Source organism: Ochotona curzoniae, unplaced genomic scaffold (genome assembly GCF_017591425.1).
Source record: "Ochotona curzoniae isolate NIBS_2020 unplaced genomic scaffold, NIBS_Ocur_1.0 patch14, whole genome shotgun sequence".
NCBI lineage: Eukaryota > Metazoa > Chordata > Mammalia > Lagomorpha > Ochotonidae > Ochotona > Ochotona curzoniae.
Genome location: NW_024466684.1, coordinates 919823 through 976444, shown reverse-complemented (window position 1 = coordinate 976444; position 56622 = coordinate 919823). Strand labels below are relative to the sequence as shown.

The 56622-nt window shown below is 43.7% G+C and overlaps 1 protein-coding gene across 2 annotated transcripts; it reads left to right on the top strand.

Moving 5' to 3' along the window:
* The first annotated feature begins 17220 nt into the window (after positions 1-17220).
* On the top strand, positions 17221-56137 carry LOC121166442 (2,4-dienoyl-CoA reductase [(3E)-enoyl-CoA-producing], mitochondrial-like). Of its 2 annotated transcripts, XR_005885410.1 has the most exons (11): positions 17221-17312; positions 29196-29398; positions 30530-30587; positions 30722-30808; positions 31931-32078; positions 46562-46661; positions 49639-49711; positions 54924-55070; positions 55472-55534; positions 55638-55760; positions 55847-56137. XR_005885410.1 is itself a non-coding variant. In XM_040995563.1 (10 exons), exons 1-10 carry the CDS (start codon positions 17244-17246, stop codon positions 55695-55697), a joined length of 1008 nt encoding a protein of 335 aa, XP_040851497.1. In that variant the 5' UTR covers positions 17221-17243; the 3' UTR covers positions 55698-55761. The 2 variants fall into 2 exon arrangements, 1 of the variants encoding a protein (XP_040851497.1); XM_040995563.1 differs by lacking the exon at positions 55847-56137 and having other exon boundaries at positions 55638-55761.
* The last annotated feature ends 485 nt before the right edge of the window (positions 56138-56622 follow it).

Sequence of the window (56622 nt, the reverse complement as noted above, 5' to 3'; positions counted from 1 at the left end):
AGAATTAATTATACTTGTTTGTGAAGACATGAACAAGTCCAATAGAAAGGCAATGATAGTATTTAGTTTATAACAGAAACATGCTGTAAAGCAGCTAGAATCCAACATTTGGCACAGCAAGTCAAGTCGCCACTTGCAGTGCTGTCACCCTATAAGTGCACTGGTTCCTGTCCTGACTGCTCCACTTCTGTGCCAGCGCCACACTAACAGTCTGGGAAAAGCCAAGTGCTTGGTCCCTTTGCACCCAAGTACCCAGAGGGAACTTTTGCCTCCTGGTTTCACCCTTGCACTGTCCTGACCATTGTGGCCACCTAGCAGAAAATCAACAGATGGAAGATTCAGGCTGTGCCTCTCACTCTTTAACTGACCTTCAAGTAAATAAATGGATCTTGGTCTATTCTCTTTGAAAGGCAATTGTGCTGACATTTTAAGAAATGGGAATAAGAAGAGTCATCACACAGAGTATCCATAGGAAACATAAAATATGTGACCCTAAAAATGTTCTGGTAAGTTACAAAGATTTGAAGTCATAAAATGTGGATTTGAGGCCTCCCCAGAATAAACTGACAAATCAAAACCACCATGAAAGTCAGGCAAATCCCTAGTGTAAGGCAATTAATTGGTGTCTTGGTAAACAGCGCACAGAAAAATCATGAGAGAGGCCAGAAGATAGGCTAGAGTAAGGGTAATTCAGCCTAGCCCACCACGGGGATTAACATACAGCACTGCCCATTGAGCTCCCTGCTGGTGCACATGGGAAAGCCTGGGAAGACAGTCCAGGACCCTGAGGGTCCCCCTGACACCCACATGGGAGACCAAGGAGAGCTCCTGGTCCCTGGCTGGAGCCTGGTCCAGCCCAGGACACTGTGGCCACTGTGCAGAGTGAGCTAGCAGGTGAAAGATCTGAGTTTCTGTTTTGTTAACTCTGCCTTTGAAATGAATCAATCCTTCTTCACAAGTGACATTATCTGGAAAACCATTGGAGCATCAGCTGACCTTTGATCTCAGGACACTGTGCCTTTTCTGTGACCCCAATGAGCCTGTTCCTCCAGCACTTTCTGCCTCCCTTGCAGAGCGACACCACACACAGTATACATGCGCAAAGCTCAGGCTCCTCTGTGCCTGCTGCTGACACCTAGAGCCCAAACAAGAGGCAGACCCCCAGCCCATGGCTGTGAGTCCTTCTGGAACTCTCAGGTGATCATTACACTATGGGGTGATCCATTTCTCAGGCTGCATGTCCCTGTGCACATGTGTGCTGGGTCAAAGGAAGCCAAAGCTGCCATGCATGGGTCAGAGAAGCAGGAAGAGGCATCCTGTGGGCTCAGGCTTGGAGGGGCTACCCAGGAAACCTGTCCCTCTGCTACCACTTGGGGCCCAGCACAACTGCCTCAAGCAACCAAGTGGTACCATGAAGCCCCTTGTGGGAGCTGACTATCTTTGGGGCCAGGCTGCTGGCTGGGAGTAGGGGGTATTCTGGGCTCCCCCTCAAATGCAGACTCAGGATGACCTTGCACAACCCTCATCCCAGACACTAGCTGGGGTCTCATGGCACAGTAAGGAGCCCTGGGCCCCAGGAAAGGACACCCAGGTCCTTATGGCCTGGCCCAACAAGGCAGGCTTCCAGGCGGAGCCCCAGAGTGGCCACCCCCAATGGACAGAGGCAAGAAGAGCAGGCCAGAGCCCTCTCCCTTCCAACCCCTGCACAAGGAGGAGGGCAGGTGCCTGACAGGGAATGGGAAAGGGCCAGGGGGCAGGGCATGCCGGACAGGGACCATGCTTACCACTCAGGACTGTGTTGATTCAGTAACTCACAACATGCCGTTCATCGTCTACTTCCTTGGCAGTGACTCTGCATCCAAGGTCGGGTGCCTCGGGCAGGATGAGTAGCTTTCGTCTCTTGCAGGGCCGCGGCAGCGGCAGAGTGGCCTTCCGCTTCTGGGGTCTGGATGGATCCCGCTGCAGTGCAGGAGGTTTCAGGAATTCAGTCTTCCCCACAGCAGTGCTTGCAGCCTTCTCCTGTGGGATGTGGCTGTGGAGCACCCTGGCTGCCTGGGCGCTGACCAACTGGCCTTCCTCACAGGACTTGGCATGTGGTGCACCACCAGCTTGACCTGAAGCCTTCTGAGAGCTGATGGTGCGTTTCATACAGGAGGGGACCCTGTCCACCCAACCTGCATCATGGGTCTTGGCCTGTGGTGTCTGGAGAGGTTTGCTCTCAGACTTCCCTTGTGGGATGTCCCTGTGGGCCACTCTGGTGGCAGGGGTGACCCCCTGAGGGCGTTCCTTGGGGGTCTTAGCCTGTGATTCATTGACTGGAGCTTGGGCCCTGATTGCTGTGAGCATCCAGGGCCCTGTGGTGGAGCTGTGGGAGCTGGTGCTGGGGTTGCGCTTGAAGGGTAACTTAGGTTCCCTTCTCTGTCTCTCAGGTTTCCTGGTCTTTCCCAGGTGCCCAGGCCTGGGCACAAAGGAAGCCAGGACCCCACTGATGCAGAGGCACTTAAAGGCAGAACAGGCCCTGCCATTGGTGATTTTGCTGTGTAGTGCTCTGGAGGCTTGGTTGATGAGCAACCGTCCTTCCTTGCAGGTCTTGGCCTGTGGCCCCTGTGTGGGTGTGCCTGAACCCTGCTGTGTGATGTTCCTACACACCATAGAGGAGAGGAAGCTGTCCTCCCAGCCTTCCTGGAGGGCGTTTGCTTTTTGCAGTCTATCTTCATGGGTCTTGACCTGTGCTGTCTGGAGAGGTTTGCCCGCAGTGTTTTCTTGTGGTATGTCCTTGTGGCACTTCCAGGAGGTTCGGGTACCCTCCTGAGGGTGTTCCTTGGGGGTCTTGCCCTGTGATGCCCTGACTGGAGCTGGGGGCCTGATTGCTGTGAGCATCCAGGGCCCCGTGGTGGAGCTGTAGGAGCTGGTGATTGGGTTGCGCTTGGTGCATGTCACCCTGAAGGGGAACTCGGGTGCCATCCTTTATCTCCCATGGTTCTGGGTCCTTCTCAAAGGCCCAGGCTTGGGAAACAAAGGAAGCCAGCCCCCTATTGACGCTCAGGCGACTGACGGCAGAAAGGGCCCTGCTACTGGTCTTGGAGCTATGTCTGTCCTGCTCATTTGAGCCTATGGGGCTGCCCCTGGGCTTGAATGCCCTCTCATTGCTGTTGTAGGGCCCCTCTCTTCTGGGGCGCGGCATGATGCTGCCCTCTGCTGAACCCAAGCCAGGGGCCGGGCCAGTGGGACCCATAGACAATGCAGAAACTTCCACAGGGCCTGCTGCAGACCCTGCTGCAGCGCTTGGGGCACTGCTGCAAGGAGTGCCAGGTGGCTATTGGCACCAGCCATCTAGAGCCGTTCCAGGCCTGAGGCCTAAGGCCGGGTGCACAGCTTGGGGCAGCACTGGCTTTCTCTGATGCCACCTTAGAGAACCCGATCAGAGAGAAAGGAGTAAATACTGAGCCCTGAGATGCCCAGAGGATAGCAGCCTCATGGGGGGGGGGGGAGGGGCTTGCTGTTGGCGGCGGGGGAAGCCCCTGAGATCTTGCCCTGGCCACCTGTGAACTCAATTCAGAGAGCAGATGGGTCTGGGGAGCAGGTGTGCGGGCTGATTGGCCCGAGGTGCTTGGGCCCCTACCGGGGTCGTCACACTGCACTGAATGCCGTGGTTCCTTGCTTGTCCTCAAGGTACACTGTGGTGTTCAGTGTGTCTGATGCATTTGAAGCCCTTGAGAGCACTGAGACATTTTCGTTGCAATGTTCAGGGTTGTGTGAGCTCAGAGCAAGGTGTGCGAGGCGCGGGATAGAGCTGGTGTGCCAAGGTGCTTGGGGTCTCCACAGCAGCCTGCGGGCATCACCACAAGTGGCCTGGCTGCTGTGCGGCTGCTGCCAGCTTGTGTTGGTGGACGTTGGGTCAGGTGGGCTCCCAGGAGGCCAGTGTTCCCCACCGAGATCCGGAGCAGAGATGCCCTGGTTCTTGGCTGCAACCTGCATCTTGCCAAGTGGCATGGGGACTTTGCGCCAGCTCTCCTGGCCTGTAGGGAGTTGGCCTTCACCCTGTCTCCCTCAGTGTGCTTCCTGGTTAGCTCCTCAGAGTGCCATGCACTGCCCAGAGAACCAACAGTGGTGTCTGCTGTTCCACTCCTGGGAGTGTGGGTGGAAGCAGAGAAACTTGGATTTCTGCCCAGGACAGGGTGGGACAACCAGGCTTAGAGGCTGAGGGGAAGGTAGCTCCCTGGCCTGTACCAAGAGGACCGCCACTTGAAGTCCTTCTCTGTCACTCTTTTCCACTTGGGAAAGAGAAGCGTGCCTGGAACATGTACCTTATAGAGCACAGATTCCCATAAAAAGATGCTATTGATTGTTCTGAAGACATTGATCTTTGGAAAATAAAAGGAGCTCATCATGGTGAAAAGGAGCCCTGTGACTTTGTGTGTGGATGAGCCCCAACTCTCCAAGTAGATGCAAGGAGGCAAAGAGCCAATTTCTCTATGACTGCTCATTAATTACCCAGAGGTTAATTGGCAACTCTCCCAATCCTGGAACCCATACATTTGTTTTGAGATTTGTTGCTTGTTTCTTTAAGAGTCAGAGCCACAGACAGTGAGGGAGAGACAGAGACATGCTCCATCTACGGCTTCACTCCCCAAAGGCAGCAGGGCCTGAGTTGGACCAGGCCTATTGATCTAAGATTACTTTATCCATCCTTGGACAGTACTGTCATATGCACTGCAGCATCCCTGGGCTCTGCCCCTGGATGCCAGCCACAGCCCATTCTCCCCCACTGTGAAAGCCAAAAATGGCTCCAGATGCAGCCACAGGTGCACTGCGGACAGAAGGGGCTCAAGATGCCTTGGATGGAGAATCCTGCCCCAAGTGATTGAAAGAGAGTTCTGAGCCCAGAATAGGCAAGCCTACGGCCCTAGTTGGCAGCAGTACTTGCTGGCATACATGTGCGTCATAAACAGGGCAGAGATGACTCCAAAGAATGGATGTACCTCCCAGACATGAAGCATTGCAACAGGATCATAGTACCCACTTGGGAAGAACCAAGGTGCCTGAGTTGTTGCATAGTCACTACTACATCACTGGACTAGATCACAAATCTCCACAAGTGTTGTCTTAATGCCTCAACTGCACCCTGGTAAACCCCGACCTCGAGGTGAATCAACTCCAGGAGCCTGACTGCATGGAAGCACTCTAGTTTGCTGACTTTACTCATTTTGAGCTTCGATACCTCTTGTTGCGGCTTTTGCTCAGGTTGGAACAGTGAAGGTCTGTTGAATGTGGGGGAGTCAGAAGCGTGCATTGTGTAAGTGGTGACACAAAGAGTATCTTCATCATTCTGCAAGTGATCTGTTAATAATGTGGAATGAATTCTATTTTTGCATGTCAACTCTAATTCTATTTTACTACAATGATTTTACTAAAATCACTTTATGTCTTACTAAAGTAATTTAATTTCAATGTAGCTCAATTTTTAAAATATGAACATACATGACATATCTATATGGATTATTTGTGTATAATTAGAAATAATTGAAGCATCAATGGATTATTTGAATCAAATTGACTGGTATGATTCTCTCAGTCCAAAGAAAAAGGAATGTTAGAACCTAAATTGAGTATAAGATTTGGCTTTATAAAAGAATAAATAAACCTTTGTAACAGGTAAACCTCTCTTCCTGTAATCATTCAAGAAGCTCATTTGTGATTATAAAGCACTTTGAAAATCTAAGTGCTAATTATCATCTAAAATGTGGAAATTATGTGAGGTATTAAGCAATAAACATACATAACCACTCTCATTCTTCTAAGAAAAAAACTGTCAGTCATTTTATCTTAGCAGTACTTCACAATGACCTCTTTATTGCCACACTAGGTGGCTTTTAACAATTCTGCCAAATATAGTGTATTTGTAAAGTCACAAATTTTAGACCCACAAATGATCTTAGAAATAATTCCTTTAGAAGATTTTATTTATTGGGCCCAGTGTGGCAGCTCAAGAAACTAATCCTTTACCTCACAATGCCAGCACACCATATGGGCACCAGTTCCAGTCCTGGCTGCTCTACTTCCAATCCAGTTCTCTGCTTATGAACTAGAAAAGCAGTGGAGGATGGCTCAAGTCCTTGGATTCCTGCATCCACATGGGAAACTCAGAAGAAGCTCCTGGCTCCTGGCTTGGGATTGGCTCAGTGCCTGCCATTGCAGCCATTTGGAAAATGAGCCAATGGATGAAAGATCTCTATTTTTCTGTCCCCACTTCTCTCTGTAAATCTTCCAAGTGAAAAATGAAAAGATTTCATTTGCTTTACTTATTTGAAAGACAAAGGGAGAGAGAGAGAGAAAGGGAGAAAAGTGGGGAGAGGAGGAGAAAGAAAGAGAGGGAGAGAGAGAGAATCTTCCACTCACTAATTCACTGCATAGGTACTTATAATGGCTGGGAGCCAAAACCAGGAGATTGGGACTCCATCTAGGTCTCACATATAGTTGGCAGGCACTGAAGTAATTGATTCTTCTGCTGCCTTCACAGTTCCAATAGGAGGGAGCTGGATAAGAAATAGGACAACTTGAACTCAAATCTCTACTCATATGGAATGCCAACATTATAGGCAGTGGCTTGCTGCATTGTGCCACAATAATGGCCTAACAGCCCTAATTTTATGAGTAAGGAGAATAAGAATGATGAAGGTATTTGTTCAGATGCAGAAACCACATCCACATCAGAAAGTGACAAGAGCAAACTGGTCAGTGCGTTTCTCGGCGCAAGTGTCTTTCGGTCCCTTCCATCCCAAATTGGATTGGATTTTTGGAGCATGGCCCTTGAACAAGCCCCGTTATGCCATTGAGGGACTAAATACTGAATCAAAGGCCAGAAGGAAGAATACACTCAACTGTAGCTCCTTCTGTTCAAACCCAGGGCTGTACCATTAAGGCTGGCATTATGCTACATTTGACATTTCCCACCAGAAGCAAGTATAACTCTCTCTTTCAAGTGTATGTTATTGATATTCTTCAGTATTGAAAGAGAAACCAGTCATGCTCAGAAACCCTCTGGTCATTTTTTGAAAACTTGGTTCTTCATTACCCAAGTAGCCCAGACTCGGATCACCATGTGGCTTAAGGCTGGGCACCCACAGATTGGCCTAAAGCTCACTGTTATTGGAGCAATATGATTAAAAACAAAATATGCCACTCTGGAAAGATTTTATACAAAGGAAATGTTTTTATTGTTGAATAATTTAAACCAGAATCCCAGGGAAACGAATAAGGAGATTATGAAAACAAAAAGAAATATCAGCCTTTTCTCTAGCCATTAATACACACACGCGAGTTTTCTCATGATAAATGACCCACGGGCTCCAGAGCTTGATAGCAGCAGTTGTCACAGCAGTTCATCCTGATTTCACTTAGAGATGAGTGTGGCCATCTGTGACAGCTAATTGGTTTGATCCAGAGGAAAAACAAGCTTGTTCTATCTTTATGACAGGAAGAAGGTTTGCAAGTCGGAACATGTGGCAGAGGAGTTAGACTACTACCACCCACGGAAATAAGAGGTAAAGAACCTATGTTCCTTGATGGCTGCCTTTCAAAGCGGTGCTTTGATATTGCTAATTGTGAACTAGCAAGTGGCTTACTTGGTCTTTTCAAATAAAATTGGCATAAATATCTGTAGAGATGAAAGAACACATGAGAAAAAAATCATACAATGCACAATTTTTTTTAAAGATTTTTATTTTTATTGGAAAGCCAGATATATACAGAGGAAGAGAGAGGAAAATCTTCCATCCGTTGATTCACTCACCAAGTGGCCACAACAGCTGGAGCTGTGCCGATCTGAAGCCAGGAGCCGACAGCTTCTTCTAGGTCTCCTACTGTGGGTCCTGAGGTTTTGGATTGTTCTCAACTGCTTTCTCAGGCCACAAACAGGGAACTGGATAGGAAGTGGGGCTGCTGGGATTAGAATTGGCAACCATGTGGGGTCCTTGTGCATGTAAGACGAGGACTTTAGCTGTGAGGCTACCATGCCGGGCCCCTTCAATGCACAATTTCTTTAAAAAATTGAAGGTCAGTATGCTTTGCTTATTGGTTTCAGGATCCTCTGTGGATGCCAAAATCTTGTGTTGCTCAGGCCTTTGTATAAAATGGGGCCGTATTTACATGTAAACAGTACACATGCTTCTCTAATCCATCAGTTAGATAATGTATAGATTATTTAAATTATGTGTTACAGGGCCCGGCGGCACAGCATTCTAGAGGCTAAAGTTCTCACCTTGAACGCGCCTGGATCCCCGCTTCCCATCCAACTCGCTGCTTGTGGCCTGGGAAAGCAGTCGAGGATGGCCCAAAGCCTTGGGACCCTGTACCTGCGTGGGAGACCTGGAAGAGGTTCTGGGCTCCTGGCTTTAGATTGGCGCAGCACCAGCCGTTGCAGTTACTTGGGGAGTGAATCATCGGATGGAAGATCTTCCTCTCTGTCTCTCCTCCTCTCTGTATATATCTGACTTTGTCCTAAAAAATAAATAAACTTTTTTAAAAAGATTTATTTTTATTGCAGAGTCAGATATATACAGAGAGAGGAGGGGAGAGAAGAGAGATATCTTCCGTCTGATGATTCACTCCCCAAGTGAGCGCAATGGCCGGTGCTGTGCCGATCTGGAGCCAGGAGCCAGGAACTTCCTCCAGGTCTCCCACGTGAGTGCAGGGTCCCAAAGCCTGGGAAGTGGAGCTGCTGGGATTAGAACCGGCGCCCATATGGGATCCCAGCGTGTTCAAGGTGAGGACTTTAGCCACTAGGCCACACCGCCGGGCCCTAAATAAATCTTTTTAAAAATAAATTATGCATTACAAAGTAAATGCCATGAAAATATCAAAATGCAAAACTGAGTTGTTTAAAGGGTTATAACAAGAGGGAAAAAAGTCTTCACGTGCTCAGTAGAGATATGAACTTTTCCCCAGTATTTTTCTGTCTGTGGTATATGGACTCCCAGAGGTTGAACTTCCAGACTTGGAGGGCATTTGATAGATGCTCTAAGAACTGAATAAGAATCTTTACAGAAAGGCACATGCAATACCTTTACATTGCACATGCAGTACCTTTACCTTTAGTTGGCTGGGACTGGTCACCCTATGAAACCATTTTTCCTGGGCCTGACATGATGAATCTTAACTTTATTCAGTCTAAGATTGTAAAACCAATTTGGGCTCCCTATTTCACATTTTTATAACATTCTCTTAAAAAATATTATGGTGGCCCAAGCTGTAGACAACAGTCTAGGTTGCCTTGTACCTAGGCAAGTGTTACATTGTTGGGAGAAAAGTAGCCAATAGCTGATGGACATTCTCAGCCCGGTTAATGCCATTTTATGTTAGTGTGAGATCGGGAGTAAGGAGGGCACCTGTTGGGGGAACTAGGGGATCTCCCTGACTAGGCCACAGCTCCTGCTGGTGAGCGAGAGAGCAGGGGTTCGGGTTTGGCCAGATTAGGCAGGGCTGTACTACTCATCACCATGTGTGTGGGTTGGCTCCAGATAGAGCAGAGCAAAGAAAAGTCATGCTGGGCTGGGTCACACTTGAGCACCTTTTGGTACACATCGGAGCCAGGACAAGGTGTGGGCTGTGCCAGGCTAGACTACTTCACTTTACCAGCTCACATGAGAGCCAAAGATGGGGGCAGGCTGGCCAGGGCTAATTGGGTCTTGTGGAGGGCTCAGCCGTATTGAACTGCAGCACCACACACTGGCAAGTACCAAGACTTGGGGTGGCACATGCCAGAGTAGGTTAGAGTACCACCTGCATGTACAAGATCCAGGCTGGGAACAGGCCTGCTAGGGGAACTAAGAAGACTTTCTTGCTAGGCAGTGGCTCTCATTGGTGAGTGTGGGAGTTGAGGTTGAGGGCAAACTGGGCTCAACATGGCTGTAGCACCCCTCAATATGCAAGCAGGCTGGCTCCAGGAATGAGTTAGACTGGGCTGAGCGCTCAAAAGAGCCAAAGTAGGTGCAGAATGGCCTGGGCTATGTTGCAATACCCACCAGTCCACATGACAGCTTGGATGCGGCACTGTTAGTGAGAGCTAGATGGGATGCAAGTTGGTCAGACAAGGCAGTAGTACCTACTAGTGAATACCAGGATTGGAAGTAGGCCATGTCAGGCTGGGTAGAGTACCTGTTGGCACACACAAGATGCAGGACTAGAAGCTGGTCTAGTAGGGAAGCTTGGGAAACTCCCCACTTGGGTCACAGTCCCTATTGGTGGGTTCCCGTGTCATGAATTGAACCTAGAGATAGTCTAGGCCAGGCCAGGCTATGGTACTCTTCAGCATATAAGTGGGTTAGGTCTTGGAGCAGGTTGGTCTGGCCAATTCATAGCATTTACTGGCAGGTGCAAAATCCAGGATAAATAGGGTTTAGGCTAGGTCTGATTGGGCTACAGCATCTGCCATTTCACATGAGAGTTGGGGCTGGGGACTGACTGGGCTGAGCTAGGCTGTAGCACCTGTCAATGAGGCAAGGCAGGCCATATCAGATCAGCAACGCCAACTGGCATGCTCAAGTCCTGGGGCAGGGGAAGAGCCCAGTAGGGGAACTTGAGGAACTCCTCTCCTAGGCCGCTGCTTCCATTGGTGAGTGTGAGAGCTGGGACTAGCAGCACGTAAGGCTGGGTAGGGCTGAAACTCTCCTTGGCCCACATGTGAACTGGTTTTGGGGGAGGGCCAGACTAGGCTAGGCTGCTGCATCTACTGTCACATGCAAGAGCCAGAATAAGTGCGGGCAAGTTGGACCTTGCTGTACCATCCACTGGTAAGTGCTGAGACTCGGTGCTAGTCATTTTAGGCTGGATTTCAGTATTTCTGGCAAGTATAAGATCTTGGGTTGGGAGTAGGCGTTAGTATGGGAACTGTGGGCACTCCTCTGCTGGTGAGCATGAGAGCCAGAGTTGGGGGCAGCTGGGATGGACAAAGTGATAGCATACATGTGAGCTGGGTGTGGGGGTGGGCAGGCTAAGCTAAGCTGGAGCACCGAGGGGTGTGTGTGAGAACTAGATGGAATGTGGGATGGGCCAGACTAGACTGCTGTACATGCTGGCATGTGCAGGAACCAGCACTTGGAGCAGGCCTGATGGGGTTACCAGAGCTGGCCAACAAGGCTGTAGTTCCCACTGATGTGCTTAAAGGTTGGGTTTGTGGCAGGCCAGCTTGGGCTAGGCCACAGCACAACTGACCAGGAAACTGCATTCACTAGTATATGTGTATGCTGATACAGTTGATGAACTAAATCAGATGCTGCACCAGTTAGCACACACAAGAATAATTTTGGTGTCATCCCAGGTGAGGTTTCTTGATACTGCTGGACTGAAACTCTGGCCACAGAAAAATCACAAGATATGTACCCTAGTCTTGGAGTTCATGTGTAAGGACTGGGGCCTACACAGTTGCTAATGCCTGCGCAGTGGACAGCATGCCCAGTTGCACATGGGGGACATTGCAGCCAGCTCATCTAGGTTGGCAGTCCATCAAGTGCCTTGTCAGCGGACGGAAAACAGAGCAGACTGGACATCTCTCTGGGCAAAGCTTTGAAGTGTCTGTGTGTGTGGGTGCACTAAGATGGACTTTGTCAACCGATAGACCTTGGAATAGACCTTTCCAATAGACTTTTAGACCAATAGGTTTTTCCAATGAAAATATAAAAAATGAATTTTATCTTTTTAGAAAGAATAATGATTACTAGACTGGCAAAAGATGGGGCTGATGGATAGATGGAGGTTGAATAATACATTCCAAAATACAGCAATATGGAAGGAGTAACTTCTACAGCACAGCGAGGAGACCAGAATTCATAACAACCAATTATGTATTTTGTAAATAACTGGAAAGAGGAGCTCAGTCTCTGAACAAGAAGTAGTAAAAAGGAGATGAAATGCAAATTACCCTGAAATGATCATGTATTGAAATATCACATTATACCCCAGCAATCATTAGGAATTTTTGCCTTTTACCCAAGATGGTAGAAGCCAACAAGCCACACAGATTTTTATTGTGTGCAGCTCCTTCTAATTGCATCAGCTAGGCAATTGTTGTTCTACTCCAAATGTTTTCCCATGTCAAAGAGCCAGTCCTGAATTTATCTTTTAATTCCATTTGTTACACATGTTTTGAAGTTTCCTTATATATGCAGCACCCCAGAAATACCTGAAATACAGATTTGTCCTGTGGTGCCCAATTCTGTAAGCACACGGGATTGGAAGAGGAGCAAAGTCTGAATTGCTCAAAGTGCATGGAGCCAGATGTTATGTAAAATTGTAAGCAGAGGATATGATTTAAATGGGTACCCAATAAAAATGGAAGTTTTTCCTGCCAGGAATGACCAAAAACATAGTGTATACTATAATGAATGCATCATAATATTATTACTTGACCAAAGTTAATGCAGCCAAAATAGCATAGCTGAAAATGATTAATAATACATATTTGGTATTTGAGTAATCATGTTACCTTCTTTCTCTGGATTGTATACAATTTGAACTTAAAAATTTTTATTTATTTATTCAAAAGGCAAAGTACTCAGACAATAGGTGTCAGAGAATGACCAATCTAAGGAGAGAAAGAGAGATCTTTCATCTGCTGGTTCACTCCCTCAGTGGCTGCAATGCTCAAAGCTGAGCTGATCTGAAGCCAGGAGCAGGAGCTTTTTCTGGGTCTCCTATGTGGGTACAGGAGCCCAAGCTCTTGGGCCATGCTCCAACTGTTTTCCCACGCACATTAGCAGGGAGCTAGAATAAAAGTAGAGCAGCCAAAATCAGAGCTGGTACCTATATGGGATACCAACATTGTAGGCAGCTGCTTAACTCACTATGCCTCAATGACAGTCTGAATTTTTGAAATGTGTAATTTTTTATGTTTTATTTTTATATCCTGAAATATTTTTATTTGGCATCATTCTTTTTCTTTTAAAAAGAGACGTTCTCAAAGTGGTTAGGCTTTTGATAAAAATTTGGATGTAACCTTAGAGGGACACCTAAGCTACTGCCAGAAGCCAAGGTAAATTTTCCTGAGAAACAGCATCAACATTGATCCCAGGTGATGGGAATGAGTGGCAGACACAGCAGAGTGGGAAAGGATGGGAGGAGAAAGAGTGTGTAAGTGTCAGGAGCGACTACTATTGGAGCGTTGGTGTCTACCAGAAACTAAGAGTAAACCATGAGAGGAAACAGCAGAAGTCATGGTATGCATTTAAGCTCTTTGATTTCAATAAAAATTAAAAAAAGTACAATCGGTATGAATTTTAACCATATATTCAAGAGTAAAAGTAATCTTCTTTTGTTTACATACCACTTCCCATCCCTATGCACAGCTTGATGAATGGAGATTGAGGGAAATTCAGCATTAATAATTTTTAATGCCCTCTCTCCTCCCATGTCAGGACCATGAATTCTCATGGCCAAGGTGAGCCACAGACCTTTGGGAATATCTCTCTGATTTTCAGCTCAGAATGTTTAGTATTTTCTTGCTGGGCTTGTTCCATTTAAGTGTTCCCTCTCAAATCTGCACCATGTTTGAAATCAACAGTCAAGCTTGATGAGCAGTGTTGCGAGTTGACCAAATCTATCCCCCAAAATAAGTCACGGGCAAACTCTTAGAAGCTCACGAGTCTTTATTCATCAGCAGGTGCAGACTGGTAGACTGCCCCATTCCACCACATGTGGGCGAGAAGAGCAGTCCTCGTCAGCCCTGTTCAGGGTTTTTAAGTAACAATCATCCAATCAACTAGGCAAACATTGGTATATGGTAGGAACCGTCCAATCAAATACAGTGGTGCAGAACATGGCTATCCAATTACTTTAAACTTTGTGCACCCTAAACTATCCATTCAGTAAGAGCTGCAGCCCACTTAGTAGAAACAGCAGGACCAAGCAAATAGGTCCTTCCAATTTGGATCAATCAGCACAGTGCCTGAGCTGTAAAAGAAAAGGTCTGATCCTGGAATGAGATAAGCACTTTCACTTCTCTTTTGGAACTTTCCAAGAATCTGAGGTTATGGCAAAGATCAGGTTATGCACATGTCCCAGAAGTGTTTCAGGAGACCTGGCCTTACTGTAGCCATTTTCTATTGTTTAGGTTGACACAGGCAGGAACCAATATGACTAAATGTATGAGGCTACTTCAAAAATTTGTGGGAAAATGCTGCTAAACTACATTCAATTTTGTGCAAAAAAAAAAAAAAGGAAATTTATGCATGGTTACACATTTCTGTAAAATGTTTGAAGACTCCTCAAACTGTTCGGCCAGCCACTTTGACAGCTACATAGAACTCACCCCTAAAAGTGTTAGGAGGAGTTGCTACTCCCAAACTGGACTTTCTTGCTGACACACAGATGTCAGTGTGGTGAAAGAAAGTTGTTTGTTGCAGGGTACAGAGCCAGGAGCTAGGCTATCACCTAATTCCCACACTCACCAAGGAATTATATATGATGCCCCTTAGGGCTTGGTATGAGGTGTTTGCTGTTCAGTTTGTGTCTGGTTTCTGGTTGGTTGGTGGTATTCATGGCCTCTGTTTAACTGGTCAGTGATAACAGGCTTTAGTATATTTTGTATGTGCTAGTCATATGGCCTTCTCTCAGTCTGGAGGCTATGGGCAGGGAGTAGTTATTTTTGGTTCCAGTAACTGGAATTCTTCAAAAGAAAGGCTGGAGACAATATTGATCATCAAGATGGCTCAGACACCACCGTGCATGGATAGCATCAAGATGCTACCTACTGGACAAGAAAATGCCCTCATGGTTCTGGTGGATAAAGCCTGCTAGGACCAGCTCCACCACTCAATTTATTGTGTTGATTTGCTACCAAAAGCCATGGCAAAGACACTTGATGTGAATATGAGGACACGGACAGTTAGGTTCTCTGGTCCCTGGTGACATTACCTTTGTGAAATATTAAACCTTGCTTCTTCCCGTCGCTTACCCTTTCAAAGGCGTGTTCTCCTGAGCTTCAACCCCCGACACCTTGAGGGAGAAAAAGAGACAGGATCAACAGACCAGTTCCTATCTCTTAGAGTGATGGCCATGACAAAGGCAAGGAAATACCATGAAACAACCTCCATCTCTGAGTTACTGCCAGGGAGATGGTGCCCGAGCTTCCAGCTAATCGTTAAGGACAGGAGGAAGAAACCACCAGACATACTTTTATGATGTTCATTCAGTCGTGAGCAAAGTGCTAGACATTGTGGAATGAGGGTTTCTTTTTTTCCTGCCATTCGAGCAACTCATTCCTTCCCCCTCTTAGAAATAGTGCTTAAAACCTTAACCCACACACAAATGTTTGGGTCTTTCCTCCCTTGGATCCCCCTCTTGTCACTATAGCAGAAGTCTTCTTTCTCACTCCTTCTTAAATAAATCTTGCCTTGCACACTAAAGTTGTCCACATGAAGATTCTTCTTTTGTATGAGACAAGAAATGAGGCTGCTGCTGCTGTCTCGTGTGTTACGTTCCCTGCAGCACTAAGGGGGGAGGCTGGGAGCCTATGAACGGATGGCCTGTAGTTTACCTTCAAGGCACTGTTTGTGGGCTCTGTAAAACCTTCACTTCTTCCTTTTCTTCTCTTGTCCAATATTGTGGCTATGGCAGGCAGAATCAAGACAATCCCCACTCACACTTCGCCTGGTACTCTCTGTCCTTGAGCCTGGATGGAAATGGACTTGCTTTCTAGTCAACAAAAGTGGCAAAAGGGAAGAAATTTTTTTCAGACAACCTTAAGGTCCCAAGCCAGTTAATTTTTAGTGAATCAAGAGGAGATCAGGATTGTAGGCAATTCTGTGAAACAGAATCTTCAGAGGTAGTATCTATAGTGAGGGGAGAGTCCCGTGTAGTTGAGGTAGCCATTGGTCAAGAATTAGGAATGGAGCCAGCATTGTGGTTCAGCAGGTAAAGCTGTTACCTGTGATGCTGGCACCCACTGTGGTCAATGGTTTGAGTCCCAGCTGCTCCACTTCCATCCAGCTTCCTGCTAATGTGCCTGAGAAAGCAGTGCAGGATGTGGGACGCCTGGAAAAAGCTCCTGGCTTCCAGCTGGAAGTGAACCAGTGGCTGGAAGAGCCTCTCTGTCTCTCCCCCTCTTCCTCTGTAACTCTGCCTTTCAAACAATATATATATATATATATTTTCTTTTTTTTTTTTCAGTTTAAAGGTTTTTTTTTTTAATTTTACTTTTCGTTATAAAGTTCTATAGCTCAGGAATTTCCCCTTTCATTCTCTCCATTCTTCTGAAGCCCACTACTTTCCCCCATATTATTGCAGTAGTTTAGTTCTTTAGCAGCATTCTGCTAAGATTTACTTAAATAAATCTTAGGGGAAAAAAAAAGACATGGTAGTAACTCATTTTGGTTGAGAGACAGGCATGTTTGGTATTTTAAGGGTGACACTGAACTTTGCAAACTGGTAAATAGTTCAGGTCTGATAGGAGAGTAGGAAGGCTCCTTGGTGAGCTCTGGGCTGGGATCTGAATGTCGGCGACTACTTTTATTTCTCTCCTACCACTTGCGAAATGACAGTCACCCAGTAAGCTCTGTGTTATGCTAAAATCAACCCAGCTTGGAACTTCACAAACATTTCCTTCCTTCTTCACAACAATCCTGAGTTAAGGCTGAACATTCTTGGATGAGGTGAGCTTGGGCCCCAGGCTGTTCCACCACCCAGAGATGGACGCTGCTGTCCCAGAGTGTCTGCATTTGCGTTTGGCGCCTGTGCGGCTCGCCCCCTGGCGAGGCTGGCCCCGACCCGAGCCCCGCGGCGCTGGGCGCCAGAGTGCCCGGCAACCAGTCGGCGCTCCGGAAGGCTGCCGCCGGGTCTGGGAAAAGTGAGCTTCAATCCCGTGACATTATTATGGCGACAACCGGTAACCGAGCGTCACACACACCTTGAACTGAAACATGCACTTAAACAAAAACACATTAGAAAAAAAAAAAAGCATCAGCACTCGTGGACAGCGTGGAGCCGCGCGTTTCTGTCATCTGCGCGCCCTTAGATGTCGCAGAGGTCCGTGTGTCCACCCCCATTTGGTATTCACGCAACCAGTCTGGGTCCTGGAGAACCAGAACAAAGCAACGGGAAAGCTGAGCGAGGGTACGTGCAGGGGCGCGTGCCAGGTTAGTCCCAAGCGGGCCAGAGCCGTGGATCCCAGCTCCCCGCCCAGCCCCGGAACTTTGCTCTTCCTGGCCCGCCCCCTGTGGCTGCTGCTTTCCGGCCAAAGTTCCGACGGCGACATGGCCTCCTGGCGCCTGATTTTCTCTACCGGGGCGTCCCGGCTGCCCTGCAGCCTCGCTCCTCGGCGGGTAAGGCAGCTCCGGAGGGGCAGGAGGTGGAGCTCGCTCCTCGCCAACGCCTGGCCCGAGCTGGCTGGGAGCTCGCGAGGAGGGAGGACCAGGGTCCCAAGCTCCAGGAGACCAGGGACCAGGGACCCCGGGGGCGCCCGGGGAGAGGGGACAGGAGTACAGAGGCGCGGGCTGAGGGGATGGTGAGAAGACGGGGCGCCTCGCAGCCCCGCGGAACGTCCCTGGGACCGGAGGGCAGGCGGGCACAAAGCTGCCTGGGGTCTAACTCCACAGTCAGAAGAAGCCTGTGTGTGAAGGAGGGAGGAGAGCATGGGACCAGGGGGCGGAAGGGGGGATGGGGAGTGGGGGGACAGGGCTTGGAGGTTTTCACACCCTTGCAAGTTTCGAACCGAATACAAGTTCACATAAAAGTGAAAGTTTCACTTAAAAAGGAAATAAAACCAGAAAAAAAAAAAAGTGAGCTGTCTACGAAGTCCCCTTTGTAGCCTACAAAATCTCGCTGGCCCTCACTGATTTCCCTGTGCTTCTTTCTCTTAAGTTTATCAAGGTGCCTTTATAGGTTCTGTTATTCTAAACCGGACAGCTGGGAAAGGGCTCAGAGAAAACGTTAAGAAAGGCCCAGAATCCTGACCTTTGCACTGTGAGCTGAGGCCAGTGTGCCGGTAGGTTCAGGGATTTCCCTTCCCACCCTCCCCAGGTGTTTGATGGGGGAAGAAGAGGGGAGAACGATGTCAGCCCTGTAGCACTGAGGGGGATCTGTGACCCCGAAACTGACTAGAGTTAGTTCAGTTAGAAAGGTGGACGTGTGAGTGCTCATTCTCTCTGGAAGTATCAGGGAAGGTGGGAGAGCATTTCTGCTTCTAAGATTTATTTACCTTTCTTTGAAAGGCAGATTATACAAAACGAGATTTTACAAATTTTGGACCGGTTCACCTCCCAGATGGCTGCAGTGGCTTGGAGCTGAGCTTATCTGAAGTCAAGAGCCAGGAGCTTCTTCCAGGTCTCCCACATGGGTGCAGGAGCCCAAGGACTTGAGCCATTCTCTGCTGTCTTCCAGGTCATAAGCATAGAGCTGGATGGGAAGTGGAGCAGCTGGGACTGGAACCGGCACCCATATGGGATGCTGGGGCCACAGGTCGAAGGCTCAGCATGCCATGCCACCACACCTACTCTGGTGGCAGTGTTTTTAAGGGTGGGGTAAAGAGATGGTATTGAACAATTTGTGGAAAGGTAAGGTGAGAGGAGGTAGTTTGTGTTCAGGAAGGGAGATGAGGCAGGAGAGAGGGACAAAAGAGTGTGCTGTGTGGAGTTAAAAGAATTGGGAATTTTGGGACATGGCACGGTAACCTAGCGGCTAAAGTCCTTGCCTTGCATGCGCTGGGATCCCATATGGGCGCCGGTTCTAATCTCAGCAGCCCCACCTCCCATCCAGCTCCCTGCTTGTGGCCTGGGAAGGCAGTTGACGACAGCCCAAAACTTTGGGACCCTGCACCTGCATGGGAGACCCGAAGAGGCTCAGGGCTCCTGTTTTCAAATTGTCTCAGCTCCACTCATTGCTGAATCAGTGGACTGGAGTGAATCAATGGATGGAAGATCTTCCTCTCTCTGTCTCTCCTCTTATCTGTATATGACTTTCCAGTAAAGATAAATCTTAAAAAAACAAGAATCGGGACTTTGGGCAGCTCACAGGTGCCTTTGGGGGAATCCTACTTCAAAACTGCGTTTCTTAGAGCATGTTAGCTATCATCACGTGAGTATTCCCCAGTCCTGCTACAAGCTGCCATTCCAGTGCAGATCCTGCCGGCCCATCTCCTTTGGATCTTTTCATCTCAACTCAGTCATGTAGGTAAAGTATTTCACCCATGCAGTCACTTAAACTGGAAGACAGCCATCTTCAACTCCTCACTGACTTGTTCCTAGTTGGCACAGGTCAACTCCTATATTACACAAGTTGTCCCCTTTTAGTTTTGTCATCTTTGGGGTCTCTAAGACCAGTGTCTGCTTATCAGACAGCTCTACATTTCCTTTTTGTGTCTTACGACGAACTTGAACTCTTTCTGGAGCACAAAGACATTGCGGCAGTCACTGTGGTCGTGGGGTGAAGGTGAGAGGTGTGAAGAAACTCAATCGGACGAACAAGATCTCAGTAAATAGGAGATCTGTTTTATTTGCTTTTAGTGAAATAGGTCAAAGTGTGATGAGGCGAGAAGATGGAATCAGATCAAGCAATAGTAGACAGAGTGATGACTCACGGCGTTCTGACTTTTGGGGACCCTCATGCTTGGCAGATAATTGGATTTGCTAACTTTCTACCACTTCTGATAACAGACATCCTCTTGACTTAAGCCATCATCATCTTTTGGGTAGTTTGCCGCACAAGTGTCTGAACCGGAATCTCTTGTTTTTAGCCTTGGCCTTTGTAGCATAGCAGCTGGAGCAATCCTTGAAGTGCTTCTGGCAAATGATGTCAATCTTCTGCTCAAAACTTGGTCCATTTCCCATTCAGAATGAAAGCATGTCTCTGCAGAGTGGCCCACCCAGCCTGCAATTTCCAGTCCCCTCTGCCTCCCTGACCTCTCCTCCCACATGTCTTCCTGCCTCCTGTGCCAGCCACATTGGCCTCCTGCTTGATTACCCTATGAACTGGCTTGCTCCCTTCACTCTCTGCCTGCAACCTTTGCTCTGCTTTCCCCTTGGCCTGAAACCATGTAACTTGTCCTTCACCTCCTCCAGGACTTTGCTTAAATGGCACTTTCTCAGGGAGGCCACTGCTGACCATTTTACTCAAAGTAGCAATTTTTGCCTCTCTCCTATGCCTTGATTTTCTCCACAGTCCAGCTCATTATCTACTGTCTATGTCATTCAATTTGTTTGCACCTTGTCCGCCTTAAATCATTCTGGAAGGTAGAATTCGATATCCGTTCTGTTCACTGCTGTCTTGCCATTGTCTAGAACAGTGCCTGCTTGGGGCAGAGTAATAAGCAGTCATAATGCCATTTTATTTTGACTCTCTAGTACTTTTTCATGCTAGCAACACCTTGAATCAAAGCAAACCGTTGGCAAGAGCACAGGGATCTGATTTTCCTAATCAAAACAATTAGTCATGTTAGTTTTGCCTGATGAGATAGAGAATCAAAAAAAACATGACACCTCTGAGAGATGGACAGGATCGAAGACCACAGTTAAAAACTTCAAGTTGCTCCTAATTTGTCTTTGATTTTGTCTCCCTTTGTTGTATAATGTTTGGGAAATACCTGGCTCTTAACTGTGGACACATAAGAACTGTATTAAGAATGAGAAATAATATCCTGTGGTACAAGGCAGCTACTTTATCGAGCACTCATGTCCACTGGTATAACATGTATTGTTACTCAAAAGTATAATTTCTGTTTTGCTGCTGGCAGTTGCCTACTTCAGCTTAGCTATTGGAGCTTAGAATACAGTAAGCACTTTCTTTTGTATCTGCTCAGCTTTACCTTTGAGTTGCTGTGGCAACAAGATCTGTGCTCTGCCGAAGCTCAGAATAGCTGTGGCCTCTGTCCAATGTCTTGCTTTAAGTTCAGGAGCAGCTAGAGATGCTGACGTGATATGTAAATGCATAGAATATGAACCGAACACACATGTAAAAGCAAAGAGTATGAACCTTACAAGGCCTGTGGCAAGCCATGTATGGGGTAGAATTGAAACACTTTAAAACTTTCTTCTTCTTCTTTTTTTTTTTTGTAGAGGTGGGCAGCTTGCTAGTCTAGTGACTAAAGTCCTCATCTTGCCTGTGCCAGGATCACATATGGGCACTAGTTCATGTCCTGGCTGTTCCATTTCCCTTCCAGCTCCCTGCCTGTGGCCTGGGAAAGCAGTCAAAGGTGGCCCAAAGCTTTGGGACCCTGCACCTGCGTGGGAAACCTGGAAGAAGCTCCTGGCCGCTGGCTTTGTGTTGGCTTGGCTTTGGCTGTTGCTGCTATTTGGGGAGTGAAATAGTGGATGGATGATCTTTCTGTCTCTCCTCCTCTCTCTATATCTGACTTTCTAGTAAAATAAATAAATCTTAAAAAAAAAACACTTTTTTTTTAAAAATATGCAGGGTCACTGTTGTCATTTGGGATGAGACAGTTCCTCGTTCTACTGGACTCTTCTTACCTGCCCTGGAACAGTAGAAGAACATGCACCTGGTTGCCTCTCCTGCTTCCAGGTGCCTCTAGCCAAGAACCACACACACCATACTGCTGTAGTCATGACACAGGGGCGTGGAAAACAGTGCATGCATGGCACAGTCCTGTATCTTGCAGTAACAGGACCACATGTTAGGAAATGGTTATGGAAGGGTCACAAGGGGCAGGGTGAATGTGATGTACTTTTAGATTATCAAGATGTACATTGTTCATACTCATTCTTTAGAAAGTATGGTGTTCTGTTTTTGCCAAGCTGACATGTTTACACTCCAGTTAAGGCTCAGAGTGCAACTCTCTTAGATGAATTTGGGTTTGATCAAAAATATTAATTTGACACTAAGTCAAATGGGTACTTCCAAACTCTGAAATATAGGGAAATTATATCCATCACTTGTAAGCGTAACGCATTCACCTTTTTTTTTTTAAGATTTATTTTTATTATTTTTTTATTGGAAAGGCGGATATACAGACAGGAGAGACAGAGAGGAAGATCTTCCATCCAATGATTCACTCCCCAAGTGAGTGCAACGGGCCGATATTATGCCGATTTGAAGCCAGGAGCCTCTTCCGGGTCTCCCATGTGGGTGCAGGTTCCCAAAGCTTTGGGCTGTCCTCGACTGCTTTCCCAGGCCACAGGCAGGGAGCTGAAAGGGAAGCGGGGCTGCCGGGATTAGAACCGGCGCCCATATGGGATCCCAGGCGTGCAAGGCGAGGACCTTTAACCACTTGCGCCACCGCGCCGGGCCCAACGCATTCACCTTTCTCATGAAATCAGATCGGATCTGATTTGCTGTTGCTGTAGGTTTGGTTTGCTCTAAATCTCTTGTGTTGCATGCATTGATACATGATTTTATTTTGTATTACTGTTTTTGATGAAGTTCTAATTTATGACCACGTTGCGTGTGCAAGCTGCATGTCCGCATGGGCAGTGATAGTGTTAATACGTGCCTCTTCAAGAGGCAACTCCTTGGAATAGTTTTCTGAGCATCCTGTCAAGGCCTGTATCAATTTATGCATGAAGATAGCCAGGTGTAAAAGAAGCACATGAGTGGGAGCACATTATCTATATTTTTTTGAATTTTTCACTTAATATGTAATGTTTCATATTGTTGATATTCAGCAACGTTGAATAAATACTGCATGTCAGCCATGCTTACATTTGGCTTGAGCAGCATGATTGTGAGTGTTAGTTTCTTCTGTTAGTAAATAATTTATTTATATAACAGTATTTTGTTACATGTATGTGCTCCGATCCATTAGCTATGTCCCTTATGGATATGCCAGTTCATTGTTTTCTGGTCTTTTCAATTACCAAAGCCTTAATGAATGTACTTGATGACTTGGAGTCCCTTGTAATTCATATCAAGTTTAGGAGAAGCCTGTTAAGCTTTGTACAAAGCCACATGGATTTTAAGAGGGATATTGTTGAACCTGTAGATCAATTTGGATAGTACTGCCTTCCTAACAAAATTAAATTTTACAATCTGTGAACACAGGTTTTCTTTAATTTCTCAGTGGTGCTTTGTGGTTTTCAATTTACAAGTCTTGCAGTTCTTTCATTAAATTTATCAGTATTTTGTTCTTTCACAGTGTAATTGTAAACAGTTATTTTCCTCATTCCATTTTGTGTATTGAAATGCAGAGTTACAGAGAAGGAGAGATCTTCCATGTGCTGGTTCAGTCCCCCGTTCGGCTACAAAGGCCAGGGCTGTCCAGCATGAAGCCAGGAACTGGGAACCCCATCTGCAAACGTCTCCTCCTTGTTTGGCAGGAGCGCGAGCACTGGGCGCTCTCTGCTGCTTTCCTAGGCTCGTTAGCAGGGAGCTGGATTGAGAGTAGAGCTGCTGAACTCAAATATGTGCTCATATTGGGATACTAGAGTTGTAAAGCAGTTGCTTAATTCTGTGTACCACAGTGCTGGCTCATTTTTGTGTTAATGTGTGTTTCTATATGCACCGTCTCCTCCCTCATTCCAAATAATGGGAGAATATCTACTGGATAGATTGTAGTCTGTGAAGTTACTAAGTCATTGTATTTACACTTAACATTTTGATGAGTGTTGCCAAATTGACCTCCAAAGTGAAGTTGCCATGATTTCTATCAGTACATTGTAAGAGTGACCCTAATAAATGTATGTTACAAGCTTTTGTACCATTCCAGTCTGATAAGACAAAAGTTAGATCTCCCATTGTTTACATATATAATTCAGTTTGTAAATATGGTTGTATGTGTGTTTTGTGTGTGTGTGTGAGAGAGAGCCACTCTGAATCCATGTTTTTTATGTGCAGGTGTCTTGTTAATACTCATATATGAATAGGTTTTGTTTATCTTTTCTTTAATATAAGCTTTTAATATTCCATAATTTAGGGTCATTGGAAGACCCTAAATTTTAACTGTTTCTTTGTGTGGTTTTAAATTATTGAAATATTTATATATTTGAAAGGCAGAGTGACAGCGAGAGAGAAAGATCTTCTGTCTGCTAGTTCCCTTCCCAAATCGCTACAGTGCACAAGGCTGAGCCAGATTAAAAGAGGCCAGGAAGTCCGTCTGTGTCTCCTATTCAGGTAGCATGGGCCGCTGCTTGGGCTGAAGTCCACTGCTTTTGCAGGTGCGTTGGTAGGAAACTGCGTTGAAAGCAGAGTAGCTCATCTGAGTTGCCTTGTGTTACAAGAGAAAGGTAACCCATTGCATTACAACCTAATTCTCTATTTTAACTTTTTCAACAAAGGGCAGAGAGCTGGGTTTGTATTATATGTTCATGTAAGATTCTAAGTCTCCATCACTGTGCTTTTGAATATAATTGGAGCTTGGCAAAGCTGTATTAAATTCAATAAACCAAACACTTACAGTATGCCTTATTGCTGTCAGATTCCCTAACTTGATGATGAACGAGAAACTGTTCTGCTCACAGTCAAACCCAGAAGCCTTGGTGAAGGGATGGATTCGTTGGTCCTATTTAACTGAGGCACCTGTTAACGGTTTTTACAGAGGTGTTGGCCTCTGCATGCTTTTGAAATGTGATTCTTGAAGCTTGAGAAAGGAAGTGAGTCAGGCTGAGGAGGCAGCAGAAGGGAAGGCCAGAATAGGGGGAAGCATGGCAAATTTTGTGAATGCCCAGAAATTTTTCAGTGCAAAGCTCATCTCTGATGGATCTGGTGCAATGCAGAGCTATGAAGGTGGCTAGATGCTGTATTTGTACCGTGATGTGAACATGTGAGTGCCCGGGTGAAGACTCTGACTTTGGTCTTTTTGACTCTGGAAGGCGTTCATGTTTTTGAGAGAGTTTTTTTTTTTTTAATTTTCATTTTATTTGAGACCAATAGAGATCTTTCTTGTGCTGATGCACTCCCCAAAGCCTGCAGCAGCTGGGACTGGGCTAGGCTGAAGCTGGGAGTATGGAATTCACGTACCCCAGTGTGTCTTCCAAGGTGAACGTCAACAGGAAGCTGCGTCTGAAGTGGAGCTGGGACTAGCAGTGGGCACTCCTGTGGGATTTTCCTGATTTCTAAATACTGAGTGCAGAGTTTAAAAACATTGGGCAATCCTACCACCACACAGTTGGCTTAGGATCTGTAGCATGCCTCTATTTTAGACATTTATCCTAACCATTTCAGAATAGTCGAAATACTGAATTACTTAATCCCAGTGTAAATCTCACTGGAACAATGTTCCTTTCTGTTAGAGAATACAAAGTTCAGACTCTTTCTGAACGGCCATTTGAGAGTTGGTAAATCCCTTCTTTTTTAATTAAAAAATTAAAAAAAATTTTTTAATGATCTTTACATAGTTGGTTAGGGTTCAAAGGGTCAAGGGCTACAGGAAAGTGGGTAAGACCATTGTTTCCACATTTTTTTTTCCTTCCTGTATCTGGGGTAAGGGGAGACACAAAGGGAGAAGCAACACCCACCCTCCCAGCCATCCCAGGGTGGCTGATGTGTGGCATGCTCCGAGGACACTGCTCAAGTGGTTTTCATAGTTCAACTGTTTGAATTGCTGTCGATCTTGCCATTCCAAGCACAATGAAATCTTTTCAGAATCCACTGGCTGACAAAGTCTGCCTTTCCATCTTTTTTAAAGATTTATTTATTTTTGTTGGAAAGTCAGATACATAGAGAGGAGAGACAGAGAGAAAAATCTTTCATCCAATGACTAATTCCCAAGCAACCGCAACAGCCAGAGCTGTGCAGATCTGAAGCAAGGAGCCCAGAGCCTCCTCAGGGTCTCCCATGTGGGAACAGGGTCCCAAGGCTTTGGGCCGTCCTCAGCAACTTTCCCAGGCCACAAGCAGGGAGCTGAATGGGAAGTGGGGTTGCAGGGATTAGAACTGGTGGCCATATGGGATCCCAGTGTATGCAAGGTGAGGACTTTAGCCACTAGGCTACTGTGCTGGGCTCTAAGTCCCTTCTCTTTAGAGTTACTTTAACTAGCAGGGCTGGAAGGTAGAAACCATCATTTCTGTGATGAGATACTGTCTGTGAGCAGAGGTGGGTGATTGCTTTTACTCTGCTAAACTTATAACTTTCAATCCTAAAATATATATATATATATATAGCCAAAATTGGAAGATTTCAGAGAGTTTTAAGAATTTTAGGGCCCTGAAGATCTCTGGAGAAATGAGTTCTTTTATTTGAAATGTGTAATTTCCGTTTTCAGAAACAACTTCATTCTAAACTTATTTCTACAAAAACAAACAAAGCAAAAAAAAAAATTACAGCTTTTTTTAAAATCAATTTTTAGGAAAGTAACAAGAAAAAGTAATGGCCAAAGTGTTGTTTCAGGTTGCTCAGCGTGCTTTCTTTCTCATCCTCTTCCTTTTTGTAGAAACAGGGCATTGAATACAGAGTGACCCAGTTCTGATGGGCTCTGTGAGTCCTGCTGTTGCACAGTTGACTTTTAGGCAAAGCGATGACTTGAATGAACATGTGTATAGAGTGTGAATTGTCAGAACATCGAGCTGACTAGCAGGTGGTTTCTTCACTTGTGGTTTGGTGAGAGGAGTCCTGGGATGGGCTTCGATTAGCTCAAATCGGCAAGAGCATGTTATGGTGGTAACCTGATAGGTTGTAAACACTTATCAGCAGTTTTTGGTGTCAAATGTGCTGCTTTCACCTTTATATTTTTTCCTGTATCAAGAAACTGAAGAGAATATTTTACAAGGAAGGTCTGTGTGTTAATGTCTTTAATTGAGTTCCGTAAGTTTCCACATCAGATTATGTATACAAATTAACAAGAAGAAAAACTTAATGTCAACGACTTTGGCAAATTAAGATCCCTTTTTTTCACTGTTATTAGGTAGTGATGAATTTAGCAGCCTACTCCTGCATGCTTCCTGATTTATCATCTTCTTGGAATAGTTCTGAAGGCGGGAGGCAGCCTCAAGTAAAGCTGCCATTTATGTAGAAAAAGGTTATTGTAGGTTGCTTTGGCAAAAGGATAAAAAAGAAAATGCCTTGTCCACAGGAAAAGAAATATGACTGGAGGTTACAAATTTATCTTTAGTTATTTTACATATGGCCTCAGTTTTTTCGTTCAATAATATCTTGTCCTGAATAGAAAACTAAACTATACTTAATGGATGGATTTGGAAAAATATTAAAAAGCGAAAAAACCAGAGCAAGGGACACCTCCATAGTCTGTCCTATTTGGAGACAATAATTGTGTAGAATAGTGGAAATGCTAGATTTGAGCCAACCCCATCCCAGCCGCATCCTACTCATTGGGAGTTGTCTCTAAGAGGAAAGACATGGCCTTAAGAGAACAGAGAGGAGACATGCAAGGTGGTTTGCAGAGGACTCCAGAACCTGTGAGCCCACCTTTCAAGCTCGATTCTGTAACTTCGGCAATATTTTTGAAAAACAATTAAGAGAGAGGGAATAAGATTGAGGCAGATGACACTTTGACCTGTTGGTTGCTCTAATCCTGGGGCTGGGGGAAAGTGTAGGTTGAAAGTGAGAAGCTGGCAACGCAATCTGGGTCCTACACAGGGTGATAAAGGACCCCTCTTCCTACACCATCGCTGCTTCCCAGAGTGCACTTTGGCAAATGGCTGGTTTTAAGAGTGCAGCACTCCAACTTGGGATGTGGTGCCCCAAGTGGCACCTTCGTTACTGTGCCAAACACCCTCCTTGATTTTATAATGTTTTAAGTTCTGTAAGCCCTTCTTGTACATCAGGGTGAATCTGGTATTTGTGTCACTGTGAAGAGTGAAAGACTAAGTAGTTTTTTTGTGAAGACTTCTCTAGGCTGTGCAGACCAAGAATCTAATTCCAGTACATGATTATCACCTAATGAAAGTCAGTTCTGTTTAACACTACGTTTGTTTTTATAGTTAAATGTGATCATGATAGTGATTTTTTTTAAAGTAGCGTGAGCATAGCTTATGAAATATAAAATAGGGCAGTGTTATTTTTTATTTCCCTTCTTCACTCACAGGAAGAAAAAAAGATCCTGATTTTCTTTCTACTGAATTTTTTAAAAAGCTTATTTATGTATTTGAGTACAGGCTAACGGAGAGATATTTTCAGACTCCCCAAATGCCCGCAGTAGTCAGAGCAGAGTCAGGCTGAAGCCAGGAGCTAGAGCTCCGTCAAGGTCTTGTAGAGGGGTGATGGATACACTTGTACAGTACTGAGCCAGCACGTGCTGCCTGGAACGCACTTTAGAAGGAAGCCGTATCAAAAGGGAAGGTAGGCACTCCTGTCTGGCTGTGGCTGTTCCAGGAGGCAGCTTAATGTGCGTTACTGTGACCACCCTCCTGCTGTTGGAAATATTCTGTCTATTCTAAGTTTCTTAGCCAGCAGAAAGTAGGAGGTCTTTGATTTAATAAAGAAGAATTTTAAAATAATTTTCTTTTGTGAGTCAAAGATGAGATGTGAATTTTATTTAAGTTATTCCTGTTAAAAGGCAAAAATGCTTAGTGAATTTAAAAAAAAATTATTGTTTGTTTTTATTAGAAAGTCAGATATACAGAGAGGAGGAGAGACAGAGAGGAAGATCTTCTGTCTGCTTGTTCACTCCCCAAGCAGCCGCAGTGGCTAGAGCTGAGCTGATCTGAAGCCAGGAGCCTGGAGCCTGGAGCCTCTTCCAAGTCTCCCATGTGGGTACAGGGCCATCCTTGACTGCTTTCCCAGGCCACAAGCAGGGAGCTGGATGGGAAGTGGGGCTGCCGGGACACAAACTGGTGCTGATATGGGATCCCGGGCATGCATGGAAGGCGAGGACTTTAACTGCCAGGCTACCTCACTGGGCCCGCTTTGTGAATTTTTAAGGTTCGATTTGGAGGTGGGCATTTGGTACAGTGGTTAAGATGCTGCATTGGATGTCTGCCCTCTACATCAGAGTTCTGGCTCTGCTTCCAATCCAGCTTCCTGCCAGTGTGCACATGTGGAAGCGGCAGGTGACGGCTGAAGTGCTTAGGTTCCTGTCACTCAGTTGGGAGACCAAGTTGTTTCTGGCTCCTGGCCTTGACCTGGTCCCATCCTGGCTGTGGCAGGCCTTTAGGTTCTCTATCCAACAGGTGGAAAATCTCTGATTGTGTATGTGTCTGTTACTGACTTTATTGACGTTCGGCAAGGTAGATGATTACATAGTATGCTTGCGGTGAGTTTATATTCATTCAAAACTTTGGTTAGTTTTAAAGAGTAAGTTTTAAAAATTCATTTCTCTTGTGGAATACATGCCCGCAAATGTCAATTCTATCTTTTTCTCTTTTTAGTTTTTCAGTTGTGGGACAAAAATATTATGTCAAAGCAGTGAAGCTGCCCAGGCTAAATTCTTTCCTCCCATTCAAAAAGTGATGCTACCGCCCAATAGTTTTCAAGGAAAAGTGGCGTTCATTACTGGGGGAGGCACCGGCCTTGGGAAAGCAATGACAACCTTCCTGTCCAGCCTGGGTGCTCAGTGCGTGATAGCCAGCAGGTAAGCCGGTCTCAGCAGGTCACTGGGCAAGAAAGGAGCTGCGCTGCGCTGTTGCAGTGCGCCTGTGTAGTGGAGGTGCACCTTACTGTTACAGAAAGTACTTGAATTCTTTGCATGATTTCAACAAAGCACCCTGGGAAAAGTCAGGTATAATTTGAGGTGATAGAAATAGTAACATTATGGAACTGGTGATGTTTACATTTCCTGAATTCAGTCCACTACTGTTTCTGCTCATGAAGATGAAGTTAAAATGAACTGTACTGAGGCTGTTTTGTTCTCAGTAGAAGCGATTATGGTTCTATCAGTTGATAATCAACTTTGCATGGTAATATTTGATGTAGATTTTTGAAAGCATCTGTTGTGCTGAATGTTGGAAGTGCATCGACATGAGGAAGGGATCTCTTATTTAGCCATATCCTGGACCCTGTGAAAGTTTGGAGCTTTCAAGATTACTCAGAAAAATCCATCCTTTCTTTATTTTTTGAATAAGATAAACTTTTAGGTGGATGAAGTATTCATAAATGTAATTGACCACAACTTTTGTGTTTCTGTACTGTAATGTTTTTGAGTTTTATAATATTTTCATTTAAGTACTATGTAAGGTAAATTCATACTACAAAACTTTTTTGTGTATATAAGTTTATATATGTAACTATATGTATAAATATGTGTATATACTATATAAATTATTTTTGTTTTGCTCTCAAGCATCTAAAATTCTGAATGCATATATTTTATATGAAGCCTTAAATTTGGCCTAAGAGCTGCTGACATTATACCATGAATGTATTTTTTTAGTAAAGCTGATTGGGGTAAAAGAATAGATATAATTATTATAATCAAGAAAATATTTTAAATCTACAAGTAGATATGTAATAACTGACTTAAAAGTGGCTAATTAAATAGCTACTATCAAGTGTATAAAATTATTTTGAGTTTAGTTTTTAGTATTAAGTATATTAAAACTGATTTATGTTTTAAGGCAACTTTTGTGCTTTCTCAGAAATTCTTTTCCTTAAGCCCTGGATTCTTTGTGTTCTTTACCTTATGGAATTAAAAAAGGAATTAAAAAGAAACTTTAACATGAAGTCTTTTCAGAACTCAAGCAAAATACTTTCTGTTTACTTCCAGGAATATTGATGTTCTGAAAGCTTCTGCAGAACAGATTTCATCTCAGACTGGAAATAAGGTACGTTAAAAAAAAAATGTCACTTAATCACTAAATGTAGATTTAGGGATTACAACATTTAAGTATTTTCCTCATAGCTTTGCATTCGAAAGCCTGGAGAATGAAGAGTTCATTTTTGGCTTCATTATTTTCAGGTTCATCCAGTTCAGTGTGATGTGAGAGATCCTAACATGGTACAGAAGGCAGTGTCAGAACTGATCAAAGCAGCAGGTCTTCCTGATGTAAGTACAATGGATGCCACAGTAAGAGGCGCTTGATGTTGATAACGCCCTCAGAATGCACAAAGCACATCAAATATTGATGTGAGCAAGTGCTGTGGTGGGAAGTGCCTATTTTCCACGTCTGGGAAAATGCTGGTTCCATTTAAAGGACGCAACAAATTAGGTGGACTGCACTACTTCCTTTTAGGGATCCTTAAAGTGTGCATTAGTAATTATAGAACAAGGTTGATTTCACTTTATTTAGTAAGATTATGAAATAAGAAGAGCAGTTATCTAAGAGCACAATATCTAATTTAGATGATGTATGCTCTGATTTTACTAATAATTTTGATTATCTCTCTTACAACATAGACAAGGGGAATTATAAAAAATTCTGAATTTTTTTGTAAGACCTAAGTGCCTGGGTATTTGCTATTGTTTGGCTCATTTGTTGGAAAGAAGTTATTTCTTCTAATATCCTAAAAGAAAATGCATTTTAATGTTAGAGGTATTTTTAGACTAACCAATATGATTGAATCTACTGTGGAATTATTAGACTAGTTTTTGATAGTGAAGAAGCAGGTCAGTAACCAGGTTTCATTGGATCAGTTCAACTACAATAGCACTGGATATTAAAATGCATTATTTGAGATTCCTTGAAATATTGTCACATGGTAAATATGCTTAATCTGTATTTGTTTTCTAATATCGTTTACCTTAATGTAAATACAAGAATTAGGATTTTGACATTTGGTAAATAATAAAAATCACTGACATATAACAAAGCTGAACCCAATCTCATAGTATTGTAACTATGAACTACAGTTTCATTGTATTATTTGTATTAATAAGTCTCAGAAATGGGACATTTGGTGCTGGAAAGGCTGTGAGGATGGCCCAAGTCCTTGTACCCTTGTACCCACGTGAGAGACCTGGAGAAGCTCCTGGTTCCCAGCTTCAGATCAGCCCCACTGCAGCAATTGCAGCCACTGAGGGAGTGAACCAACAGATAGAAGATCTCTCTTTTTGTAAATCTGCCTTTGAAGTAAAAATAAGTAAATCTTTTTAAAATAGAAGTTCTAGAGGGAAGATACACAACTTCATCCCCAGTAGTCTCTCTAACTTTTGCTGTTCATCTGTTAGGTCGTGATAAACAACGCAGCAGGAAATTTTATTTCTCCCTCTGAAAGACTGTCACCTAATGCTTGGAAGACGATCAATGACATAGTTCTGAATGGCACAGCCTATGTGACGCTAGAGATTGGAAAACAACTAATTAAAGCACAGAAAGGTATGTTTGTTAGCTTATTTGTTGAGCTGCTGTGGATAGCTTCTAAGTCAAGCCCTGGGATGCTTAAAAATGTAAATGAGACCTGTACTTGTGTAAGCCACAGTGTAATGGAAAACGAAGATCATTAAGTAATCACCTCTGTTATGACACAAGCCATAATAAACATGTTTCAAAATGTATTGGCAGAGACAGGCATGATTGGCTCCCTGGGTTGGTGCTCAGATTGAGGTGTGTGGTGTAGTTTGAATTGCCAGAGGTCAAGATGGGGAGGAAGCAGAGAATGTGTGACATGTTGAAAGGGAAGACAGAAGTGTTCAGAGAGTGGTGAGAAATTTGCTGTTGTTTGAGGTGCAAGGAAGAGGGACAGGGAGTGATTTTGGGGAATGGGTTGAGTGTACTTGGGGCATTTCCCGCTACCAAAAGAGGGCGTCTGTGATGACTTCTGAAAGACATGGGATGAAATGATTGAAGGAGACGCATTCAGGAGGGCTTGATGGTTCTTTTGGCCTGTGGATAGATGGCATGGGAGATAGAGGGGAGACAATTAGAAGGTAAAGTCAGGCCGTGCATGCGAGGTGAAAGAGCCTTTGGCTGGAATGTATCGTTTGGATCGTGAGAGCGATGAGGGAGGTTAATGGAGAACAGGTTTGTCAGCACTTTGAATACCTTCCTCATAAAAGTTCATACAAATAGTGAATGCGTGTATAACGTATGCCTATGTGAGTACCTGTATGCCTATTTGTTTAACAGACCATGGTGGCTTTTGAGAACCAGGTCCTGTGGTCATGCCTGAAGCTCAGAGGCAGAGAGCATTGTCTGAACAGTTGGGGGTTGGGATTGGCAGGATGGGGGCATTTTCTCAGAGAGTGGGGGTTTCTGAACAGAAGAACCCTCCTGCTTCTGGGAGAATGTCCTTTGGGGCTTGCAGGGGGGAACTCGGCCTGGAGTCAGCCAACCACCTCCCTCTCCTGATTGCCTGAGGAGGTTTAAATTCTGGGCAGTGTGGCTTGCAACAGCTTGAAAGGGGATTTGGAAACAGAGGGATGACTGAGAAGCACCAGGCTTCTTTCTTTTGGTGTTAAATGTACTCCTCGAAGAGGGGCAGGATGCCGACCCCTCCTCAGCCTTTCTTTCGGAAGAACTCCTCAGCCTTTCTTTCTTGGTGGCTGCCTCCATCGTGCTTTTGCTTCTCCCCACCCATTGCTCATGGCTCTGTTTCTTTATGTTTCTGCCTCTATCAGCTCTTCATTTCTGGCTGTTTCTTCTCTGTCTCAGCACATCTTTCTCTGCTTCATTGTCACTTTCGGTACTTGCCTAGCCCGTCTCAGTGCCCCCTTCATTCTGGTCCGACTCTCCTCTGTTCTCATCATTGTCTTTCATTTGAACATTGACTTTGATCTATTTTTACTCATCATGTTGGATTAAAATTCTATGCCCTGCATTAAAAATATATTAGAGAAGAATTTTTGAAATATCAAAGCTAGCTTTTAGGCTTTGAAGATTTCTGTCAGTTATTGATACTGCATCTTGACAGTGTTGGGCCACTGAGTTAAGAGTTTAGCGCAAATAGCCTGTTCTGTTTTTAGGTCAATAGTTAGGAAGCTCAGGTGTTAGTGGTTCCTCAAGTGCTGGCAGTGATCTGTGCAATCTGTGGTCGGAAGTGTGCTAGGTTATCTGGCAGTTAGGATTAATTGTCTTTAACTTTGTATGTATTTATTGTAGGCTTATATATTATATATTGATTAGTTTGACATTAGCTTGAAGTAGTGTATGTCCTCCAACTTCATACTTTTTAAAAATTCTGACTCATCTATGTCTTTTTCATTTTTAAAACTTTTAGTATTGATAATTTTTTTTGCGTGGAAACCTACTGAGACTCTGAAATCATGAATAGGTTGAACTTGCCAAGTCCTATAGTTATATTTAGGCTGGTTTTTTTTTCTGACTTGTTAGTTAAAATTTTCATTTCTTTGTACAAGGTTAAACTTTGAACACACTTCCTTTCTTTTCTTGGCCAGATGTTGGTAACTCTAGCCATGTTCTATCCAGAAATGTACTTCTTCTTTGGAAGGACTCAGCATCTCTTTTGTGAGTCGACTGTCTGTTGCAAGCACCAACTATATTTATCTAGTTTTGAATAGTAAAGAATTTCTCTAGTCACGCTAGCTAACTCCCATTACACAGAAAGAGAAAGTCTGGCAATATTTTCAATTAACCCAGCTATTACATTGAATTTAGTGGCAAAGTTTCTTAATTAATTCTCCCATTACTAGCAGTCATGCTGTGCAGCTGCAACTCATTTACATGTAGCTGTAGAGCATTATTTAAGTTTAAAGGAACTAAAATCAGATCACACAGTGGTTACATGGGCTGGAATCAATGCAGGCTATTAATATTATGTATTGAACAATCAGCATTGCATCCTGTGCTGAATCCTGCTTGGCTATGGCTTGTTGTACGGGTGGATTTATGTTGCTGACATTTGTTAAGGCTCACTGCTTTAGCTTCTATCTGCTACTTTTTTCCTTGAGCTGCTTCTTCACATCCTTCCTGTGGTTGTTTAATTCAAGGGTCACCCAAGCATCAGAGGGCAGTTTCTTTCTTTTTTAGATATATTTATTTATTTCTATTGGAAACTTACAGAGAGGAAGAGAGAGAGGAAGCTCTTCCATCCGCTGATTCACTCCCAAGCTGCAGCTGAGTTGATCCAAAGCCAGGTGTCCTTGTCTGCCTTCCCAGGCCATAAGCAGAGAGCTGCATGGGAAGCGGGGCCACGGGGACATGAACCGGCGCCCATATGGGATTCTGCCATGTGCAAGGCGAGGACTTTAGCCACTAGGCTACTACGCGGGGCCCCTGAAGACAGTTTCTATGCAGATGCTACTTGTTTCTTTCCAGCTGCTTCCACAGTCCTCTGCCTGGTTGTGTGGAGATAGGTGCTGTGTTGGCCACAGTCCTGTCTTTTCCAGTGGGTGTGTTCCCTTTAGCCTGAATTCAGCTGGGGTCTTTTATGCCACCACCATTTGTATAAACATTTAACAGTATGACATCTTCATATCTGGTTGTTATTCAGGATCTTAGTTTATTTAGCATTCAAGTAAAAATGGTGACAGACCATGATTATCTTTTCAAAATGCATTTGGAGTCCATCTAAAGACTTTTTCCATTTTTCATGTTTATTTTATTTCCTAACATTTTTCTGAAGGTAACAAAATTCATAAGTATAATTTAAAAAGAATAATACTTTCCAACCTCCCTCTTTCCCTACCACTCTTCTTCCTTTTTTATTTTTAATTTTTAAAAAGGCTTGGGCCCGGCGCGGTGGCGCAAGTGGTTAAAGGTCCTCGCCTTGCACGCCCGGGATCCCATATGGGCGCCGGTTCTAATCCTGGCAGCCCCGCTTCCCTTCCAGCTCCCTGCCTGTGGCCTGGGAAAGCAGTCGAGGACGGCCCAAAGCTTTGGGAACCTGCACCCGCGTGGGAGACCCGGAAGAGGCTCCTGGCTTCAGATCGGCATAGTATCGGCCCGTTGCGCTCACTTGGGGAGTGAATCATCGGACGGAAGATCTTCCTCTCTGTCTCTCCTCTCTGTATATCCGCCTTTCCAATAAAAAAATAATAAAAATAAATCTTTAAAAAGGCTTATTTATTTTTATTGAGAAGTCAGATTTTTGCAGAGACAAGAAGAGACGTAGAGAAAGATCTTCTATCTGCTGGCTATATACAATAATCAAATCTCAAAATGTCAGTTTTACTCCTGTACATTATATTTTCTTTGTACTTTATACATTAGTCCTCACAAAACAGGGTCTTTTTGGGGACTGACCTATTTCACTAAGCATAATGGTCTCCAGGTACATCCATTTCATTGTGAAAGGCAGATTGTCATTTTTATATTGCAGTGGTACTGCAGTGGGTATATCTACCACTGTTTCTTTGTGCAGTGATCAGCTGAGGCACATCTGGATTGATTCTGCATCTGAACTGTTATGAGTTGAGCTGCTGTAAAGATGGAGGTGCACATGTCCTTAGCATGCTGATTTTGTTTCCTTTGGGTAAATTCCTGGCAGCAGAATCGCTAGGTTCTGTGGTTTGTGCGTTTTCCTGTTTCTGCTGACTCTCCATGCTGGTTCCATAGCGGCTGTGCTGGTTTATGTCCCCATCAGCTGTAGATTAGGGAACCTCTGTCCACATGCTTGCCAGCATTTGCTGGGCTTTTGAAGCTGGTTGGCAACTATTCTAATTGTGTGAGGTGGAACTTATTGTAGTTTTTATTTGTGTTTACCTGATGGCTAGTGATCTGTCTTTCCATGTGTCTGTTGGCCATTTGTATTTCATCCTTTGAAAAGTGCATGTTCGTATATCCTTCATCCATTTCTTAACTGGACTGCTTTTCTCTTGTTGACTTTCTTGAGCTCTTTATTTATCCTGGATATTAATCCTTTGTCATATATACAGTTTGCAAATATTTCCTCCCTTTCTTTGGCTGCCTCCTTGCTGAGTACTTGTTTTGTTGTGCAGTATAGCTTCTTAGCTTGATGTTTCTATTTTTGTCTTTTTTTAAAAGATTTATTTTTATTGGAAAGTCAGGTATATAGAAGGGAGGAGAAACAGAGAGGAGGATCTTTCGTCCATTTATTCACTCCCCAAGCTGTCGCAACAGCTGGAGCTGCACTAATCCAAAGCCAGGAGCCCAGAGCCTCTTCTGGTTTCCTGCGTGGGTGCAGGGTCCCAAGGCTTTGGGCCATCCTCCACTGCTTTCCCAGGCCACATGCAGGGAGCTTTTATATATCATTGGGCATTGAAGCCTAATTCAGTGCAACTGACTTCACCCTCCAGCCCACGTTCATGCCAATGGGTGCCACAGCCTGTCCAGCCAGACCCACCCCTAGTCCTGGTTCTCATGTTCACCAGTGGAATTTGCAGCCCACCAGAGAGGAGCCCACAACCTTCCCACTCCTTACCCTAGGTATTACACTATCCAGATGATAGTTTGGACTTGCACCTAGTTTCAGCACTTGCCAACTGATGCTGTGGCAATGGCCAACCCACCTCCCCTTATTCTGGTTCATGCCTGCCCCTGTGGATATGATGGGTTAGCTCAACCTGGTTCTCCCCCTGATCTAGTTCAAATGTAGGCCAATAGGTATTGTAACTCTGCCCAGCCTGGTCTGCCCCCAGTTCCAGCTCTCACATTCGCTGGCATGAGTGGTGGCCCAGCAGTGGAGTCCCCACTACTCTCCTACTAGAATTACCTTCCTCACCCGTGTCAGTCTTGCATGTGCTGGTGGGTGCTGAAGTCCAATCTGGCATGGCCCATCTCACCTTGGTATTTGCTGGCGGGTGCTATAGCCTAGCCAGGCCTGGTCTGTGTTCATTTCAGCTTGCGCTGCCTGGAGCTGCCGTCTAACCTAGTACCGTAAGCCCCCAGTCCTGACCCTAATGTGAACTGGCTGTTGATGCGGCCTTATCCAGCCTGTCCTGTACCCCATCCTGGTTCTGAGATCTCTCAGTGGTTGTTACAAACTGGCCGAGCCCCCATATCTGAGCTGCATATATGCTGGCAGGTACTATAACCTGGACTGCTCTTTGCTTTTGTTCTTGAACTCACCTGCAGGGACTGTGTCCCGACAGAGAAGTTCCCAAGCTCCTCTATTACATCTTTTCTCGGTGGCAGATCTTGTGTACACTGGTGGGTCCTTGGCCCAGCCTGACTTAGGCACTTTTTGTCCTGGCAGGAACAGTAACCTTGCCCAACTGGCCCATACCTAATCTGGTTCTTACTGTTGCGTGTTATAACCCAGCCACACCTAGTCCATGCCCTGACACAGCTCTCATGTGGCCTAGTGGGCGTGGAATCCTAGCCTAGCCTGTCCTACCCCAGTCTGGCTCTCACGAGCACCAGTGGATGCTGGAGTATAGCCCAGTTTGGGTGTCCACACCCATGCAGAGGCACAGCCCAGCCACGTCCAGCCCAGACCAACACCCCCATTCTGGCTCTTACATGCACCAGTGGAAACCACAACTTAGCCGGGGTGTCCCCTTAGCTTCCTTACCAGGCCTGTTCCCAGCTCCAGATCTTGTGCATGCCATTGGTTGCTGTAACCCAAATCTGCACAGCCCTGTCTTGACCTTTGCCATCGGATGCTGCAGCCTGGCCTAACCTGGCTCACTCCCAGTCTCAACTCTCACTGGGGAGTGCAACAGCCTGGCCCTGCCCAGTCTGCTCATATCCCTGACTGCAAACCAACAGGTGTGATAGCACGCTTTGCATTCCAACCTGGCTCCTGCATTTTCCATTGAGCTAAGACTGGTCTGTCCCTGCCCAATTTACCTCCTTCCAAAACTACCTCACACACATGCGGACGGGTGGAACTACCCTGTTGAGCCTGACCAACACCCAGGTCTGAATCACATGCTCACCAGAGGGAGCAACGGCCAGTCAGGAGAGTTTCCCTAGTTCCCCCATCAGACCTATTCTCTGACCCCGATCTCACCCACCCATGCCAATGGGTGCTAGGCCCTTACTGATCTTAGGCTATGCCCTCAGTCCTGCATGTGTATGAGTGGTGGATGTTGTGGTCTGGCCTGCCCCACACTGTATTCTTGGGTGTGTCTGCGGGTGCTGCAGCCTAGACCAACTCAACTTGTACCCAACCCCAGTATGCATGAGTGCTGGGAGGGGGTTCCATGATCATGCCTAGCTCAGCCTGTTACCACGCCCGGCTCCAAGTGAACCAGTTAAAATTGCGGCTCACAGGTTTGGGCCCACACATCCCCCACAAGATCTGCCCCCAGACCCAGTTCTCTTGTGTGCTGCTTAGTGCCATGGCCCAGGCAAACATTATCCATTTCCTGTTTTGACTTTTGTTGGTGAATACTATGATCTAGCCCTGCCAGATAGGCCCCAGCCCTAGCTTTAGTGTACACTGGTGAGTGGTATTCTGCATTGGTCAATACTAACTCCAAGGGCTGGTGCTTTGGTCTGAACCTTAAAAATCCTTGCATTCCCCCGTCGAGATCCCACTGCTGCATGACCTGAGCCTCCCCCACTCCTGGGCCTGCTAGCCAGTACCCCGGGCTCTGAACACCTGGCAGGCCAATGGGCTCAAGCCATCAGTCCTAAACCCTGCCTCCAAGAGAAGCTGACCCACCTGGCTTTGAGCACATGGCAGGCCAGAGTGTTTGAGCCTCCAGACCCAAGCTGTGTCCAGGGACAAACTGACTCACCTGGCCTGAGCCCTGCCGCCTGGGAGCCTCAAGAGTCAATTTTCAATGAAAGTGTCAGAGAAGCTGGATAACAATTAAGGTTACAGATGACTAAAAACCAGGATGTCATTAGTTTTGTAATGGAACTTTTTGGAACCTGCATTGTGGTATAACATGTACAGCTACCACCTGTCACACCACCATCCTTTTTTGGCACCAGTTTGTTTCACAGATACTCTACTTCTGATCCAGCACTCTGCTGTTAGCTTGGAAAGCAACTGAAAATGGCTTAAGTGCTTGGGCCTCTGTCAACCACATGGGAAATTTGAAGAAAGCTCCTGGCTCCTGGTTTCATGGTACATGACTGCTGCAGCCATTTGAGGAATGAACCAGTGGATGAAAGATTCTCTCTCTTCCTATCACCGCTTTTCCTGTCTCCCTATTTCTCTTTTTCTCTTTCCACAATTCTGTCATTCAAATAAATAAATCTTAAAAAATGAAACTTTTGGGAAGTAATACTCTGGTATTGCAGGCTTACAATCCCTCTGTTTACAGAGCCAGCATCCTGTATGGGCGCTGGTTCAAGACCCACTGACTCCACTTTCCATTTAGCTGATGGCCTGGGAAAGCAACAAAGGATGGCCCAAATCTTTGGGTCTTTGCACCCATGTAGGAGACAAAGGAGCGATACCTGGTCCCTGGCTTCATATCAGTCCAGTTCTGGTTATTGCTGTCATTTGGGGAGTGAACCAGCAGATAGAAGATCTCTCTCTCTTTCTCTGTCTTCCCCTTTCTCTGTAATCCTGTCTTTCAAATAAAAATAAAGTAAATCTTAAAAAAAAAAAAAAAAAAGAAAATGTTTGCACAAGGTTAGGACACTACTGAATAGAATTAACAGCCACAGTTATGTATTCCCTAAACTTGGATGAAATTTTCTAGATTCCTGCTTTTATAGGTAATCTTGGGCTCAGAGCAGGTCACCCAGATCCACAGCTGGTAAGTAGAAGTAGCGTCTGAATCAGTGTATGAAGAGATGTCATTGATGGAAAATGTCTATTATGGGAAAGATATGTATGATTTCAAAATTGTTTTGCACCAAAATGTACATTTTTTTAAAAATTCCATTTGTCCATGAATTTTTTGAAAACTCTTCACCTCTGTTGCTCCCTGGACCGAAGTTGTTCCTTGGTTGTTTTAATTTTCATAATATACATTGAAATTGAATTTTAGAACTTTAGAGTTCTCTTCTGAAGTTGAGATACAATGTTGCAAAATTTTTATCATTTTTGATAGTTAATACCATTTTTAAATTTTTTAATGGTTTATTCATTAATCATTTTTGCTTGAAAGACAGTTACAGAAAGATGGAGGGATAGGGAAAGACAGATCTTGCTTCTGCTGGTTTGCTCTCCAAATGGCTGGAATGGCTGAAGCTGAGTTGATGTGAAGCACGGTGCAGGGTCCCAAGGTTTTGGGCTGTCCTCCACTGCTTTCCCAGGCCATAAACAGGGAGCTGGATGGGAAGTGGAGCAACCAGGACTAGAACCAATGTCCGTCTACATGGGATGCTGGTGCCACAGGATGAAGCTTAGCTGGCTGCTCCATGGTGCTGGCTTGGTAATATGATTTTTTAATAAAAGATTTATTATTTGAAAGTCAGAGAGATGGGGAGAAACAGGAATTTTTCATTCAAGTGGTTGCAACAGCTGGAGCTGGTATTGGTCAGTTGAAGATAGGAGTCAGGAGCTTTACCCAGGTTTCTCATGTGGGTGGTAGGGGCCCAAGACCTTGGGCCATTTTATGCTGCTTTTCCAGGTACATTAATAAGAAGTTGGGTTGGCAGTGGAGTAGCCAGGGTGTGAATTGCTGCCCTTTGGGATGCGGAGCTGTAGACAGTGGATTTACCTGTTACTCCATTGTGCCAGTCGCCACTAATGTGATTTTTAGTATTTCTTTGGTACTGTATTTTCAGTTTTGAAATAATGAAGGATGGATGACATACTTTTTAAGTTTTATTGAGATTATTACTAATGGCTATGGTCTATTACAGTGGAAGCATCCAGAAACAATAGCAATGAAGGGTAAAACCACATTGCACCAAGCTTGGGGAATTCAGCATGCAGCGAATTCCAGTGGAGCGATACAGGCATGTTTATTACTTCAGCCTCTTAGGCTGAAGAGTTTTCTACTTAAGATACTTTGTTTGAGCCCAAGAGTCTAGGGTTAGTTTCTGTCTGTCTGTTGTTGTCACACATTTATTCAATTTATTTGTTTGAAAGGCAGACTTTACAAAGGAGAGGGGAAGAGGGAGTTGGAGAGGGAGGAAAGGAGAGTGGGAGAGAAAGAGATCTTCCACCAGTGATTTACTTCTCAGATGGTTGCAATATCCAGCACTAGCCAAAGCCCATAACTCCATCCGGGTTTTCCATGTGCGTGTCAATTCCCAAGTACATTGTCAGGGATCTGGACCCAGAGCAGAGCATTCTGGAACTGTTGCTTCAGCATGGGGCACTGATGCTGCAGGTGTTGGCTTAATGTCCTGTAGTAGACACACAGTGATTTACGTATTTTAGGGTATAATGTGATAATTTGACATAATTTTATTAAATCTGCATCATTACCACTTCTTTGTTGGGTAACTTTAAACTCCACTTTTCTAGTTATTTTGAAATAATGCAATTGTTCTAAACCATAGTCACCCTACATGCTAGAGAACACTAGAACTTATTCTTAATGTCTTATAAGATTCGATACCTATTATTTAGCCTCCCACGGTCTCTTCTGCCTTCCTAACTTCTTGTGAACATTATTCTCTACTAATACAGCATCTACTAATCCAGCTGTTTTAGCTTTCACAAGTAAGTGAGAATACACACTTGTCTTTGTGGATAGCATCATGTCCTTCAGTCTCATCCATGTTTCCATAGATGATAGGATTTTATTGTTTTTTTATGGCTGATGAATCTCAGTTCCCGTGCCTGTCCATAGAGAGTAGTGCTGCAGTCAAGATGGGAGTAAAGATAATTCTTTGGCAAAGTAATTTCATTTCTTTAAATACATTTGTTACCTAGTAGGATTGCTGCATCATCTGATAGTTGTCTTTTTAGTTTTTTGAGACAGTGTCTACACTGTTTCTCATAATGGTTATGTTGATTTACATTCCACCAACAGCATGCAAGAATTCCCCTTTCTCGGTATCTTTGTCAACATGTTTTTTCTTTTCTTTTCTTTTTTTTTTTTTGAAGGGCAGATTTAGAGAGAGAAAGAAAAAGAGATCTTACATCTGCTAGTTCACTCCCCAGATGGCCACAATGGCTGGAGCTGATAGGGTCCCGAGCCAGGAGTCACGAGCCTTGAGCCATTTCCGGGTTTCCAACAGGGTTGCAGGGGCTCGAGGACTACAGCCATCCTTTGCTGCTTTCACAAGTGGAGCAGCTGGGACAAGAATCAGTGCCCATATTAGATGCTGGTGCTTGCAGGTTGAAAATTAGACTGTTGGGCCCGGCACGGTGGCGCAAGTGGTTAAAGGTCCTCACCTTGCATGCCCGGGATCCCATATGGGCGCCGGTTCTAATCCCGGCAGCCCCGCTTCCCTTCCAGCTCCCTGCCTGTGGCCTGGGAAGGCAGTCGAGGACAGCGCAAAGCTTTGGGACCCTGCACCCACGTGGGAGACCCGGAAGAGCCTCCTGGCTTCAGATCGGCATAGTATCGGCCCGTTGCGCTCACTTGGGGAGTGAATCATCGGCCGGAAGATCTTCCTCTCTGTCTCTCCTCTCTGTATATCCGCCTTTCCAATTAAAAAATAATAAAAATAAATCTTAAAAAAAAAAAAAAAAAAAATTAGACTGTTAAACCACCTTGCTGGGTTGCCAACTTTTGTCATTTTTGGCAGTAACTGCTTTAACTGGCATGAGATCTCATTATTGTTTTGATTTTTGATGATTAGTAATCCATATTGAACTTTTTTCATATGATTATTGGACATTCATGTATCTTCTTTTTGAGACATATGTATTTATATTATTTGGGCCTTCTATATCAGATTACGATTGTTAGTAGTATTACTATTGAGTTTAATTTCTTGTATGTTTTGGATATTAATCCCTAGTCCTGTGAAATTTTGCAGTGTTTTTTCCCTGTCTTTTCAGGGTCTCTTTTGGACCTGTTGATTCTTTCCTTTGCTGTCAATAGTTTCTTAGTTTGATGCAACCTTATTTGTGTTTGATTGCTTTGGCTGTCGTGTGCTCTTGTGATCTCAAATATCTTGTGCGCCCAGCTGTGTAGCTTAGCGGCTAAAGTCCTCGCCTTGAACGCTCTGGGATCCTATATGGGCGCCGGTTCTAATCCCGGCAGCTCCACTTCCCTTCCAGCTCTCTGCATGTGGCCTGGGAAAGCAGTTGAGGATGGCCCAAGACCTTGGGCTCCTGCACCCATGTGGGAGACCTGGAGGAGGTTCCTGGTTCCCAGCTTTGGATCGGCACAGTACCGGCTGTTGTGGCTCACTTGGGGAGTGAATCATCGGATGAAAGATCTTCCTCTTTGTCTCTTCTCCTCTGTATATCCGACTTTGTAATAATAATAAAAAAAAATCTTGCCCAGACCAGTGTCTTGCAGTGTTTCCTCTATGTTTTCTTCTAGTTGTTTTGTAGTTTCATGTCTCACATTGCAGTCTGTGATCTGTTGTGAGTTAATTTTGTATATGGTAAAAGATAGGGGTCTAAATTAATTCTTTTACATGTGAATGTACAGTTTTCCCAGCACTATTTGTTTCTATAATGTATGTTCGTGGCACCTTTGTCAAAAATCTATTGCCTTGAAGTATATGGCTTCATTTCTAGGTTCTCAAATATGTTCACATGTTTGTGTGTTTGTTTTTGTGACATATTTATTTTATTGTTCCTTGTCTCCATTTTCTTGACCTTGCTAAAAAACATAGATTTATTTCGGTTGAATACATCTATTTACCATCTAGAAATTTACCATCTATAATCCTCTCCCATAGGCAGTTTATTCTAATTGAAATAATTGGCCTTCCTACATACAGAAAAATATATCTGACTAATCCTAGGAATCAGGGATTCTTTAGCTTGAACTTTCCACACCCATGCCTTTTTTGAAGGCCAGCTTCTAATTGTTTCACTGTGTAGCATTTGTTCTATTGGAACAGTGCAATTATAAATTTTTATTTTCTGCTTACATTTAAGAAAACTACAAAACAGCAGCATTTTATTCTAAGTAGTGGGCCATCTGAATTTTCCAGATTGAGAAAATAAAATGTGCAGAGAGAACAAGAGGAAATAACTGCTTTCATTTTGGCTTCTAAAGTATATTATAATGGTCCGGCTCCTTTTCTCTCAACCTTGGGGGAAAAAACCTATCTGTTAAATCTTAATTGGAAGATAGTGTGCTGTGTATTGCTGCATTTGCTTTGTGTAAGTAATTCACTTTTAAGGTCGTTTTTATATTGTGCACTTGGCATCTGTTGTCAGTATACTGCCCTAGAGCCCACTGGTGTTCTACATCTCTCTCTCTTTCTCTCTCTCTCTTTTAACTGTGTAACATTTTAGAAGCAAAGTAATTTTCAGATATTTGAGAGGCTGAGTTTGCTATGGCAAGCAGTTACCAGAATGACTAACATAATTGTTCTTATTTCTCATATCCTCAAAATGGTACTCCTGCCCCCTCTCCCACCCCCGTGTTCCCCAGGATGTGCTGAATTTTATTTCTACCCTGGAAAATGCTGAGGGAAAGAGAAACTAAATATGTAGAGAAGAGGAAAAAAAAACCTTATCTCAATGATCTCCAAACTTTTTTCCTTCAAATTTAAGTTTCTTAAAGTACGTTGTACTAAAAAATATATAAATAGCTTTTTGAAGCTTTTCAAAATATTAAAGCATGTTTTTATTTAGTGTTGTGATTAAATAAGTAGAAAGTCACTGATTTTCTCAGAGGCTAGAGACTACTCTGTTGGGCCCCAGTGCAATGGCCTAGTGGTTAAGTCCTTGCTTTGCATCTGCTGGGATCCCACTTGGGCGCTGATTCTAATCCCAGCTGCTCCACTTTCCATCTAACTGTTGTGGTTTGGGAAAGCAGTAAAGGATTACTAAAGGCCCCTGGCTCCTGCCTTCAGATCTGCTCAGCTCCAGTCATTGTGACCACTTGGGGAGTGAACCAGTGGATGGAGGAAGCTCTTTCTCTCTGTAAATCTGATTTTCCAATTAAAAAAAAAAAACCTTGACTCTGTTAAGTGTATAGTTTTGTAGTTAATTTATTTTGAGCCTGCTGCATTCCAGGCACTGTCAATTACTATACATGTATAGCTTTGTACAATTTATTTTTGATGGATACTAATAACACAATTCATTTATTTAATTTCACTTTATCTGAAAAGTGAGAGACAGAGAAATCTTTTTTTTTTAAAGATTTATTTTTATTATTTTTTCATTGGAAAGGCGGATATACAGAGAGGAGAGACAGAGAGGAAGATCTTCCGTCCGATGATTCACTCCCCAAGTGAGCGCAACGGGCTGATACTATGCCGATCCGAAGCCAGGAGCCTCTTCCAGGTCTCCCACGCGGGTGCAGGGTCCCAAAGCTTTGGGCCGTCCTGGACTGCTTTCCCAGGCCACAGGCAGGGAGCTGGAAGGGAAGCGGGGCTGCTGGGATAGAACCGGCGCCCATATGGGATCCCGGGCGTGCAAGGCGAGGACCTTTAACCACTTGCGCCACCGCGCCGGGCCCAAGACAGAGAAATCTTAGGCAATAAGCTGGCAGTGGGGGGATGTTCTTGGGACTCATTTTAGTTCATTGTCCTCTCAGAAATCCCTGTCCTTCCCTACCTGATGTACACATGGAAAGGACAACTTTCTTGACATTTACAGCGGAAGAGTGAGTCTGTCAAGGCTGGAGGCAGAAGACCCTGCCACTTTTGGTTACGATTTGCTCCCACATAAGTGGTTCTTGTTTCATAGGAGTCCTGATTGGCTGATTACTCACGGTCTTGCAGTCAATGACTCTGAGACTTGGGCCTCTGTATGGATTCACCAGGCATAAAATTCCGTGTACGCACAGATTAGCCCCTCTGAAGTGGCTGCAAGAGCAGTAGCAGGATGTAGTCATTGCTGTTCATTACTCTCAGTAGTTTAGAACTATTGAGGCGTAGTTTTTGTTACAGCCTTTTGCATGAGATCCCCCTGTTATAATCATGTTTATAAATCATGTTTTCCTGATGTGAATTGTTATGTTGTTCACCAGTGCTGTCCTTTTGAATGTCAGGAGCAGCATTTCTTAGTATCACAACCATCTATGCTGAGAGTGGATCAGGTTTTGTGGTGCCAAGTGCTTCTTCCAAAGCAGGCGTGGAAGCCATGAGCAAGTGAGTACTCTTTTATTAATTCCATAGCTGAGGGTCAATAATGTTCTCTGATCACTCGTGCAACTAATTTCCAGCCTTTTGATCTCTAACTAGAGCAAAATAAAAGAGGGTGCTTTGCATTCACCTGTTTGTTGGATGCAGTATGGTCCAAAGGAACTTTGGCCAGTGATGGGAATGCTCTGTAATTGGCACTATCAGATCATCATATGTGGCTTCCGAACCCGTTAAACACAATTACTCTTACGGAACAACTTCAAAACTTTAAACTCGGGAGCAGATGTCTTGCTTGGTGGCTCACACAGCTTTGTCCCACTTCGGAGTAGCCGGGCTGCATTTCCTGTTCTGGTACTTCTGCTTTCCTGCCAGTGCAGACCTGTGAGGACTCATCCATGTGGATGACATGGATTGGGCTGCTGGCTCCTGGATTTGACCCTGACCTAACCCCAACTGTTCTGGGCATTTTGTAAGTGGCTGAGTGTTCTTTCTGATCATCCAGTAAATAAAAATTACAAAATATTAGAATTAAATGGCCTGCCTTTTAGCCCTGTGCTTAGCATTTTAACTTGCACCACTAACCTGTGAAGTGAATTCCTTATCATATTACAGTAGTTACTCAGAATATAGAGTTGCTTATTGGGAGCTTATCGGTCATGTTAGAGTGGAACAAATTTATCTGGCCTGCCTCCCAAGCAGAGATAGGGATGCATTTTCCACCAGGAACATATCCGTCCTAGGTTGCTTAGTGTGTCACAGGATGATATAGACTGGGCTCACTTCAGTAATCCTGTTAGACATGAAGTTACTGCTTCTTTGGCAGTTTGGAGTAGGTGTGCTACAAGTACACGCCCCAGGATATCGTCACAGGCCTCATCCAAAGCATCATTCTCGGGTCAGATGTTGTGGGTGCAGTGGGTTAAACAGCTGCTTGAGATGCAACTCTCAGCTCCTTCACTTCTGAACCAGCTTCCTGTTGATTGCTACTCTGGGAAACAACAGATATGGTCCATGTGCTTGGGTTCCTGCCCCTCATGTTGAATGCCTGAATGGAGTTCCAGACTCCTGGCACTGACCTGGCATACTTGGCTGTTGTAGGTAGATAGGGAGTAAACACATGGACGATTTCTGTTTCTGTCCCCTGTCTGTAACTCACCTTCTTCGTCCTTTTTTGCAGCTTCTCCCTCCTTCTTTCCTCTCCTCCATCTCTCTCTGTTTCTCCCAGTTTCTCTCATATCCTGCCTGTCAAATAAATGAATGAATAAACAAATCTGTTTTAAAAATGCATAGCTTGGAGAAGGTGATTTGCTTGTGAAAAAGATAATAGAGTCAGTCCATTTTTCTAATATGTATTCATGGATTAAGTGAGGCGCAAGCCTCCCTGGCATCCTGAGCTGCCTGTCCTGTAGGACTGGAATTGGTTTAGCTGAATTGGCCTTTGAGTTGTTATGGGGGCACTCTATTAATAGGTATCTGTGCTTTCATATAACACATTCAATTTCATCTATTGCAAGGATACAGTGTCATAAGGACACTATTACAGTGTTGAATTTCCCTTTTATCAGTCTTCCAGAAGACGTGATTTTCTGGCCTTTCTATTAGAAAAAGAAAATGTGCCTTTCCTGAACACTCAGTTTGCTTTTTCCATGTGAGCTCTGTAAGTTGTGTAACGAATTAGGCTTAACTTTTTTGCATAGGATCATGGAAACAGTAGATAGTAATTTGTGATCTGCCTCTGGCAGTTACATTGAATTTAAAAATCCATTTAGATATTAGCTTCCTTATTCCTATCTTTGTGTTTGCTTTTTATTTGCTTTTCAATTTGTATTCCGTCTTTCTGCCTGCCTTCCTTCTTTGCATTATATCTATTCTTTGACGCTACCTTAACACATTTAAAAAAACTAAATTAATGATATGACTATGGGAAATGGATGTTTATTTTGGTGCAAAAATTTTATGAAAAGCATATAGTTTTTCTTGTTTTAATAAATATCAGAAAGTTAATCTTATAGCTACTGCTACTGCTACTAAGGAACTATAAAAGACTGGGAGTGGAAATGGGGAGGGAGGAAATGGAGAGAGGGAAGGACTGTATTGCCTTAAGTAATAAAAACATTGGAAAAATATGCATGAATTTTGTTTTATGCACCAGAATAAACATGTTTTAATTCCCTTTTCATAATCATTTTGAAATACCCTCATTTGCACACAACCCTACATACTATTATAAATTCTGAAGGTATAGAAGAGTGAAGCGAAGCTAGACCTACCAAGCAGGCTTTGGAAACCAGTAGCTGCAGCATTCTTTGTTTGCTGTTTGTGTTACTCTTTGCCTCAGAACCTTTAGAAAGACTCTGTTAGTTTCCTGTTTCTTATAGTTCCCGATTTTAAATGCAGTTCCACAGTAGTGTGAAAGCTTAGTTAAACATGGATATGGCGAATATCTTAAATTTTTGTCACCTATCTCTTATTCAATTAAATGATTTTTGGTATTGCAGAGATTGTAATCCAAGTAACAGGGCTATAAGCAAAATAACAATGAAGTTTATAAATGCAAGATTAACTTCCAGAAAATGTGGGGAAAGGGCATTAAACTCTCATGTCTTGATGTGAGTAATGAATACTTACGCTAAAAACATATAATATAACATGTAATAATCTTGTTTTGATTGTAAAGGGTAGGTAGTGCAGCCTACTGTTTAAGGGCATGAAAACAGCAATGGGAGATTCTACAACAGCGGGGTTGAGGGCAGACTTTTATACTAGACCATTTGGGTTCCATAAGTTATTAGCTTGACCCAGAGAAAAGAATTTGCATTCTGCTTGTCTCAGTTACTGCTTCTGCTACATAGAGCGATAGCAGGCTCTGTCTGTTGGGATTATGAACCCTGGTGTGTAGTAAGCATGCACTGTGTCTTGTTGATTTGTGTTTTCTGCACGTGGTATAATATTTTAAATTTAACCTTGTCATTGTAATTTGTAGGTCTCTTGCAGCTGAATGGGGTAGATATGGAATGCGATTCAATGTGATTCAGCCGGGGCCTATAAAAACCAAAGTAAGTTTTGCTTTGCTTAACTTGTGAATGATTAAAGAATTAGGAAGTGACAGGTTTATTCTGATTATTTTGTGAACAACTTTTGGGGTGCCTGGATCTGAAAGCATGAATGTAGGAAGAAGTTTGTGCCATCACCCAGTATGGGAGGTGAGCAAAACATAACAGCTGTGTAACTTCTTGATAACTTCTATTTCTTTGTCTTAAACTTCCAGGATCTTTTTTTTTTCCCTTTGCTATCATTTTTTTTTTCTGATTTGCTTTGTCACTCTCAGTCTGTTATTATACTGTATTTTTAAAGTTTGATATTTTAAAATCTCTTTGACATCCTTATTTAATTTTTAATATTCTTTGGAAGGTAGAATCAGATAGAGACAGGAAGAGAGTGCGAGACAGCTTCCATCTGCTGGTTCACTCCTCTAAGGCCCACAACAGCTGGTGCTGTGCGAGGCTGAAGCCAGCAGCTGGAATGTCATTTTGAGTCTTGCATAAAGGTGGCAGGGACTCAAGTACTTGAGCTGTGATCTGCTGCTCCCTGGTGTGTACAGTAGCAGGAAGCTGGGATCAACAGCTGAACCAGGACTTAAACCTGGACTCTATGATACATGATGCAGGCATCCCAGGTGGTGTCCGAACCTCTGCAGTAAACACCTGCCCCGGCATTTGTTTTTAATTTATTTTTATTGGAAAGTCAGATAGACAGATAGGAGGAGAGACAGAGAGGAAGATCTTCTGTCTGATGATTCACTCTCAAAGTGGCCACAAAAGTCAGGATCCCGGAGCTCTTCTAGGTCTCCCACGTGGGCACAGGGTCTCAAGGCTTTGGGCTGTGCTCAACTGCTTTCTCAAGCAGAGAGCTGGGTGGGAAGCGTGGCTGCTGGGATTAGAACTGGCGGTCGTATGGGATCCTAGTGCGTTGAAGGCAAGGACTTTATCAGCTAGGCCAACACGCTGGGCCCAGCCCAGCATTCTTTTTTAAAGTGATGAAACTGTTAACTGTATTTTTAATTTAAGAGGTGCTCTGGAAATTTACCATATGGGTTTGGTCTTGCCATAAGTAGCATTTTCTTTGACTCATGTCTTTGCCTTTCACTCTCAGTCAATTATGCATGTCATCTAACTCCTACATCTCTCTGATTAAAATCTTTCCAATGGCATTCATTTCACCTAAAATTAATAATCCCCACAGACATTCACTGTAACTCATAATTATCAGTAATTTTGTTGCAGATGTTGCTCAAATTCTCTTTAGTTCTTTATTCCCTCATATGATTGAAAATAACTTAATTCTCACACTTCTTTTTTTTCCATATAAATAAAAAATTTAGATGCAACCAGGATATAGCTTTGAAAATCCAGTCAGATTTGTAACTTTTACTAAGGAATAGTTGGGTGATAGGTAGTTCTTGAGTATTAAATATTAACATGGAAATAGGCATTTATCAGTTTTATCAAGCAGTTTGATTACTAAAAAATGGAAAGAATGCTTATCTCTCTTTTAAAGAAATAAAATGATTTTTTAAGAAAGATTTGTTTTTATTGGAAAGGCAGATTTACAGAGAGAAGGAGAGACTGAGAAAAAGATCTTCCATCTACTGGTTCACTCCCCAAGTGGCCACAATGTCTGGAGCTGAGCTGATCTGAAGCCAGGAGCCAGGAACTTCTCCTGGACCTACCATGTGGATGAGGGGTCCTAAGGCTTTGGGCCGTGCTTGACTGCTTTCCCAGGCCACAAGCCAGGAGTGGAAGCGAAGTGGAGGAACTGGAATACAAGTGGCATCTATATGGCATCCCTGTGCTTGAAGGCGAGGATTAGCCAATTGAGCCATTGCACCAGACCCCTAAAATAATTTTTTGGTTCTTAGTTTTTATTTTCCAATTTTGTAGGCATAGGACTTCCTTCAGCTGCCACCCCTTTCATCCTCTTCTCTCCACCCCCCAGCCATTGTCTCCTGTGTTTTGTAGAGTCTATCAGGTGGAGTCTTGACTCTTAACTTTCTGCTCTCTATGTGCATCGTGACACTGTTGTTACAGGCAGTGGTAGAAGGTTTCATATTTTGTTGTCTAGGTACATTTACAGGTTTCATTGGGGGTCTACTTTTATTCAGTAGTAGAGATGCATTCTGTCGATTTTCTTTGATTTCTGGTACTCTGGTATCCATTACATCCTTTGTTTGTGAGATTATAAGTGTATGTTTGTTTACTGTTATTTTTGTTTGTATTGTTTATGAAGATTGCTTTATTTTTAGAGCAAACATATGACACGTGTCCTTTTGGGATTAGCTCATTTCAATGAGTATAATGGTCTGCAGTTGGGATCATTTGGTTGCAAATGATAAAATTTCATTTTTCTTAATAGCTAGTAGTATTTCAGAGAGTGGATGTATCAGAGTTTCCTTCCCCAGTCCTCCTTCAATGGGCATCTGCATTGTTTCCATGGCTTTGCAGTTGCTGATTGTGCTGCAATGAATAAGAGGTGCAGGTTGCTTTCTCATATGTATGTGTTAGTTCTTTTGGATATATTCTTAGGGGTGGGATTGCTGGATTATATAGTAGGTGAATTGTCAGTTGCCCAAGTACCACCTTCCATGGTGGCTACTTGGCCACCAGTCTATCGTCCTACTAGCAGTGGATAGTGTACCTTTTGCCCAACATCCTCACCAGCAGGTGTTGTTTTAGGTTGATGGTTTTCTGCATGTGGGCTTCTCACTGCGGTTAAGTAGAACAAACCTCTGTGTGGCTTTTATTTGAATTTCCCTTACTGCTAGGGAGCTTAAGCATTTTTTCATATGCTGTTAGCCATTTGGATTTGTTCCTTTGAAAAGCGTCTGCTCATCTCCTTTGCCAATTTGTTAACTGGTTTGTTTGTTATTATTGTATTTCTGGAGTTCTATGTGTATTCTGAATATTAGCTCACTATTTTGTAGTGTGCAAAGATTTTCTCTTACTCTGTTAGCTGCTTTTTTACTTTGTTGATTGTTTCCTTTGCTGTACAGAAGCTTCTAAGTTTGATATAGTCCTGTTTATTTTGGTATGGACTACCTGTGCTTTTGATGCTTTTTCTAGAAAGTCTTTGCCTATGTCTGTATCTTGGAGAGTATTTCTTATGTTTTCTTCTTCTACTAGATGGTGGTTTTTGGGTGATGTTTAGATCCTTTATCCATTTAGATTTTTGTGTGTGTGTGCGGTGAAAGGTGATGTCTTGTTTCATACTTCTGCATGCTGCTATCCAAGAGACCAACTTTATTCCCCGGGTTGTTTTCCGTTCTCTTGTCAAAGATTAGGTGACTGTACGTGTGTGGGCTCTGTTCTGATGTTTCTCTTCTGCTTCATTGCTCTTCCTGTTTCCATACCACTGCCAGGCTGTTTTGATTACTACTACCCTACAGTATGTCCTAAGATTGGGAATTGTGATCCCTCCAGCTAGATTCTTATTCTTCGAGATAGTTTTGGCAATTCGTGGTCTCTTACATTTCCAGCTGGATTTTTGTATCTTTTTTTTTTTTAAACTCTGGGAGGTATATTCTTGGGATTTTCATTGGGATCTTATTGAATCTGTGTATTGTTCTTGGTAATATGGACATTTTTATTATGTTGACTCTGCCTATGCAGGAACATGGTATACTTCTCCATTTTTAAAAGTTTTCTTCTATTTGTTTTTTGAATGTTTTGTAGTTTTCCTTATAGAAATGTTTCATGTCTTTAGTTAGGTTAATTTCAAGGTATTTAGTTGTCTTCTGTGCTATTTTGAAAGGGGCAGTACGAACTAGTTCTTTTTCAGTCCTGGAGTAGTTTGTTATATACTAGGGCCATTGATTTATGTTCATTTATTTTGTACCTTGCCACCTTACCAAACTCTCTCATAAGTTCTAACAGCCTCTTTATTGAGTCTTTTGATTCTCTTATGTATAGAATCATGTTGTCTGCAAACAGAGATGTTTGACTTTGTCTTTTCCAATTTAAATTCCTTTAATTTCTTTTTCTTGCCTCATAGCTGTTAGTGAAGACAGTAGTATGCTAAAGAGCAGATGCAGTAGTGAACATTCTTGTCTAGCTCCAGATCTTAGTGGGAAAGCTTCCAGTCTTTCTCAATTCAGCAGGATGCCGGCATCAGCTTTTTTCATAAGTTGATTTGATTATGTTGTAGTATGTTCCTTCTGTGCTTATCTTGCTTAGAGCTTTTAGCATCAAGTGGTGTTGGATCATATGGTTTTTTATGGTCTTCAGTTTCTTGATGTGATGCATCACATTTATAGATTTGTGTATGTTAAACCATCCCTGCATGCCAGGGATAAATCCTACCTGGTCTGGGTGAATGATCTGTTTGATATATTGTTGGGTTCTGTTGGCTAGTGTTTTGTAGAATTTTATGTCTGTGCTCGTCAGTGATATGAGCATCTGCATATTAAATATCTCAAATAGTTTGTGATGGGGCTGATGTGTGTGACATAGTGCATAAAGCTACTGCCTGCTGTGCTGGCACCCCACGTGGACAGCAGTTTGAATCCTGGCTGCATCATTTCTAACCCAGCTCCCTGCTAATACATCTAGGAAAGCAGCAAAACGTAGTTCAGCCCCTTAGGCCTCCACGTGGAAGATCCAAAAGAAGCTCCTGGCTCCTAGCTTTGGATCAGCCCAGCTCTGGCTATTGCTGACATCTGGGGAGTGAGCCAGCAGATGGAAGATCTCTCTCTTTCCATCTCTGTCTCTCTCTCCCCCCTCCCTATCTCCCTTCTTCCTTCTCTTTCTCTCCCCCTGTAATTCTTTCAAATGAACAAATCTAAAAAAAAGTGTGGAAAGATGGAATTAAAAAGATGAATTTATTCTGATGCAAAAAAGGTGTGGAGTCCATGCATTATCGTGTCATAATATTTATCTTCAGTGGCCTTTTTGGGGACCCTTATATTTTTGAATACTTTTATATACATTTCTGCTAGTCCTTGTGACCATTTTGTGAGGCACTAAGATAGATATATTTATTTCACAAGGAGGATAATTAAAGTAAAATGTTATATTTCTAGTGGATTTTTTGGGTTTAATTAGATAAAATGACTTCCTTTGAACTGCTTGAATATGAAATTTTGGGGAATTTTATTACTTTTCAGGTGAAGAGGCTACCATCGTATAATTATATTTTATTCAGATTTGTTTCCTAAGGAAGAAATGGGTTGAATTTTTAAAAATTGCTTCTTTCCCCCCCCCCCCTCCAATTCAGGGTGCCTTTAGCCGTATGGACCCAACTGGAGCATTTGAGAGAGAAATGATTGACAGAATTCCCTGTGGTCGGCTAGGGACTGCAGAAGAACTGGCAAATCTCGCTGTTTTCCTTTGTAGTGATTATGCTTCTTGGATTAATGGAGCAGTAAGCATTATTGTATCTCTGTTTTCGGTGGGGAGGGGTCTGAGATTGAGAAGGCTGACTCATTGTGAAATCTGTGTTACCAATGCTGAGTGTCATGATGATTTAAAACATTTACTTAGCTATTAATGATAAAGTCAGCAAGAAATATATTTATAATAAAAGTAATTTCGTTAGGTGCGAGTTATCCTGATAGGAATGTCTTTAAGATCTTTATGACTAGATAGAATATTCTGGATGGAATAAATCAATTTAGGTTTCGTCATCAGTTTTATTTTTAGCATTCGGGATTTGATTGAATGTGCCAAGAGGACATTGCATCCAGTTAGAATGTGGAAATGGCTATTGGTTCAGAATCTTTTAAAAATGAATTTCATATCAGGGTTTTCAATATTTTTTTTCAGGTCATCAGATTTGATGGTGGAGAGGAAGTGTTCATATCAGGTGAATTCAACAGTCTGAGGAAGGTAATGCCATTTTTCTGTGTATCAGACATCATTAGCAGCTAGGATACTAAGCGTCAAAACCATGTGGGAGTCATATTAAATTTACATCTGTTTTCTGTGTCAGGTTACCAAGGAACAATGGGACACGATAGAAGGACTTATCAGGAAGACAAAAGGCTCCTGAGGTGACTACATGCCTTCATCGTGGTGACACTAAAGTCAGACAATAGAGTGCAAACCGACTGTAATCTCATCAAGTCTAATAAATTGTTAATTAACATTCATTGAGTGTGTATTATGACACAGACCAGTGATAGCTAGTGTATATCAAAAGTATGATAGGATATTTTTTCTTCAAGTTGTAAAAACTTAGGACGACTGAACTGCTTGGGTCTCTGCCACCAAGTGGAGACACTGATGGGGCTCAGGTTCTCCTGCCTTCAGCCTGAGCCAACCTGGCTGGCGGGGAATATTTGTGGAGATAACCAGTGGATGGAAGATCTAGCTCTCTGTTCCTCTCCCCTTCTCTGTGTCACTCTGTCTTTTTGATGAATAAAAAATAAGTAAGAGTCACTTTATTTCTGGTAAACAAAATAACAAATAAAATAATTTTCCAATAAGTAACATTAAATGCTGTTTTAAAATGTAAAAACGTGGCCTTGTTCAGTGGTGTAGCAAGGTAATCCTTGACCTGTGAGGCTGGCATCCCATATGGCAGCCAATTCAGGTTCCAGCTGCTCCATTTCCAATTGAGCTCCCTGCTTGTGGCCTGGAAAAGCATCAGCGGATGAAGCCCTTGGGCTCCTGCATCAACTGAGAGACCTGAATGAAGCTCCTGGCTCCAGGCATCAGATCAGCATCGGTTCACTTGGGGAGTGAACTAACAGGTGGAAGATCTCTCTGTCTCATCTTCTTTCTGTAACTCTACCTTTCAAATAAAAATAATTCTTTTAAGAAAATATAAAAACATGAATGAAAGGTGGACCTTGTCTGTTTCTACTGTTTCATTTTTGTCATGATTATATAAAAATAAGAGAATACAAAATAGTTTTTAAAGTACATTTTTTAAAAATTAGTGTTTATTTTTTAAACTTAGTTATTTTCTGTGA

Coding starts and splice junctions, on each gene's coding strand:
- LOC121166442 (XM_040995563.1), top strand. CDS start 17,244: ATGGCCTCCTGGCGCCTGATTTTCTCTACCGGGGCGTCCCGGCTGCCC. Junction 30,588..30,721: donor CATCTCAGACTGGAAATAAG/GTACGTTAAAAA, acceptor CATTATTTTCAG/GTTCATCCAGTTCAGTGTGA. Junction 32,079..46,561: donor ACTAATTAAAGCACAGAAAG/GTATGTTTGTTA, acceptor TTTGAATGTCAG/GAGCAGCATTTCTTAGTATC.